The 72,089-nt window shown below is 38.4% G+C and overlaps 3 protein-coding genes, 2 long non-coding RNA genes and 1 pseudogene across 5 annotated transcripts; 3 read left to right on the top strand and 3 right to left on the bottom strand.

Moving 5' to 3' along the window:
• The first annotated feature begins 9,828 nt into the window (after window positions 1-9,828).
• Window positions 9,829-11,997, top strand: LOC149098147 (uncharacterized). Its single transcript, XM_089276646.1, has one exon. The coding sequence runs from the start codon at window positions 9,829-9,831 to the stop codon at window positions 11,995-11,997; it is 2,169 nt and encodes a 722-aa protein (XP_089132772.1).
• An 18,869-nt stretch (window positions 11,998-30,866) lies between these two features.
• Window positions 30,867-34,816, bottom strand: LOC149098146 (uncharacterized). The gene is made up of 2 exons (XR_016203733.1): window positions 33,615-34,816; window positions 30,867-31,236 (listed from the first exon to the last, which is right to left on the bottom strand). It is a non-coding gene; the product is annotated as an uncharacterized LOC149098146 (long non-coding RNA).
• A 4,734-nt stretch (window positions 34,817-39,550) lies between these two features.
• LOC149098145 (uncharacterized) lies at window positions 39,551-41,404 on the bottom strand. The gene is made up of 2 exons (XM_089278268.1): window positions 40,500-41,404; window positions 39,551-40,260 (listed from the first exon to the last, which is right to left on the bottom strand). The coding sequence occupies exons 1-2, from the start codon at window positions 41,011-41,013 to the stop codon at window positions 40,004-40,006; spliced, it is 771 nt and encodes a 256-aa protein (XP_089134394.1). The 5' UTR covers window positions 41,014-41,404; the 3' UTR covers window positions 39,551-40,003.
• Window positions 41,405-43,623: 2,219 nt separating this feature from the next.
• LOC149098144 (uncharacterized) lies at window positions 43,624-53,946 on the bottom strand (annotated as a pseudogene).
• A 7,368-nt stretch (window positions 53,947-61,314) lies between these two features.
• Window positions 61,315-68,736, top strand: LOC149098143 (uncharacterized). Its single transcript, XR_016204000.1, has 3 exons — window positions 61,315-62,097; window positions 62,418-62,487; window positions 68,610-68,736. It is a non-coding gene; the product is annotated as an uncharacterized LOC149098143 (long non-coding RNA).
• A 1,309-nt stretch (window positions 68,737-70,045) lies between these two features.
• On the top strand, window positions 70,046-71,577 carry LOC149098142 (uncharacterized). The gene is made up of 2 exons (XM_089276645.1): window positions 70,046-71,194; window positions 71,434-71,577. Exons 1-2 carry the CDS (start codon window positions 70,046-70,048, stop codon window positions 71,575-71,577), a joined length of 1,293 nt encoding a protein of 430 aa, XP_089132771.1.
• Window positions 71,578-72,089: the final 512 nt, after the last annotated feature.

The following is a 72,089-nucleotide window of genomic DNA, read 5'->3' as shown; positions in this document are numbered from 1 at the left end:
GCGGGTCTGAACTGCAGGTCACATTCCACAGGTCAGAGTACAGAGTCACTGCACTACAGATAAATAAACAGCACCAAGATTCAGTCTCCTAGCCCTAATTAGCCCTAGCACTCTGCGAAAATGTTGTTTTAGATCGAGGGGAAACTTTTGGCATAGTTATTCATCAGTAGAGTAAGGATTTCTACTCTTGAACTGTGGAATGTGACCTGTGTTTTAGACCCGGCTTGTTATCCATTGCTCCGATGCTCTGAGTTGCTAAGGGTATGAAGATCTGACTGACTTAATATCAACAGTTTTAAAGTTACGTCAATAATATTCCCTGAGAATTTAAATTCTTTTCTCATGCAGGAACAGTTTGTTTCCATACAATCGCTGTACTTACTGCTCGTGAATGTTTTAATTGGAGTTTAATTTAGTCGCTTTTACTTTGAGAGCGACTTTGTTGAGATGTTATACAGCCATCCTTGTCCTTCGCCTCACGATTGATTTCTGATACATTTTCGGGTAAGTAATATCAAAATATTTGGTTAGAATTTCAGAAATGAAGGCAGATTTGAGTTATAATTGCATTGTGGCTTTTGTTCATTTATCCTCATGTTTTCATAATTGTTCACATTTTCGTGACATCAGAAATTACTTGACGAATGGAACCAATTTCGAGCAAACTTGCGTTGAATTCTGGCGAGAAAATAATCCTAAGAGAACATTAAGAAATTTGTTAATGCAGGCGATATTGTCCGATGTTATATGGCCGGTTTCTAACTACCAAACTGATTGACCGACTGATAAGACCTCAAACTCAAAGGTGATATATTTTTGACAGTTTCCTCTCTCCTTCTGGCATTAGACGAACAGAGGGGAACCCAAAGGAAATGTAACCATTATGAGCTAGACTACGAGTAGTCCCTCTTTCGCTTAGTCCGTTGTGTGTGACGCGAAAGAAAACCGCGAGAAAAAAAATGGCCGCGCGAAATCCTGGAGGCGAGGAGCCCCGAGGATTTCGCGCGGCCATTTTTTTCTCGCGAATTTCTTTCGCTTCACGCACGACGGACTAAGCGAAAGAGGGACTACTCGTAGTCTATTATGACCAGCCGTGTTCAGCTTTGAAGCTCCGTTCTCTCCTTATCAGTCTCTCCATGTTGCGATCAACTCCAATTTCCGGTAAATTCTAGGTTTTACTTTATCTTTATTTTACAAGTATGATCTGACCTTGTTGCAAAGTCTGATTTAAAAATTCTGACTAAGATAGCTATCATGATAAATTGATTGCTATGGTTCAGTTTGACCCTTGCTACAATTTTATGATTTTTTTGTTCTAGTGTATGGTAATTTAAATTAAAATGCAACAGAAACCTTTTTGGATTGCAGGTTGTAGTTCTTGGGCTCTAGCGCAACCTGGTAGTTGACTACAGGAAATGACTGATTTCAGATAAGTACATCGTAGTTTTGTCATTTGTTCGTCATTTTCCTGGTAAACGATTTAATTCAGAGCAAGATTGATCGAAATGCAATATACCACCAGAATCCCAGACCTGGCACGTTTGTACTCAGTAAATTTTCTAAGCGAAAAAAAGCCAGTCACCACTATAAAATGCATTTCTCTAGTCTCTTGATTTCAGGCTAGCGAATACAATGTAATATGCCTGAAAATAGCAACATTGTACAACTACAAGACTGTTCTATTGAATAAAAGGAGATTTACTTCATTTATTGACATTTGCTCCCTTTTTTCCAAGGTTGAACACAGAGTGCACGTCCATTGAAAGAAAATGCGGCCATCTTGGATTGTAGTGTTTTACCCTTCGCTTCGATGTAAGCAGACGACATCTGAAAGATTTTATAGTCAGATAAGCTCGTTGTCATTTTCTTAACTCTTCTGTCTTATACCATTTGCAGTGTCAGTCCAAGAAAGAAAATAATTGATTTTCTTTTATCATGTTGAGTACATCCTGAAGGAAATAACCAAATGAACTGTCTCCAGGCATGTAGCAAAAAAAAAAAAAAATTTATACTGCTTTGTGCGTTCAAACGCTGCCTGAATAGTATTTATGCTTTAAATGTCTCTGTGAACCGCTAGCACTGCATTGTTTTGACCAAATTCCTAAGCCTAACGCAATTTTTAAAGTCAGTGTATCAAAGCTTCCTCTTTTCTTTTTCATGCAGGTTTTAAAAAAGATATGCCGAGAGAAAACAAGTCCATTTTGTACGACAGTGCGTGGCTCTAATGTTCTTTGGTACAAAGTAAGTATTGCAAACATCTTGGTTCAGATAGACCAGATATTATCTTTGCAGTTTTCTATTCATTAACTGAGAAATGTTGTCTAAATGTACCACCAAAGCTCAGCAGTAACGTTCATAAAATATTTATTGCCGGTGTTAGAAATTTATCTGCAACTTGCCTCACTTGGTTTCTGGAAAATTTATGACACGAAGGACTGAAAATTTACCAATACAAGAAAAGCAACTTCGTTAGCTCTTGGACTCAGCGGTTTCAATTAGTAGTTCACTGCTTGCTAATGGCTGGAAACGCTTGTTCTCTACAATAAGTCCAGCACCTCAAATTTTCCGTTTTTTTCGGTTTCAGTCCGAAGTTAATAAAATCTCCTTCCATGTCAATACATTTCAAAGTATCTTGCAGAGAAAATCTTTAACTATTTTAATGTCCTCGGCAGAACCAGGAAGTTTGTTTCAGATTTGCCAGCCAACAAAAATTTAGTGTTTTCTTAAATAATTTTACCATACAGTATTGATACCTGCTTTAAGAAGTCACTGCAGAATTGTCTGTTATTACATTTATAAACACGTCTCGAATTTGCTGATGAAAAAAATAGTTTGTTTTATGTTTAATCTCCCTTTTTGCCAGGTGAACTCAGATATTGAAGAGAAAGTGTGGCCATTTTGGATTGCAGTGTGTAATTCTTGAACGCTGGTGACTATGACATATTGGAAAAATCTTAATTCAGATAAGTTCACCCTTTCCTTATTTTACTTGAATTTGTCGTCGACCACTTTAATAACTGTGTCATTCCAAGTATCCTGTAGAGAAATCTAATCGGAAGTAGTGAAAGATTAAATTTTGATCCTGTGGTGAGCGTGGGACAAAGAATTGAACATCTCAGTTCGTGACGGGATTCGAACCCATAAACTCTTAGATACCGGTTGGGCAACGAGGAATTGTTCTGATGTCCGAACGAATTCTTAAAAGTAACACGATTGCGAGAGATTTGTTCATCAATTTCAACAAAGTAATGCTTTAGAAAAGCACTGTAAATGTGTATTTAGGGGCAAATATTCGAAATTAACACAACTGGAGATCCGATAATCGTTGAAAAGTAATTTAACTTGTTGTCTTTTGCTCTTCTTATCACCGGGTTGAATGCAAACATCGTTTCAATGGAAAGTGTAGCCATGCTGGATCAAAGTGAGTAAGCTTTCGAAGCCTGGTTCAAGTTGACAGCCATTGAAAACACCTTTTTCAGGTAAGTCGTTTTCTTCTCTGTTTACCATTGAACGGTTTCAGTCCAAAGGGTGACCATATAAATGCCTTCCTGACCCTTGTTATAAGTATCTCAGTGGGAGAGTAAATATTGCAATCAGGATATATTGTAACTAGTAAAAAGAATTTTACTTGAAGATTGGAGACTTGTCCAGTGACATAATGGAATCAAAGTTAACAGAATAAAACAACATGCTGGTGTTAATAATTAGAACTTTCGTAAGAACATTGTGAAAACAGTAAGTGTTAAGTGATACAATCAATATTAACCAGCTATTTTGCTGATGTTTCCTTTCTTTCTAGGTTAAATGCCCTTTCAAAGAAATATGTAGTCATTTTGGATTGCAGTGTACTGGCTCCTGGACCCTGGCCTGTAAATATCTTACTTCAGATAAGTCGTTTTCTTGTTTCTCTAGTCGTTTATCATTAACGGATTCAGTCCAAGAGTGATCAAAATATAACCTCATCGTACCTCGTTGCGTTGTCAAGTATGTTACAAAGGCAATGTTACCAAATTCATAAACTAAGAACAAAAGAAATGTATGACAATCAATTGGGAAAATTAATATTTTGAGTACGAGACTGAAGTGAAAGGTTGAACATCGCAATTTATTATTTTAAAGGACAACTTGAAACGGACCAATATTCTCCGCAATGCAAAATTGAAGTGCTTTTTCCTGACATTTTGAATTCAAATTTAACAGAATAAAAACGTGGTGGTGGTACTAGTAATTGTTACAAATTTATTTTGATATAAACATTGTGAAAAACAAAGATTCTAAAGTGGCATTTCAGCTTACTCTCGGCTTGGCTTTGCGAACGAAGACTGTTTAAGGAAGTGATCCTCTTATGTTGCAGACAGAGAACCATGTACGACAATTTACGAGAACAATTCCAGTTTAATAGTACAATGATAATTTGCAGTGCGAACAATGCTTTCCTTATACGAGGCCGCAAATGAACTTTAAAGGTGATTCATTTAGAGAGCGAATTGCTCAAAATCAAATTTGTTTTAAAATAGTATTGCCAGGCATTCAAGAACGAACAGCAACTTAATTTATAACGACTAATAGAGCTCATGACTTTATCGGCATGACAAGTCTAATTGCGCTTTGGCAAACACGATCATTTTTTGGTGATCAATGTTCGAAGCTTGACCAAAATCTATATAAACATGCCCTACTTTTTCGTCTGTGTAACTGATATAAGTACAGTGTTAAACATGGAGGTGAATGAAAAAATATCATCGCCTAGGGCAAATTAGTGTCTTGCTACACCATTTAATATGGAAAATTAACGTTTAGAACAGAGAAAACAGAATTAATTTTTCAGGTGGCTGAAAATATTTACGAGCGTTGTTTGGTTTCGATACGTACTTGCATGTGTCCGGGCACAAGTGGGCTCAAGCCTTTGAGAGAAATGTCATGTTTTCGATGTAACGATGTTTCACTGACATAGATTTCAAAGTGTAGTTTGAGTATTTTCTTTTTCTCAAGAAAACAACAGTTTGTTGCATGTGAATAAAGTTTTTGTGTCAGTATTCAAGCAAACAATAAACAAATAACATTCCAGCTAGAATAAATATGTGACGCTAGTCTCGCAGGGTAGCTGAAATGATAAATTGAAGTAATGGTCGATACATTTTGAAACAAACAGCAAAAAGAAAAAAATGGACCCAGAGAAAAATAGATTAATAAAACAAGTACACAGGTCAAAAGGTGTCAAAACTACTGTTTACACATATGAAATGTAATAATGAAATGGAAAATAGACAAAATAGAATCGAAAACTGTAGAAAGCTTTGAATTTACATAGTCTGTTAATTGCTACACGCGCAGTCTCCCGCTTCCTTGGAATGTCGTTTTCCGTAATAAATAAACAATCTTTAATCTAAGCAGGAGCCATAATCGGGGACGGAGACCGTAAGTCTCGGGATCTGCGCGCACCTAATCATATGGGGCATGTTTGCTATTTTTAGAACAAATTGCGCCACCCTGACGACATACATCCGCGCGGATCCACGCACATGTCGTGGGTTCTCGCGTGGATGTTGTCTAAAGAATAAAGTTTATGTAAGAAATCTCTCTACTCTGGTTTCGAGGTAATTTGTGAATTTCTCAAACAGTGCTTAATCATAACCAAAACCTGTTTTTGATAGTTTATTATTTCTGCTCGTTTGGCAAGTTTGCAAAAATTTTTGGAAGGAAAGTCTGACACGTACAAGTAGCTCCAGGGCGTGCACTTTAAAGTCCGAGTCGGTGTTGTAGCTAATGGGCAACAAATCTTGACAAAGATTTCTTTCGTTATCTTTTGTGCTGAGATTCTGCAACAATTTTCACCAACGCCAAAAGGCTACTATCGTGTGTGTTTCTTCAACGTAGTGAAATTTTACACAGCTGCGAAAATAAAATAGACAAGGAGTTTTGATAACTCAGCCAACAAAATCGAAATCGTTATTCGAGTTGATTAAAGAAAGCGTCATCGTAATTTTGCTGATTATTCCTGCTGTATTCATATATTTTCAGCTAAGCAGTTTAATATGTTCTCAAACATTTATCAACCTTGAACATATTTAAAAACTAGAGATATTATTGCGGAAGTCCAATTTGTCATGTTTACTGACTGTACAAAACACGCATCGGCGGGCGCTCTTATTCATCGACAACAGATAATTTGTTGAATTTTTACAGAAACAAAGCCTCGCCGTATCTACAGACGTAAACTTATTGGGCCTTGATGAAATATCAAGTGTTGCTTACAATTTAGACGAAATGCAAACTTTGCAATTTTTTACTACTTTTCGGTTGTGGTAGACTCTGGCGAAATCCCCGCAAGCGTGTGGCAAGAGGAGGGAAACTTTGAAGTCCTAAAACGCTGCAATATCCAAATTTTTCCAACTAGTTTTGTTGCTGTGTTACGGAAAAGCTGTTAATCTTCAGCGTATCTGAAATTTAGAGTGGAGTAAAGTGGAACTCTTGTAAAAGAAGCAGCGGTACGCAACTTGGTCTGACTGATATAAAACGGGACATACCTAAATTCGACACTGTCCTACTTCAGTCGAATTGGAGCAGCTTACGACGAAAATAATTAAGCAAAATTCCAACAGACATAAACGTATTGAGTTGTGGGCCAAAAGCATAAAACATATCGGGAATTTCGGATGCCATTTTCCCCGCGCTACAACCGCAAAAATCCTCGCAGCATGTACGCGCGCTTTCCTTACACGATGGCGCAATTTGTTCTAAAAATAGAAAAATTGTCCCATATCATAGGGACAGCCCCAATACTAGAAATGGCGCGTGCTTACGGTCTCCGTCGTCCCCGATTATGACTCCTGATCTAAACTCATTTTAGCAACTCAGTGTATAATTTTCACATCGATTCGACATAGGGAAGATTAGTTCAAAGTTATTGCATTGAAAAACGTTATTATCATAAGTTAGAAACTAGTCTCAGTGCAGGAACCGTGATTTCACAAGAAGTATTTACAATCAGTATTGCTGAGGAAAGGTTTCAAGACATAATTATCATTAAGGTTTAATTTTTGCGCTGGAGCACATGCGCATTAGATACCATTTGATTTCATAGTTAATTTGCATATCACAGAGACACGATCCACACTGTTTTTAACCAAATATGATACACTTTTTCAAAGTGACAAAACTAGTGTCCAGGTCAGCGCGGTCCCAAAGACGACTGTGTCCCTTTAAGGATACCAAAAACATAAAAAACCATCTTTGACAAGAGGTGCTGTTTTCTGTAAGCGATAATCCAACCAAGTATTAACACAGCGGAGAAGGGCTTAAGTTTTGTATCACTCGACTTCAGTTTGCAGAGAAATATTGGGCCACGGCTCATCCAAGGATGCGAATAAGACAAGTGAAAATGAATATGTCAGTTTCTTTCTTAAGATTTGTTAAGTGCAGTTCAGAAAACCTGAAAAAAGACATTAACTGCAAGTCATTTCTTCCCTTCTGGTTCAGATCGAGGCAGAGCGTGTTGTTGATCATAAGTAAGGAAACAAGGTCGTGTCAACATGCCAGCAGAAGTAAATAGTTGCTGCAAAGTTAAAGTTTTAACTTTGAAAATGAAATTTACAATTTTAACTTTAAAATTTCTAGGTCCAGAAATGTTTTCTAACAAAAGAATTCACAAAGTCAATCATTCTTCATAATGATTTCATGAAAACGTTTTATTGTGATCACTCTTGATCATTATGTAAGAATTAATAACCAACAGTTATTGTGCTTGACAACGGTACAGTAATCTGTTTATCATTAGTACAAGTCTACCAGATTATACTAATGCAATACTGCATTCTGATTGGCTAAGGTATATCTTGTACGATCATCCATTACTATTCAGTGGTTGAAGATTGTCTGCAAAACAGGGACATTTTTTCTCGTCTCACCGAAGTTTCGGAAGAGGATTTAGAAATATTGAATGGATAATCAAATTCTCCAGAAGACCCAGTGAAACAAGGCCATTTGCTGTCACAGCACTCGAAATTTTAGAAAAAAAAAACTGATAATCGTTCGGACAAAGCTGAAAGATGGACTCAAAAGACAGTTCATTCTGCGCTCGATAACACTATGGTGACGTTTTAAAGTGTAGGGATTTAATTGGCAGTCATTTAGTAAGAGTTCTATACTTAAACGACTAGTTCATTTTGCTTAGTACTTGTTTATTTTTTTCTGAAGCCAAAAGCTAGCGTTACCTTGTGAACATTTCATTATGTATGTAAGCACCGTAAGTTTTATTTGGAAAGAAAATATAGAACAAGTAGGAGAGTATCGCAGCAGCACCCTCACTCCGACAGTTCATCGCATAATAATACATGTTGATTCTGCGTGACACATTCTGATGAACTGTTAATATTTGATTCGATCAACAGGTAGCCTGAGGAATAGTAAAGAAAGTGAACAATGATACACCACAGCGAACAACTGGCTAAAAGACAAATGCAGAAACACTTTCAAATAAATTCTCTTTGAGCTTGGAAATAAACTTTAAGAAAAGCACCTGTACTCCGTTTATCGTAAATCTGTTGATCCTCAGAGTAAGTTACGATGGAATAGTTGAATAACAAATGAAGCTGACGTGAATATATATAATATTAAGTCTGTATGAGGGAAGAATAAAAAGATAGAGATTTTCGCAAATAACGAAAGTAAACTTAGCTGATGTAAGGAAGGTGCAAAAAGCAAATTAAAGACTAGAATCCAATAAGCTCTTACACCTTCCTGTGATAAAATATTATTTAGAAAATAACTGTAGAAAAAAATATGCCGCAGAACCAGAAAGGTGAGTGCGGTTAAACATGTGTCGTTGTCCTTTACTTTGCGTTTAAATTCAGTTTAATCCAATGAACATTACTCATTCTCAAAGCAGAGGGCAATGCCAGAAAAAAATCGTCAGTTTAAAAAAAAAAATCGTGAGATACCCCTACACAAGCCATTGTGCACAGTAGTTTATCTTCGGCCAAAAATCCCCCACCGTCTTCCAGGGGAAGATTGTTTAAAGAGTCCTAATTCCTGTCCCCCAAAACCCCCACTCCCCTGATTGAAACAATCGCGAAGGAGGATTAAACTTCGTCCATAATCCTTTACTTTCCTAGAGAGAATATTTGGAGAGGAAGTTTAACTCTCATCCATAATCTTCCACTCGTCCTTTAAAGTTCAAAAAGGGGTTGTAGTATGAGGTAGACTTCCTCCCAAAGTACTTTTCTCTGAGAGGGTTAGGGGTTAAGAAGTAGCGGTAAGACTAAACTACACTGTGTCGACACTATGGGCATAAATAAGCAGTCTAGTCTTTCAGCCATTTCCTAAACCTTGACCATCTTAAAGAAAATTACTTTGGGAGGAAGGTTTACTGAAAATGTAACCACTTTTGACTTTTAAAGAAAAGATTAAGAGGTTATGGTTAAGACATACACTTCCCTCCAAATCTCCTTCCTAGGAAAGTAGAGGATTATAGAAAAAATTTATTCCTCACGCGCGATTGTTTCATTCAGTGGAGTGGAGGTTTGAGGAACAGAAATTATGCTCTTCAAACAGTATTCCCCGGTAAGATAGCGGGGAATTTTGGCCAAAAGATAAACCAATGTGCCCAAAATATCGTGTAGGGGTATCTCTCACTGACGATTTTCTAAAGGCATTGCGCTCCGCTTTGGGAAGAGAAAGTGTATCTCGGATTCAACTAAATTTAAATGCAAAGTAATTCTCCTTCCAAGCAAGGTAAAGGATAACCACTGTTATTAATAAAAACATTTCCACCTTGTTTTTACGATTTCAAGAGTCATCACCTAAATTGAATATATGAATAAATTAACGATGGGAAGAGTCATCTTGCTCCCTGCTACCTCCTCTGGGGAGGAGCAAGGAGGGAAAAAGAGTCATCTTGCTCCCTGCTACCTCCTCTGGGGAGGAGCAAGGAGGGAAAAAGAGTCATCTTGCTCCCTGCTACCTCCTCTGGGGAGGAGCAAGGAGGGAAAAAGAGTCATCTTGCTCCCTGCTACCTCCTCTGGGGAGGAGCAAGGAGGGAAAAAGAGTCATCTTGCTCCCTGCTACCTCCTCTGGGGAGGAGCAAGGAGGGAAAAAGGGTCATCTTGCTCCCTGCTACCTCCTCTGGGGAGGAGCAAGGAGGGAAAAAGGGTCATCTTGCTCCCTGCTACCTCCTCTGGGGAGGAGCAAGGAGGGAAAAAGGGTCATCTTGCTCCCTGCTACCTCCTCTGGGGAGGAGCAAGGAGGGAAAAAGGGTCATCTTGCTCCCTGCTACCTCCTCTGGGGAGGAGCAAGGAGGGAAAAAGGGTCATCTTGCTCCCTGCTACCTCCTCTGGGGAGGAGCAAGGAGGGAAAAAGGGTCATCTTGCTCCCTGCTACCTCCTCTGGGGAGGAGCAAGGAGGGAAAAAGGGTCATCTTGCTCCCTGCTACCTCCTCTGGGGAGGAGCAAGGAGGGAAAAAGGGTCATCTTGCTCCCTGCTACCTCCTCTGGGGAGGAGCAAGGAGGGAAAAAGGGTCATCTTGCTCCCTGCTACCTCCTCTGGGGAGGAGCAAGGAGGGAAAAAGGGTCATCTTGCTCCCTGCTACCTCCTCTGGGGAGGAGCAAGGGGGGAAAAAGGGTCATCTTGCTCCCTGCTACCTCCTCTGGGGAGGAGCAAGGGGGGAAAAAGGGTCATCTTGCTCCCTGCTACCTCCTCTGGGGAGGAGCAAGGGGGGAAAAAGGGTCATCTTGCTCCCTGCTACCTCCTCTGGGGAGGAGCAAGGGGGGAAAAAGGGTCATCTTGCTCCCTGCTACCTCCTCTGGGGAGGAGCAAGGGGGGAAAAAGGGTCATCTTGCTCCCTGCTACCTCCTCTGGGGAGGAGCAAGGGGGGAAAAAGGGTCATCTTGCTCCCTGCTACCTCCTCTGGGGAGGAGCAAGGGGGGAAAAAGGGTCATCTTGCTCCCTGCTACCTCCTCTGGGGAGGAGCAAGGGGGGAAAAAGGGTCATCTTGCTCCCTGCTACCTCCTCTGGGGAGGAGCAAGGGGGGAAAAAGGGTCATCTTGCTCCCTGCTACCTCCTCTGGGGAGGAGCAAGGGGGGAAAAAGGGTCATCTTGCTCCCTGCTACCTCCTCTGGGGAGGAGCAAGGGGGGAAAAAGGGTCATCTTGCTCCCTGCTACCTCCTCTGGGGAGGAGCAAGGGGGGAAAAAGGGTCATCTTGCTCCCTGCTACCTCCTCTGGGGAGGAGCAAGGGGGGAAAAAGGGTCATCTTGCTCCCTGCTACCTCCTCTGGGGAGGAGCAAGGGGGGAAAAAGGGTCATCTTGCTCCCTGCTACCTCCTCTGGGGAGGAGCAAGGGGGGAAAAAGGGTCATCTTGCTCCCTGCTACCTCCTCTGGGGAGGAGCAAGGGGGAAAAAAGGGTCATCTTGCTCCCTGCTACCTCCTCTGGGGAGGAGCAAGGGGGAAAAAAGGGTCATCTTGCTCCCTGCTACCTCCTCTGGGGAGGAGCAAGGGGGAAAAAAGGGTCATCTTGCTCCCTGCTACCTCCTCTGGGGAGGAGCAAGGGGGGAAAAAGGGTCATCTTGCTCCCTGCTACCTCCTCTGGGGAGGAGCAAGGGGGGAAAAAGGGTCATCTTGCTCCCTGCTACCTCCTCTGGGGAGGAGCAAGGGGGGAAAAAGGGTCATCTTGCTCCCTGCTACCTCCTCTGGGGAGGAGCAAGGGGGGAAAAAGGGTCATCTTGCTCCCTGCTACCTCCTCTGGGGAGGAGCAAGGGGGGAAAAAGGGTCATCTTGCTCCCTGCTACCTCCTCTGGGGAGGAGCAAGGAGGGAAAAAGGGTCATCTTGCTCCCTGCTACCTCCTCTGAACATGTTGTGTGCGTTTGGCCACCCTGTTGCGACGTGTTTGGTGTTTTTGTCAAGTATGAGCGATCAGTTCGTAATATATCTGAAGAGGTCTCAAGAGGGTGGCCAAGCGCGCGCAACATGTTGCGGAGAACAATGTTGTGATTTGTTGGATTGACCTGGTGAGATCATTTGGGGGGGTGGGTGTGGGGGGATAAGATCTTTATTTATTAACACACTTTGTTGAAGTTTTTAAGTAATGGACAAGGACACAAGATTTGGCCGCAAACTTAGTTTGCGGCTTGTTTATATATCCTTTTTTCGTTATTTAATGATCTAATGTTGTAGAAGGTTTCAAGAGCTCTTTTTTGTGTCCTTTAATTGGCCCTTACACCTTCTTAACATAAGGAAAGGCTTTGCGAAATTTCACTTAAGTACTGTACTTTGATTCACATTGTTTTAAAGAAGAAAATGCTGATGAAAGCTACCTTGCAAGTCTTGTTTATTGCTTAAATAGTTTTCAAAAATTTAGTAATGTTTTTCCAAAAAGTCACATAACTCTTTTCGAAGACTTGCTCACCTCCTTTTTTAACATTTTATTTTAAGGTGGTTGAATTTAATATTGATCAGTGCTGCAGCCCATTTTCTTAACGGTTCCGTCTAATCTCTGTGATCCTGTTGACAAGAATTATCATTATTGATCAGTTAGAAGGCAAGTGTAAGTGCTATCTAGACAATTGAAAATACGTGCACTGAGACGTTATATGCTAATTTACCAACTGTACTGGGTTAACAAGAATGAGCGCAAAAATTTCAAATCTCTATGTCAAGTTTTTTCTTTCTTTAATTTCTTTTCATATACACAAGCTATTCGTATCGTTTAGGTTTGATAGGTTGCCATCAATATTTGGGTGCTACTTTATCACAAAATCCGTTAACCAGGATTCTATTATCATTCTATAGAAAGTCAAGTTAACAACGTGTTATGCTAAAATGAATAAGAACTGTAGATCTACTTCAGCTACCTTCAAAACAGCAAGGAACACACATGGTATCCATGGATACACTGACTAAACTTATACTAGAAAATTCGGCAATGTTGTCAGATTTGATATCAAGACAACATCCCATACAGTTTCTTTATTTCTTTATTCTCATCACTTGACTTTTTGAGAATGTTTTAAGACAGCTAGGAGAAATTGTTTGTTGATTTCTAGTTCTTGAGAATTGAAAAGTTCATTCAGTTCTACCTTGCCGCTATTTTCTACGTGACGAGCACATTGCATCTTTCGAGCTAAATCAAGCCATTCTTTAAGTGAACCTCAAATTACTGTTTATTTGTGTAACTGAAGTGTGAAGAAACATATTTTAAACTCAAAATTGGTAGACAAAAAGCTCTATTTCGTTTTGGAGACTGATGGCAAAATCAGATTTGCAAAGTATCTCGCTTGTCAGTTTCCCACTGTCAGACATATTAAACAGAGTGCGTTTATTTTATCACTGAACTTGTCGTGTATAGTAAGTCCTTTTATATAGAGAACGGGTTTGTTGGGGAATTTGATGCCTCGCCGACACCTCTCTTAAGACCGTAGCTAGAAACGCTCCAAACATGTATGGAGTTACCACTTTTTATCGGTACTAACTGGAAAATTTAATATCCATTCACGACAAACAGAAATATTTTATTATTCTAGGCTATATTCTTTCCAGGAATCTTAAAGGTACTGAATAATTTTAATACCTTGAGCTATTCCGCAGCATTTTTAACAGAGTGTTGCCAAATTATTTCTGGTTACAATAAAGTAATGGAAAATCGAAAACTAATCCTCATTATGGAATAATATAACTTTACTTCTTGTTTACTTTTGCAACAAAGTGGGCAGCACTATTGAACGCTGGAAATGGATAATTATAACTTAACTCACGTGTCTGCGTATTGAACATCTTATTTTTTAATGTCATTGTACAGAAAGAAATAAGGAAAAAATCAGAAATCGAGAGTGAAATTTGCCTTCCACCGCAAGAGTGGTTTTGCACGAGAACTCGTTTTCAAACAGAAGGACAAGGTAAACTCGAAAATGGCCTATTCACTGTTCCATCAAGACAATGATCCAAAGTTGATGACTTCCTTTTTTCTCATCATCTTGTTGAAATTAATATTATTGTAATTAACTGAAATTATTAATTGAAATTCTCATCATCTGCAGAAAGGAGAAATGAGCTGTCGATCACTATTTCTTGGAAATAATAGAGTTCATTTCTATAATCGACATAACACGTTTCAGTGATGAACGACTTTTTTACTTGAATTTGTTATTGCTTTCTAGGAACAATACCTGAAAACTGGAGCGGAGCGAATGCTGGAAAATCACATCTTCGTTTGCTCCGAAATCGTAAAGATATCTTTCTCTTGAATTTATAAACAATCCACCTCTAAATTACAGTTCAACAAGTTTCTCACTTTTTCTTCTATAAATCACCAGTTAAGAACATCACAACCTTTTTTGTACAGGACGCTTAAAACAAAAGTACTGTTTTTCCTTATCATTTTTCATGTGACTGTACCATGCAAGGAATTAAATTCGCACTCCTGTTATTACTCTGGAATTTTTTTCCTATTTTTGTCGTTGAACTTCTTAGTCGTCAGTTAGTTTTTTTTTTTAATAAAAAATGCTAAGTCGAGCTGCCACAAATTGCAGCCGCTTCATTTAATGCTCTAAAAAAGGGACTGTATCGAGATGAAATCTACACAATATGCCACAAGAACAGTTCTTACAATTTGTCTGTGGGTAATTTATAAAGCCAGAATTCCTAAATCAAACGTAACGGTTATTTTGGGGGCATCGATTTCCCTTCTTGAACATGTACTGCAATTTTGGTGTCAAGATTGAACTTAAGCAAAGTTTTCAAACACGTGAATCCAATTCTTTTCTTTGACCTTTTCCAATAAGAACGCCGCAAAGAGCTTGCAAATTGTACATTTCTTCTACCCACCCTCCTCTTTAACAATGCATAGAGTCAGCTTTAGTCACGACTGAAAACAATCTGTTGCTGGTGTTTTGTGGCGCTATTTCAGCCCACAATCCGAGTGATTTGACAAAATAAATCTTACATTTAATATTTTTTCCACTTAAAAGTATGAAACATTCAATACTTAGTTGCTACATTCTTTCTCGTATATTTTTATATGCGAAAGATGAAAATTTGGCAATAAATATTGTAAATTTTGACATCAAGACAATATCTCATAGTGGATGTATTATTTATTCTGATCACCTGACTCTTTGGCAATGTCTTAATTCAGTCAAGAGATTTAATTGCTGATCCACTGTCAATTTTATAACTTTATTATCCGTTGGCTCGTTTGCAATTTTTAAAGCGGTGCTCTTGAAATGAGCTTTCGAGCTGAGTCAAGTCACTTTTTTGTGCAAGTGATGTACGAAGAGTCAGTTTTTAATTCGAAATTGGCAAGAAAGCCGTCTATTTATTTCCCTTTGGGCTGGTATATACGTAGCCGAACAGTTTTGTAAACTCTCTCGCCTGTCACAATTTCCCTTTGTCAAACATAACCATAATACATTTATTTTTTAGTCATGTGATGCAGTGAACAACCGGGTTTGGTTTAGAATTGATGTCTCGCTGACATCTGTCTTCAGACCCTGTTAACGCCCAAACATTGAATTCACCACTCATGGAACACTTACTTTTCGTATCAGTTCTAGCTGGAAATTATACACTCGCGAAAATCAGAAACACTTATTGTCTGATGTCACCAAAGGAAAAAAAAACACAGGAAAATTGCGTTAACTACTCTCGGAATTACGCTAAAAGAGGCGGAGAAACAAATCATCCCACAAAGTTATCCCACAAAGGTGATATGATTATAAATTTGACTTTACGGAAATGTCTTACGAAACACCGCCCTACGCTCCCAGTTACCCGTGTGTTCTAACTTTCCGGACATTAGGGAGCTCAAGCAAACCACGACGGCAACGGCAACGAAAACTTTTGGACGGAAGGGCAGTCTCAGTCACGTAGAAATTTATTAATCTAAATATTGTGTTGATAATCATTGCTTATTTTTTTTCCAATCTTCTTACATTGCGTAGCACAGTAAAGGCAAGCGCTAATGTGACTGACTATTGGTTTCCTATAAAACAAAAATTGGAAAAGCCAAGTAAATGGGTCAAACTAAAGAAAGAATTTAGCCTTGATGACAAGCAAGTTTCAAAGGCATTTCTTCTGCCAGTGAGGACTGCTAATGAACCGTATCTACGCTCCTTTCGGTACAAAGTGTTGAATTCTGTTCTCTTTACTAATGATCGCCTGTGTAAAATAGGATACGTTTCTAGTCCCAACTGCATCTCTAATCAGCAAACGGAAACAATATCCCATATTTTGTTTGGTTGTTCTTTCTCATATTCTTTTTGGCATGAGGTTAATGAAAAAGGTTTTGAACATAATCAAGAGTTGCAGAAGCCTCTCGCTTACATATTGCGATGTTATTGTTGGGTCTTTTGAGGAGGAATATGGATCTATTTAATTATATAGTAATTTTAGGAAAATCTTTCTTGTGGACTTGTCGATGTAGAGAAACATTACCTTCCTTGAGCCACTTCATAAGAATTTAGAAAATTAAATATGAAACTGAAAAACACATATTTCAAATCGAATAAAACGAATTTGTTTAAAGAATAATAGAAGATCTTTGAGGATGCAATTTTAAGGTTACTTCAAACCTTCGCGGAGCTACATTGATCGATATTTTTTAGGTCAAGAAATTTAAAGTCCGCAAAGCTCAAGTTTGCATACTGTGAACGCTAGGGGCTCTGTTATTTCATTGGCTCGCGGCTTTTCAAGATGACACATCCCTCTGTGAAGGCGAGATATGTTTTTAAATCTTAAAAAGTAGAAAACTCGCACTCGTTTTTCGAGAGAACCCCTTCTCTTTAAATGAATTAATAGGGTATGCAGATTTGACAGTTTTCCATGAAATTCGGTCAGAGCATTCACTGATAGATATGGAACAAAAGTGTGTCGGCGAATTCCCTTATTTTAAATACTTTCCTCGTGGCGGCCTTTAACGCAACAGGTTACGCGAATTTTTCGATAGTCGAACTTGACAGATCTATAAAAAGATAACCAATAGAAATAAAAGAAAACGCTGACACGTTATTGGAGATTGAGGCTTTGTGATAAACACTGCACAGTTATTTTGCATGAACGATCGCATTTGATACCCGATTAATTCGCTGGGGCGTCAGTCGGTCATTTTGGAGTTGACGGCCTCTGCCGCCTTCGGAAAGCAAAATCCAAAACAAATCATAATTTTACCCAATTTTACATTTTATAACCTTTCTGTTGATATATAGTTTGTGGGGGTTTCCTTGAAAACAGCGCGCATACGAATTTTTTTCTGGAATACACCTGCGAAGGTTTGAAGTAACCTTAAGTAATAATTATAGTAGACAACGCTATTATTAAGGAAAATCGTTAAGTTCAATAAGTATGAAGATAAGAATTGACAAAATCTTTTTTCTTAATTAATTCAATGGGGTGTCATTGTTAACTTCTGTACGTAAACCAACCTTTATTCGTTCTTCTGTAAATTAATTGTTAAAAAAGGGATTGTAATTGATGTAATTGTGGAAATAAAAAATCCCAAATGAAGAAAAAAAAACATAAAACAGCAACGAAAACGTCACCAAACGAAAGGTTTATTGAGTAGAACAATGGCTGTGCGCGTGCATTTTAAATCTTTGTGCATTTTGTAGCAGTAACGTGACATGAACAGGTTCTGTGAATTTTGAAGAACGTAGGTCGGGATGGCAAATTTTTTGTATTTCTTTTTGGAATGGATCGCTGGCATTACATATTTAGTTTGAGCAAGTTTTAAGTACTGATTGGCGGACGGAGCAGATATGCAGATTGTTACGAGATTAGAAATACCATTTTTCTTTCTAGGAGTCGTCCCTGGCGTAGGTATCGTCGTTGCTGAAGCTAGCTATTTCATTTCTTATCCACAACTCAAAATTCATTCTTTCATGTATCAAAAACAGAGGTTTTCGCAGGCAGTTTCCAATGAAATTGAAAACAAAGTAGGGAGTTTAAAACCAGTCAAGAAGTATGATCTTTTAGGTCGATTTAGATGAACGACAGAAATTCCATTTATTAATTACATAATCTGCGTTTTTTTCAAGGATTTCCAGTTCGACGTCTAGCTGACCCTTTATCATTTCTTTAATATCGTTGTGTTAACACAGTTTTAATTTTCGTTTTATGATCAGTTATAATAATTCATGAGACTTCTTTAAAATTTATATTTTCTGAATATTTTAGCACAAAGTTTCGTCCAATAGATAATACGGCCAGTCAACAATGCTCCTTTCCCCATCGGAATGTCATTCAAAACGTTTTTTCACATGAAACACACTAATAAGTACAATTTTGCTTTGTTAACTTTTTAAATGAACTTCAATTTTCTGTTAACATTGTATCACGAACATTTGATGAGGGAAAATTTGATGAAAGAGAACTCATCGCAAATTGCGAAAAAACGTTTTCTCCGCGAAATTTAACCCGTAGACCTAAATTAAGTCATAGCAATTTTTTTTAAAATTTTCTCTCTTTCTGATCTATCTACTAGTCCATGTAAGATTTAACCCCCCGAAGAAGACATTGTACAGTTTTTGAATGGTCAATGTGTAAATATATTCTGAAATCACCTAAATATATTCTGAAAGTCCCTATATATTTTAGCCGTTTTTCATTCTTTTGGAGGGGTGGGTCGGTTAAAATATTCAAAAAAGTATCCTTACGTGCCTTCATAAGCATGCCGTGATGAAAAAAAAAAAAACTACTCAGGGCTCCATAAATGTAAACATTATGCAAGTAAAAAAACAAGTTGAGAATTAATTGCAAAGGCACTTCAATAAGCTTGTATACTCTGGTATTGTTAGAAGTCATATTGCCAAATCCTGTGTTAAAAAATTCCAGTAACGGTACGGCTCACCAAGTTCATTCAATAATCTTCCTCCGAGTAATTAAGAAGGAATCTACAAAACGTTTGAGTAACAAGTGGAAAAAACTTTGTACCGAGATTATTCACATCGTATTGTAAACGGCTGTGCGACTGTTTTAAATATCTTCTCGAAGGAAATTATTTCTAACAACATCAAATGTCGACTGAAACAGATTTTGAAGTTCATATGAAATACTTGAAATTACTGGTGAAATGAAACTGATGATGAAAGTCTACCTTTGTTTGCACAATTTCTCTAAACTTTGAAACTTATTTTCCCACATTTCCATGGGAAATGGTTTTCGGTGTTATTTCAAGCCACTATTTATATCTTAACCTTTTAGAAAATGCAGAAAGGACTGCAAGATACTTAGAATTATTCTGGATGGAGGTTTTTGTCCAATAAAAACTGAAATTGCTCGATTTTCTCTCGGATTTTGTCTTAGTTATTATTGTAGAACTAATTAATGATTAGATCTGAATAAGGCGACTTTAATTATTCTATGCTCAATTCAGTGGAACGTTTTCACGTGACGTCATCAAGCTTTTAAATCCAAACGTAAAGAGCCACCAGAGTTTCTATCCTCATCAGGCATAAGAGGTGCGAAAATTATACATCTTGACAGCATTTCAGCACAATGGTGTCCTTCGTTTGGAAACAAGTGCATTTTGAATTTTAGAGTTATGGCAGTGCGGGACATCGCGTTTGTCAAAAAATATATACTTATCTCATGATTTTTACACCTTCGTGAAATAAAAGTAGCAGTTAAGTGTTAATATGTTGGTTTGTACAGAATAAGCAATCAATGGCCTAGATAACCAAGAAGATCCAGATTGCCACACTATTTTCCGGCTGCCATATTGGCGAATCATTGCTGAGGTCATTTTTTACATTTTTCCTCATTGACATACTACTTTGCATGGAGAAGGTGTCACGGTAGACACGAATTGACTACAACAATTTAAAGAGCTTGTGAAACTTAGTAATTGGTGAAACTTTTGGCTCTTTGGCTGAAATATTCGAGGAGAAATTGGCCTTCAAAAACTGCCAAATTTCTGGATGGCAAACGCCCTTATGAGCTTTTACATTCTTTGTTGAATTTTGAATTTTTAAACCCGCGTCGCTCAAAAATTATTCAATACATCGAGCCACGGAGGTACACCAATATGGCGGCACCATACTGAGCTCAGTAAATTTGTGCAAAACATTTAGGCAAATAACTGAAGTTTGGGATAGCGCATAGACCTAAAACTTGGAGAGAAGTCTTCTTTATTTATCTTCAATAACATCGAATTTTATTGTTTTTTTTTTTTCTATTGCACGACAGTGAAAACGACCTATTGTAGTCCAACTATCTGACTAGCTGTGCCTTTCCAGGTTTTTTTCAAGATTTAAAATCCTTCTTTACTCGACAAAAACAAAAACAACAGCAACAACAAGAACAACAACAACAACAACAAAAACCGAAGAAGTCCTTTTTAGAGCAATCTTACTTTTAATTTGGCTCATTGTGATATTGTCAAGAGTTATACGGCTGTACAAACAGCACTCTTACATGAAGTTCACAATGTATGAGAAGTGGCGAACTGGAAGATTAAAAACTTTCAATTGAGATACTTCACTTTATATTCTCGAGAATACTACTCAAATGCAAGGATGTATACATGCAAAACGACAGTTCGATGTATCATTCATCTCGACTTAATGGAAAACTAGTGAGCATTCACGAGATGATTTTATTGATAAGCCGCGGCCATGTATTAATTACTTACTACCCCTTCCTCTTCATTTAAATTTTTCTCGAAAAGAAACCACCATTGTTCTCACTTTAGCAAAATACTTTTTTCTGTTATCTAAATTTCCGCAACTTTTGGTTATGGTCTTCATCAATGCCTTGAAAAAAACAAGAATTACGAGAAATAATATTCGATAGTTTCAGGTTGACCTTCAGCATAACGAACAGAGTGGTAACTTTTAACACATCCCATGCTCAAAATGTATATTCTCATTACTGGTTTTCTCATTGTTTTAAATGCTAACTCTGAGAATTTAGTTTTTCAAAGTGGTAACTCTTAAGTACATCCCATGCTCAAAATGTGTGTTCTTGTTACTGATTTTCTCATATTGTTGTTAATATTAATTCTAAGAATTTGGTTCTTCATCAAGACAATATCTTCTAGTTAATCAGTTTCTGAGATTTTCATAATTCTTACACTGAAACTGTTAAAAGTTAACGAGAGTAGAAATAATGTACTTATCTGAGATTTGATGTTTCCAATAGTCAACTTGTGCCAGAGTCCAACAGTACATTGCGATCCAAGATCGCTACCCTTTCTGTCAACAGTGATGTATCAGCCGCCTGGAGCGAGAGAGACAGAGAAAAAAGAATATTTAATCAACACTACCTTGTCAACTAATAAATTTACAGCAGTGTTAGATACAGTTGAGAACTATGTAAATTTTCAGAAAACAGTAGTGTTTTGATGTGTTTTTGAATTTTAGCATTTTCTTCAAAAATGAAGTAGAATTCCCATGGAATCCAAGATGGGTTGTATTGTTCGCGCTTCCAAGAATCAAGGATAATACTTTCTAACTTGGTTATAATATAAGCTAGCTATTAAAATTGGATTTAATGATTATTAAAGAATCTTTGTTATGACTATTTACGTCGTGGTATTCTCCTCTTCACCTAAACGTTTTCAGACGCTTAATTCCAAGAACGTGAAATAAAAAGTGCAAGAAGTTCCTTCACATAATAACTCCACCCCCCACGCGAAAATGATCTGAGCCAACAAAAGCTCGACCCAAAGTCCTTCCAAACAAACGGTAGTCTCATTATAATAATTATTATCGAACATAATACAGTGCACGTGTATTGTACTGATATAAATTATGGCATTTTCTGGACAACAAGACAACCGTACGCTTATACGCAGCAATGGTACGAAACTTGAAAATCTATCAATTTTACAATCAGAATCACGATTTTTAACACTCTTGGAGTGTAAAGATAGGAAAACCATTATCTACTTATCTGAGCTAAGATGTTTTTCCAATAGTCATCGATCGTACGCCAGAAGTGAAGCTCTGCACACTGCCATCCAACATTCAGTTAACGTTGATGAAATTCAATTAATTAAGGTTGATGAATAAATCCAGAAACTCGTGAACTGTCCTTTAACACATCTTTGGTCATCCTGGAGATAGCAGAGCAAACGGCAGCAACTTTAGTTATTTAATCACCTAGGTTTACTTATGATTATCTTATGGACAGATAACTTGCTCACCCCAAAAACTTGTTCGCATGTTGTGGTCAGAAAGTTGAACCATAATAAATGGCCGTCACAAATTAAAACAATCGATTTGGAACAACTCTTCAACTTTCATGTATTTCTATTCAACTTGGTAGCGTAAGAATGAGTTGATAATGAAGGACAGCCGCCATTTACGATGAAAGACTTGCTGTAAGGTTGATAACGAGATTTACTTACTTTTTTAATTAATCCTCTTCGTTCTCTGTGGGACACAAGGCAGCCACAATCCATCTACATCTCTATTTTATACGATATGTTGTTCCTCATTGAGCTCATGGCAGGCGCCAGGTGGTTTTTGGCCAACCAGGTTTGCTGTTGCCAGTTGGTGTCCATCTCTAGGCAACCTTGGGAAGTGTGTGGTCAATCCATCGGATTCATCTGCGTTTGATTTCCATGACAACATTCTGGCAATACGTTTTTCTGTCAACGGATCAGAGATAAAGAGCAATATTCACTGCTTGCAGACATTGACGTCAATTGCTTTGAATTCAGTTTTTATACAACCAAACAGCTCTTTGTTTCAAAAGCCAATTGCTCTCATGTTGGCGAACAAATAACAATATAACTAGCCTAACGAACTTGCAAATCCTTTCTTGCGCTGAGAATTTTGGTATTTTTTGCTCGTTTTCCTCATTGAACTACGCCTATAGGCTCGTCAGTTAGCTTTGGCAGTGTAGTCAATAAGTTAGAAGTTCTTAGATTCTTGCTATGGATTTCAAAAGTATTTTTTTAAACAGAAAAACACGATCGCAGGACGATAAACTGAAGCATTCTACGAATGGATTATGTAAAAAAACAAAAAAACAGTAAAACTTTAGTGCCACCAAATCGTAAGATCTTAGACTCGGTACTCGATTTCCTGTATTTGCAACATAAATGAAAAATGTTTTCATTTAATAGTACGAAATAAATAATACGTGTCACTTTTGTCTGTGGGTTAATTTTAAGCAAAAATACGTCCAAATTCATTATATTACATGAAAGCTAGCGACAACTGTGATTCACTTATCTGAACTTCAACGGAGTTGTCGTCAACATGAAACTTGCCAGGAGTCCATAGCTGGTCGTGCTACACTTCATTTGAATTGGTGAATGAGGCCTGTCACTCCAATTCAATTCCTTTAGATACAACTTTGCTGCCTCTGGTCAATTCTTGTGAAAAAACAGGAAACTCATGGTTAAGTTTTTCGCGTGTTAACTCAAGCAAAACTGACTTGATTGAGTATTAGTATCAGTTAACGGACGTCTATCGGCCTTGCACTCAACAGAACTCCCTCAAAATGTGGAATAACACTTTTAAACGACTACCAACAAAGTGGTGCACTGCAGTGGGAACGAACTGAAGATTATTTATAGGTTTTGATATAACTACATAACTGTTCTTTGCGTATCAGAGCAAAGGCAATGGCGATTGGAATTTTCTGTTTTTATAACAGTTAAAAAGAGTGTATATGGTAGCGCTTCGAGGTGACGAAACAAATTGCGAATGACAAAGTCAAACGGCAAACCAAGCAGATTATCAAGCTGTAAACAAACATTTTATTAAAAATAATCATTCCGTTACTCACAAGAGAAATGTTTGCTATTCGATTTTCAACTTCGCTTAAATACAGTCTTCGGTGTCAAGGAAAACACATGCACCTCGAAGCTTTCACAGCATTGAGGAAAGTTTTATTATACCATTAACTGATCAAATTGAAAGACGAGGGAAACAGCTAGGACACGTTACTAGCTAGAGAAAATGTGGACTTACCTGAAGGAAGCACATCGACTAAGATGTCTTCGCCCTTGCCTTCAATTCAACGGCGATAAATAAAGAAAATATGGACTTGCCTGAAGGGAGCAAAGCGACTAAGACGTCTTCGCCCTTGCCTTCAATGCAACGGCGACCGACGCTAAAATGGGTGTGTCATTCTACACTTCTTTATATATACCCACATTAAAATTCATTACAGTCACGAGAAATATGCTTTGAACAAAAGAAATACATCCCACGTTAAGATTGTGTGCTTTGAATTGTGGAAAATGAGCAACTTGGGGGAAAAACACGCACCTGAAAGGAATTGTGATCCGAATATGCTATGTTTGTAGTTAATAGGCCAATTTTGATATATTAAAATTCTAACTTGGCTCCGCGAGGCTTAACGGAATAATAAAAAAAGAAGTTAATTATTCATCCCTTAGACCCGAGGCGGTCTCTTTTGTTTTATTCCCCTAAGCCTCGGAGCTAAGTAAGACATTTAATAAATCGAAATTGGCTCCTAACTGTCGAAGATCTCACAGACAAGAACACCGCGGTGAAGCGTCGTAAAACGTACTTTTGGTCCAGCTAAGTAATTACGGTTGCGTCATAATTCAACTTTAATAATGATGAAATTTATGCGCACGCAAATTATGACGCATACTCAGTTTTCTTACCTCTTTTTCACGTCTTTGGAAAATATCTTTGGAAGAAAAACTTTTCTCTGACAATGAATAAGCTGACGCAATCGCACGAAGATCTAACCATCGACACAACCAACATTTTTAATTTGACCGTAAAAATTCCTGTGGACGAAGTTCGCTGGAAAGAACGTGCTGCACTACGGTATTTTAATTTAGCGCTTCTATATCTAGAATTCAGTTTCTTTGTAGAATTTAAATCTAGCCATTTGTTCGGTTTCTTTTTAACATTTTCTTTAGTTCTCATAATTTTTCGTATTTTTTTTTTACGGAAATAGCCAAATTTAAGCTTATTTAAAGGAGCTCAGTCACGGTTTGCGCATATTGAAAAGTTTAGCCTCAATTTTTCAAATTCGTCGTTTGCAATCCGTGTTAATCTTCTCCATCCTTCGCCATCCTTGTTCCTTTATGGTTTATCATTGTGTCTTTGGTGTTTGTCTTTCTTATTAAACTGTTATTTTTCAGGTTTCCTGTACCTTCCGTATCTGAAGGTTTATCCTGTCCATTTGACGCGGTGAACCAGCTTTTTCACTGCAAAAGTACACAAAGGAAAGGTTAACAAAGATTGCCAGAGATAAAGTTCGATAGACTGTAAACAACAATTCTATTGTCTTTCAGTCAATCATAATCCAAAATCACGATGTGTAATTTGCACTGGTGTCACACTTTTGCACTGATGTTACACTTTTCGCACTAGTGTTACACTTGAACTGCACTGCTCTCAGCTAATCAGAATCATTTAATTTTTTCATGTATATTATTAACTTTGTAAGTACACTCAATCCTGGACATAAGTGCGTTTGTTCGCGATACAGCTGGCCTTCTTACAGGGGTGGGTGACTTAGCTCAATATGTAGTTCTCATAAAACATTCCCAATGCATGTAATTCTCTTGGGCTACAGTGTAAACGTTACAGAAGTTTGCAAATGTATTACAACATTCTTTGCATTAATGTACTTGAGAGTGAATGAGGGTGAATGAAGGTGAATGAGGGTGAATGATGGTGTATGAAGGTGAATGACGGTGAATGAGAGTGAATGATGGTGCATGAGGGTAAGTGATAGTAAATGATAGTGAATGAAGGTGTATGAAGGTGTATGAAGGCGAATGGGGGTGAATGAAGATGAATGAGGGTGTATGAAGGTGCATGAGGGTGAATGATGGTGAATAAAGGTGTATGAAGGTGAATGATGGTAAATGAAAGTGAATGAGGGTGAACAATGGTGTATGAAGGTGCATGACGGTGAATGAGGTTGAATGATGGTGACCGAAGGTGTATGAAGGTGAATGAGGGTGAATAGTGGTGTAGGAAGGTGCATGAGGGTGAACGATTGTGAATGATGGTAAATGAAGGTGAATGAGGGTGAATGATGGTGAATGAAGGTGTATGAAGGTGAATGAGGGTGAACGAGGGTGAATGAAGGTGAATGAGGGTAAATGAGGGTGATGGCGTATGAAGGTGAATGATGGTGAATTAAGGTGATTGAGGATGAATGAGGGTGAATGATGGTGTATGAAGGTAAATGAAGGTGAATGATGGTGTATAAAGGTGTATGAAGGTGGATGAAGGTAAATGGAGGTGAATGATGGTGAATGAAGGTGAATGAGGATGAATGATAGTGAATGAAGGTGTATCAAGGTGAATGAAGGTGAATAGTGGTGTATGAAGGTGAATGAGGGTGAATAAAGGTGAATGAGGATGAATGATGGTGAATGAAGGTGTATGAGAGTGAATGAGGGTGAATGATGGTGAAAGAGGGTGAATGAAGGTGAATGAGGGTGAATGATGGTGTATGAAGGTGAATGATGGTGTATGAAAGTGTATGAAGATGAATAGAGGTGTAGATAGGTGAATGGAGGTGTATGAAGGTGAATGAAGGTGTATGAAGGTGAACGAGAGTGAATGAGGCTCAATGAGGGTCAATGAGGGTGAATGGGGGTAAATGATGTTGTATGAAGATGAATGAGGATGAATGATGGTGTATGAAGGTTAATGAAGGTGAATGCGGGTTTATGAAGGTGAATGAAGGTGAATGAGGGTGAATAAAGGTGAATGAGGGTAAATGATGGTGTATGAGGGTGAATGAGGGTGAATGAGGGTGAATGAGAATGAATGATGGTAAATGATGGTGAATGAGGGTGAATGAGTGTGAATGATGGTGAATGAAGGTTTATGAGGGCGAATGAGGGTGAATAAAAATGAATGAGGGTGTATGAAGGCAAATGAGGGTGAATGAAGATGAATGAGGGTGAATGAAGGTAAATAAGGGTAAATCAAAGTGAATGAGGGTGAATGAACGTGTATGAACGTGTATGAAGGCGAATGAGGATGAATGAAGATAAATGAGGGTATATGAAGGTGCATGAGGGTGAATGAGAGTGAATGATGGTGAATGAAGGGGAATGAGGGTAAATGAAAGTGAATGAGGGTGACTGAACGTGAATGAGGGTGTATGAAGGTGCATGAAGGTAAATAAATGTGAATAGGGGGGAATGCAAGTGACTGAACGTGAATGAGGGTGTATGAAGGTGTATGCGGGTGAATGAACGTGAATAAGGGTGAATGCAAGTGACGGAACGTGAATGAGGGTATATGAATGATCGTGGATGAGGCTAAATGAAGGTGAATAAGGGGAATGAATGGAAACAATGGGTGAACTAGGTATTAACAGCGGTATTGGGTATGGTCAGCGGTTTATTATCAATACTGGGAAGAAGTTCTCGGGCATGATGATAAAGAAGATTAGCGTCAAGGGAAAAGCATTAAGAGAGGAGGTTGTACTTGAAAGAGTTTGTGGTGAGTTGGCAGAAACATTCAAGGTTTAACTGGACTCTTGTGCCAGCGAGTTCGGATCGGTAAAACATTGTAGCAGTCTGTCCGTAGTATAAATAAACAACAACAAAAACCTTTATTAACGTGTCTGGGGTATTTAGAATTTGAGAGGGTTTTTGATTTATTTAGTGAACAGGCGAAGTTCTTTCGCTACAAATACGCGGTACTTAGGTTAGGTGGTATGAATATGTAAGGGACGTATGAAAAAGTGAGGAAGTTAGGAAGATTTTTCAGGACAGTTGCAAAGATGGTGATATTGTACAGTCGATCGTTTTGTGTTATCTGGAATGTAACAAGCGCTACAGTTTGAAGTATGTCATGGAATTTCAGAGCAATGGCAAAGCAAAATGTCGGAGGTTAAGTATCATCCATATACGCCAGAGGATAAGGTTTTCTTTGTTAAAGTTTGGGTCTGCTGCGGCTCTTAGTCTTCGGAAACGGCTTGGTAAAGTTCTAGATCTCCATATGTAGTCGAACGTCCAACCACCTGTTGGATTGCGAAGCAGATCGCAGCGATCGATGTTACGGAGGACAAGAAAAAAAAAAAGGATGCCTGGTTATAAGTAGTAAAAATAAATGTGTTTGAAGGAAGAGAACTTGTTCGTGTTAAAATAAGATTTAATTCCCTTTCTCGCCGAGTTATTCTCGAAGGTTTTTTCAGAGCTAGGTGGTAAACCAAGTTGGCTACAACTTGTTTGGTAACAAGCCATCATGTCGTCAAGGTCAGTTTAAAACCTTTCATTTATCACATTTACGTCATTTTCTGGCTTTATAGTCGTACGGTTTACTTGATGTACTTACTTGTTCAGAGTTGTTCCTTTATGTTTCAAGTTGGCAAATTATTGTATCCAGGGTAACAGCAGATCCTGCTTTTGGCAAAATGTCACAATTTTTTTTTTCACCTTAAAGGTTATGGCTATTCCGTTAAGTGTCTACTAGGGTGGCAAAGAGACGATCACGATTGTGTTAAGGAAAGATATAAGCCAATCAAACTGAATGAAAAGCTTTTTCGGTGTGTGTGCGCAATTTACATTGTGTGACTTGTGTAAATTAAATGCAAAACGTAGCAATTCAAGGTGCTGAGAATAATTGCCAATCTGAATAGCAACTTGAACTTTGTGTTGTGACTCCAAAAATAACACAAGTCTTGGAAATGACTGAGATTTTAATTCATTTGTAAGTATTTTTACAATTTATGCACCTTCCTGTGGGGCTGGAAATTACATCCTTCTTTTGCTCAAACAGTGGGAGTGGAGAACAAAAACATCAAAAAGGGGAACGCAGAGAAGTGGTAACCAGAAAGATTATGGCATTGGTTGCTAAATATAGCTCAACTTACACAAATAACTTCCTTTTGATAAAACAGAGGAAATGTCAGCTTTTGTCTCTTTTAACTTGAATACAGGTCTAGTTGAACCTCCTAGCGTGACTTACTCTCCTCGTCAAACAGTTCTCCAGATTACAAAAAGTTTCAAATTCAAAGCACTATATTTGGAACCTCTTGTAAGCAACCACCTCTTAAGTGGCCGCGACCACTTCACAAATAATAGAGCCTAAATTTCATAATCTGATGTTGTATCATTATTGCATTCCTGTGTAGTACAAGAGACTGAAATTTGTCATTGGAAAGTACCAGATTCTTTCTCAAAATTGACTTTTGACACGAATAAAACATTTAAAATATGGGGTAAGTCTCTGCAGTTACCATATGCTAATGAGGCAAAATTCTGACCCAATATGGTCTAAGCTCTCATAAGCAGCCACCTCCCGTAAGCAACCACTTAGGCTTGACATTTTGGGTGGTTGCTTACGGGAGGTTCGACTGTATTTAATTTTGTTCCGTCGTACAGGTATTTCATGATAGCATCTATCTAGTGCAACATTTATGCCAGAATACCTAAATAGCATTCCTCGGGTTCTGAACAGGGTTTGTACAGGTCCTGGAAAACCTGGAAAGTCCTGGAATTTTATTGTGGCATAATTTTTCCAGGGCTGGAAAGTCCTGGAAAAAGGCTACTGGTCCTGGAAAGTTCTGGAAATCTGTTAAACTCAAGTAAAAAATATGAAATGTATGGCAGACAGTAAGAAGAATTAACATTGAGATCTCGGGAGTGAAAGGGATAATGTGAATTTTAGAGTCCTGGAAAAATCAATCTGAGTCCTGGAAAAGTCCTGGAAATTTTTTTCTGGAAAGGATATGAACCCTGTCTGAAGCTTTAAAATCCTCCCAAACCCTCCCCCCCCCCCCCCCCTGCTATGAAAGGTACCCTACAGTAGGAATTAAACTCCTTGTAAGAATTTGGTTGCTAAATATAGCTGAACCTCCTTGAGTAACTTAAAAAGAGGCAATGTCAGCTTTTTTCAGGCTTTGTTTATTTCTAATTGAATGTGGGTGTTGTGACGACAGCATCTATAAGTGCAAAAGGCCTGTTAGAATGCCTGAAATAAAATTCCTGAAGTCCTGAACATTCAATTTTTTATGTGGGAGTATGCCCTCAGATCCCCTTCTTTGAACCCTGTAAATACGCTCAAACCTTCACTAATGACCATACAACTCCTTTTCGTGAAACAGTCAAGGCAATTCAGCTATGATTTAGGGGCTCTGATCCTTGTATATTTTTATGACTTAACTGGTGCAGTGTCAAAACTGCTTATACTGGCTTAAAATCATCTATGTTTTTCAGACTGCAATGATTTTACTTTTTAATTTTCATGGGGGGCCATCACAGACATTTAGGGGTACACGGGGGGTAGGAAAAAAATTTCTGATGAAGAGGTACTTTTTATCAAATCCCACCAGCTGTCCCCCTCCCCACCCCATAAAAAATGAACAGTCCCTAATGAGCGATGTTTCTTTCAAAATAACAAACATAAATTGCAGTGACTGGAATAAATCAATAAATCAATAAATAATGGCAAATTGATAATAATATTGTGGAAGTAGGGTATGGTTTGCTTCAACAATCACTAAGTTAAGGGCAACCAATGTAAGTGGCAAAAAATAACATTACAAATCCAAGATTAATGTGCTGCGTGTATTTATTTTGTAGACAAGTGTGATAAAGATGATTTTGGTCTTGCTAAACTTGCTTGAATGTGTTTAAAGTAAAAGGCCTACTAATGAGTTTGCCTCAGTCATTGTCATTGACAATATCAATGTTAAAACTGATGAGAGTTAGAGATTTCTCTTCACCTAGTGTTTAGTTGTTGTATGTAACTTTTATTTGCTCGGTGTGTCCATTCCTGGGTTCTCAGTACATGTGAGGGGCCCTCATGTGAGGCCATGTAAAGGGAAATTGGGCTCAATGGAAAGGCCTGGTTGAATTACATGAAAAGAATGTTTTGGACAAATAATAGACCTCATACTATTTACAGTGGTTGTAACTTAAATTGCAGATTGGGGATGAAAAAAAAAAACAAAACACTGACTTGCATCTACTTGAAAATAATAATTTAATTACAAAGTATGTTTTTTAAACTCAACACCAGGTGGGTTGACAGTCATGTGTAAATTCACATAAAACACTTATTATTTATTGATTTAAGCTTATGTGTAGTCTCCCACTACCGCCAACATTCAAAGGAAAACAAGTGCACAGAAGTGGGAGATCAAAAATGATTGAACAATAACATCCAAGAGTAGTAAATTTTTAATTGAGATAACAATTCAAGACAGGCAGTAACATGGTAATGAATATGTAAATGCAGGGTAAATGAGATGATGTCTCAGTTTAGTAGAGCAGTTAGTATCCAAAGCAGGATCCAAAACCCTTGAACATCGGCCAAACAAACGGATGGCATACGTACTACAACAAGAAAACAAGAAAACATTCTTTAAAAAACGTTTAAAACAGATCTAAAAAAGTAAAATTGTCTCTAAATTTTCGACCGCCTTCTGCGGTCTTCTTCAGAGAATGATGATTTCGCGCGATTCACAGAATTTTTAATAAGCTGCATGGGACGTTATTGCTCGTTGCCCCCTAGGGAGGCAACCAGTGACGCGTAAACCCTTGGGAAGGGTGCTCTTTCATTTACGGAGTTTTTGTCTAAGAAAGAGTGCAAGGATTTTCAGAAACAGTCTTTTGTTCTTGCCGCTCACACCTGTTTCAAGAATGTTGGCGTAACTAGGATGTATATCGTGGCCGGATTCCGCATGTTGTTTAATTGCGGAATTGACATTTCCATTTTGAGCCGCGAAAACATCAGGACAGCTTTCAAACCAATACAAACATTGGGAAATGTTTTTCAAAAAGCCCAAGGACCGGCCGACAAAAGAGCAATTAAAAGGCATTGTGTACAAAGTGACCTGTCGGACATGTTCTTTCACGTATGTCGGGGAAAGCAAAAGAAATTGGAAATCTCGGGGGACCGAACACAAGCCCGGAACCAATGGAAATGTCAATTCCGCAATCAAACAACATGCTGAATCCGCCCACGATATACATCATAGTTACGCCAACATTCTTGAAACAGGTGTGAGCGGTAAGAACAAAAGACTGTTTTTGGAATCCTTGCACTCTTTCTTAGACAAAAACTCCGTAAATGAAAGAGTACCCTTCCCAAGGGTTTATGCGCCACTGGTTGCCTCCCTAGGGGGCAACGAGCAATAACGTCCCAGCTTATTAAAAATTCTGTGAATCGCGCGAAATCATCATTCTCTGAAGAAGACCGCAGAAGGCAGTCGAAAATTTAGCGACAGTTTTACTTTTTTAGATCTGTTTTAAACGTTTTTTAAAGAACTATGAGCACAGATCGCTCCAACAGTTTTATTTATAAGAAAGCATTCGTTAAGATATAAAGGGAACAAGCCGAGCCACAAAATTTTTCACTTATCGTGATATAACAAGGGTATAAATCACACAATCGTGGCGCGAACATCTGACAAATCAAGAGAAAAGCCACAATTTCAAGTCCGATTTTCTTAAAGTTCAGCTATCACGCAAAAATAATCCACAATACTGTTCATTGTTATCCAGCAAACGAAAGCGCGCGTGCTAAACAAACGTTTTCAGCATAGCATGATTTCCATTGACTAGTTTTGATGCAAAAAAAGCTTACATGCAATTGAGACCTGGCAAATAACTGGCCTATGTATGACACTGGCAGCTCCTAGAAAAGGTTCGTTTGATTCTCATGATGAGAGCAGAAATCGGCCCAGAAACACCAACCTTCTCTCAACTCGCAACGACTGAATGTGTCCTTCATTGCTGTCCGCGTGTAGTCCGCGCGTTTATGACATATCCACGCGAGAGCCCTTTCTTCATATTAGGAAGTTAAATTTGATTGGTTCGGAATAATCGGCAGCATTGAACCAGAGTTAAACGCTTCTAGGTGATATGCTTCTGATGTAAACCAAAAAAAAAAAAATTTGCATAGCGCGAAAAGGCCTAGGTACGAGTTTATCGCTACAGTGTGACGCAGGACTTGTAAGTACGTGTAGCGATTTTTTCCGTAAGGTCGCGTAAGAAATAACAACAGGAGACAAAGGTAAACTATTCGTTCTTTTCATTCCTTTATTTACTCTCTTTCTATTCAACAAGATTGTGTGCTCCCTGTGAGTCAACCAAAATTAAGTACCTTTCAGTTCGACCAAGTCAAACTTCGGTGAACAGTTCACAGTAGTCGCAAGTACTACTGAAAAAAACCTGTAATTATTTCTGCTTCGACCTGTTTTTCGATTAGGTTTGACCAGAGAAGATCGAGGTATAAAGTACCTTGATCGTCTCTTGGTTCGACTCATTGTCTACGGCGTTTGCAAAAAACGCGAGAGGACTGGGATGAGTTTCGTATATTGATTACATTGAAAATCTAAACATTTCAAATGAAATGTTACTAAATGAAAAGCTACCCAGTCAAGTTTGAGAGTTTTCAGCGGAAAATTGTCCAAATGGGAGCCTTGCAATAGTGGCAAAATTCCATACAAACCCTTACAATGTTGTGGCCTGTCTACCCAGTCCATACAAACTCTCTATTTTAGGTGATATTTGAAGAGCTATCATTTTGCCATTTTCCTCCTCTAAATACCTCTATTCTTCCTTAAGACTCTCAAATTTAGTTTATCTTTCATTTGAATATCATAGTTTTTCAAACAAACGGAAAACAACCATACTCTTTCCCAGTCCTCTCACGTTTTTTGCAATGGGCTATTGAGTGTCGAAAAACCTGAACCAAAACAATTACTTACCTACTAGGCTACTCAGCAAATCTCAAACCGTAGTTAAACCAACTGCAGGACCAAAGTACAGTGGAAGCTCTCTTAAGGTTACAGTATACCTTCGGGTCGGCAATTTTCTTCAAATTTGGATTTTTGGGTCAAAATAGTGGTCGAAGAATAATCTCTAATTTCTGGAAAAAAAAAATTGGAAAAGGCTAAATATTGGCGGAGAAATGGCGGTTTTACGTTTTCACCGGAAGTAAAAGTTTACCTCTTGATTGACAGCCCTATAGCGCGTATGCAATCAACCGAGACGATTTTCGCGGGAATTACCTATATGGATGTCACGAATTGACTACTCAGTTGATCAGCATTGTTGTTCTGACTACCCAGCATCTTTGGTATTAGGCGTGTCTCTATTAAGTTATAAGTAAACATAGACCACGTTTAAACCATGGACTAGTTCGAAAAAGCGAAAACAGCGAAGAACGAATGAAAATACATCAATGAGTGAAGAAGCGAAAGTTCGCCACGCGGATGAAGCTATAGTTATCGTATAAGGCGGGCAAATATTCGTGGTAAGAGAAAAGAAAGGTTCTGTAAAAATTTCGGAACTTGACAGCAATAACAGGGATGCTGACAGAGACTCTTCTGATGAGTCCGATATCGACGAATCGTCGGACTCATTGAGACCATTTGAAATATTATCCATGCACAGCTGCCCACACACAGTTGCTCTCCGCGCTTTCTTTTGTTTGTTTCCTTCGCTCAGCCACTCTAGCGTTCGTATCCTGTTTAGTCTTCTCCATTTTGCCAGACCAGCTTCAAGAAAAACCGAGCTACAGAAAAATTATCTCTCTACCTTCGGTTCCTTGAGCGCATTGCGAAACACAAGAGTTTTTTAGAGATTCGCGCGTAAATTTCACCAGGAGGTTAACGGTAGTAAACTTTCCCTGCACTGATTGGCTTAGTTATCTGAGAACCCAGTTGAAGGCGTTTGTGGGCGGAGTTTGTTTACGAAGCAGAAAATGTTTCTTAGCGCTGTTTTCTCGAATAAATTTTTTCACTTGAAGCAGACACTTGAAAGAGTTATAACTCAAAGGGAATTTGTTCAATTGCTCTTAAATTTGGACAGTGGCTAGTTTAACATATAAACTACAAAAGCGTGTCTGGGAATTGTTAATTTCGAAATACTTTTTCTTCGAGAGCGATTTTTGTACGATCACTCCACATTTTTTTAAATCCTATTTCGAAAATGTGCTGTAACTTTTTACTGCAATTGAATATGCCAAAACGCAGACACGTTTTTTAAGCGCTTTGGGCCCTGAAACCGAGGAAAAAATTAAATTGGCGAAAAACGAAATTCGCTTTGACTTGTAGCTTTCGAAAGGTGATTCGGGCGCTCGCATTTAGTGGTCGTGAAAAATTCGACAATTCATTTTCTTTCAAAATTCTTGGTATAGTTTGATAGCCAGCCCCATAAGCTTTAATTTGATATAGGGGTTTAGGTATCTACAGCTTAAACTGCACGCGCTACATCGCTTGCGCGCGAGACACCCCTGAAGGTATACTGTAACCTTAACGGACACTTCACAAAACCCCGTTTGAACTCCCGAAAAAACTCTGTATTTACTCATTCACGTGAGCGGCCGCGGAGACTTTGAGGGCTTTGAGACTTTGAGAGGCGGTGCCCTACTGTGCCGCAAGGATACACCGCCCGTGCTTGATGGATTTGGTGTGGGAAGGGCAAGCGACACGATGTTGTTGTCGTAATTCCCCCTTTCCATGCCCGATTCATCAGGCTCCTCCTGGTGGCCCGGTTGGCCCTACTTCCCGACATGCAGGCCTCTATTGTGAACGAGGGTAAGTAGTATTTTTTGTTTCAAAATCCATACGTTAAGATAAACACAGTCCAACGACATTTTCATTTTCTTTTCTTTTTTTTTCGTTTTGTTTTTCTTTTTGCTTGTTTTTTTTTGTTCGAATGAGCGTCTAGAGGCCATGGCCTGGGGTTACCGTGTTGAAATTCGTCACCTACAGGATTAGATGCCTTAGCCCTGCTTGTTGTTGGTGCTCCTTGAGGAGCGATTTCTTTCACGGTGCCTGGAATGGGTGTATCCGTTGAACTTATCGAACAGGATAACTGTTAAACATTAAAAGTGGGATTTAATTTTTTAAAAAAAGTTCCACAACTAGGAATCTTGGCATGTCCCAAACAAGAAACCCATATATGATATTTGTTTAATTATTCAATGCAAGTCTTGTTAGGTTTATACCACTCTTATTCCCAGTAATGCTTGTTTTAAATACTTTTTCGCTGACCATATGACGAACAGAAACAAAGGCGCTGAAGATGAGATATACATTTCTCCATCATGTTTTATTGTTGCACCTTTGGCGCTTTTTTTTTTTTTTACCTTATACCCCATTCACACCAACTAAACCAGGTTTAATTAAACGAAGTTTCATAAAACTCGGTTTTACAAAACATGTTTAATTGAAGAACTGTTCACACCAAAGACGCGTTTACGTTCTGCGTAGCCTCATTTTGATGGTAAATGTTGCCAATTAAAATTTGTAAACAAAATGGCGGTCAATGGGTTTGATCGCAGTGTTCTCTCTTCGTTATGGCAGTCACGGCTAAAGGAAACCCGCAAAATTACTCAAAACCAAGAACGGATTGCACAGAGACGACTTCGTCGTTATCTTCGTCGCAGACGTCTCGTTTCCTCCTTGTTTTTTCTGTTTCTCACTCGATATGTTTTCACGCATTTACCTGTTCGTCGTGTCTGGACCAAACCAAGGTCGAAGTTGTTTTGGGAAGAGACGTGCCAGGGTTGGAATGAACGAGACTGGGTGGAGAACTTCCGAATGTCCAAAGAAGCATTCAATCGTCTGTGTGTGGAACTTTCCCCACATATTTTGAAAAGGGACACAAACTTTAGAAAAGCCATTGCAGTGCGTCATCGAGTGGCGATAACATTATATTGGCTTGCGGACACTGCACAGTATAGAACGATCGCAAACCTATTTGGTGTTGGGAAATCCACTGTTTGTGGTATTGTAAAGCAGGTATGTGAGGTGATTGTGAGAATTCTTCTCCCCAGATATATTTACGTTCCCCGAAGTCGACAGGAGGTACAAGAAAAGATCGATGGCTTTGAAAGTCGCGCGGGGTTTCCGCAGGTAGTTGGCGCAGTCGATGGTTGCCATGTCCCCATAATTGGTCCTGAGCAAAGTCCGGATGACTACATTAATCGGAAAGGATTCCATTCGTTAATCCTTCAAGGCCTAGTGGATTTTGATTATCGTTTTCTAGATATCTGTGTTGGATGGCCGGGTAAAGTGCACGATGCACGCGTTTTTAAAAACTCTCCACTGTTTGCTCTGTGTTGCGCTCGAACTTTCCTCCCGCCCGACATGTCTGTGATGATATCTGGTGTACGAGTTCCTCCTCTGGTATTAGGTGACTCAGCTTACGCCCTCAGCGAATGGCTGATGAAACCATACACAGATCGTGGAAATTTGACCCCGGATGAAAGCACTTTCAATATCAGACATAGCACGACGAGAGTGGTGGTTGAAAATGCCTTTGGTCGATTGAAGGGGAGGTTCAGGAGTATCAGTAAGAGACTAGACTTAAATGTTGAAAACTCCTGCAATGTTATTGCCGCTTGCTGTGTTTTACACAATTACTGTGAGAACCTGCATGAGTTCTTCGATGACCAGTGGCTCAATGGTGTCAATATTCATGTTGGAGTTTTCCCAGGTGATCCAGACCAAAGGCAGAACATTAATGCCATAGCAATAAGAGATGCTATTAAGAGCTTTTTTTAATACAAGCTGAAAAACTTTATGAAAAATTTCACGCCTATTTTGTGCCAGGTATAATGCACCCCTCAAAAGCAAATAATCTATCGCAAAGCTTGCATCTCAAACACACACACAAGTGATGTACATGCTTACTTTTCCCCTTATGTATATAGTGTAAATAGTTATGTAAATATTGTAAGTAAAGATTTTTGTCTGGGCAATCCTCCACCAGGGTCATGTACTGTCCCATTTGTAATTAGGTTTGTTTCATAAAAATCAGGTGTCTGTTCCCAAAATTTGGTACCTTAAAAATATCAACATACATTATACACCTTCAAGGATGTCACAATGCACATATAATAATAACAAGATTTAGCCTTTTTTGGACTGCATCAGCCAGATGGGCTGCTAAGTTCAAACAGGAACTGTAGCTTTTTTAAGTCTGACGTTATAAATAATCTCAGAAATACCTTTGAAGCCAATGTATAATTATTTGCTTAAGAAGCAGCAGAAAATGAAATTACACCCTTTATTGTCACTGATTGTAAAGCTGAAAGCCATTTGATAAATATTAAAATACCTTGTACTTTTCAAGGTGAAATTTGTTTCACCTCTTGTAATCTATTACTGTAAGTTATACCATGGGTGACAAATTACTCCTTAATTTTGATGCAAAATATCAGCATAAATTTATAATTTTACATCTAATATTACACTCTTGATCATATAAACAAGTGAAAAACACTATGATTGTAATTTGTCATCCCTGACATTAGAAGGTAATCAAAAGGTTATTACACATGAAATTAGGCAATAATTTCAACTGAACTAATAAAATGCCTGTAGATTTAGTTAATTTTACTTGTTATTATTTGATTACACATGTCAATTTGGCCATACCTACCACATGTTCTCATAGGATAAATTTAAGCGTTAGTTGTTTTCCTAGTTATTTTGTTAGTAAATTTAAGTGCTAGTTATTTTCCTATCTGAGCATTAGCTGTAAAATGATACAAGCTTACTGAAGGAAAGAGAAAAAAAATATCAGAACTTTTTAACTTAGGGGTTCAGTTTGGATTACCAAGAGGATCTACACGTAATCACTTAACAACATCATTGGCTTCCACTGGCATTAATGTCATTAATTTCATTCAACTTGTTCACCTGATCAGTGACAAGTGAAAAGAAAGTTCATACGCCAAAGAAGTTTGTTTAGACCTTTTAAAATAAACCCCAAAGTTCTCTATTATACATGTAGTTGTATCACTGAGGCTACAAAATTATTCACACATTGTTCGTACCTGTTTTCAGAAACCAATTTGCAGGACTTTTCCAGGACTCAGATTGATTTTTCCAGAACTCCAAAATTCACATTAATTCAAGATCTCAACACTGCAGACAACTATTTTCTGTTTTGCATTTTTACTAGTTGAGTTTAATAAATTGTCAGACTTTTCCAGGACCAGTAGTCTTTTTCCAAGACTTTCCAGTCCTGAAAAATGCCACAGAATTCCAGGACTTTCCTGGTTTTCCAGAACCTGTACAAACCCCTCTCCATACTTCTTGCTTTGGACAACTGGATGAACCACAGAAACAAATTTGATTTATTTTGAGTTAAATATTGAATTATTTTTTCCATGAGATCCTTGTTCCTTGAATTTTACACTAGCAAAGTGAGAGTGGTTTTGAAGTTTGCAAGGCAAAAGTCTATCCAGTAGCAAGTATTAATTTCTATATAACAATTATTAATTATGAAAGAAAAAAACAACAAGGAGTCTTGGTTAATTTAGAAAGAGACAACACCAATAACCACTGTTGAGTTTTGGGTACTGTGGGTGCACAAGAAATTTATACTTACTGCTACAGCATACATGTATTGTTAAATATGATTTTCACCCCAGCTTGAAGCAAAACAGAAATGTAAGTTCATTCCATAATCATTTTGCATATATTTATTTCAATCTGTGTTTCCTCAATTTTCCCTTGCATGTTTGATTTCATTATGCCTCATATTCTCAAGCCCAGACACAAGGTAAAACATGTCAGATTGTGACCATTTCAGCTATTAATTGAACTTCACGTGACCTCAGAACAATTCTAGCTTTATATAATATTTCTCAAGCAATTTAAAAATAAAAAGAGAAAATCATTGCTTGATTAACAAACTTTTATTTATTCAGCTGTCAATTCTTTAATACACACTGGAATAAATTATTTTAAAAAAAGGGCCTCAAATTATGTGTCATCAAATCAATTTACTTCGAATTTCCTGATAGCAAAAATATGCTAATATCTCTGAAGAAAATAAATTCATAAAGTTAAAAACTACGAAATACTCATTATAGATAAATTCATCAAAATTGGTCAACAAATGATATAGGAAATAGACAAGAATAAACAAGTAAAAATGTACAGCATAAAAGCTTACATAAGAAATTTAACCGGCTAACCATCAGAATTAGTACATGTTGCCTGATGATGATCTGATGTTGATATGAAGTTCAACTCCTTAGGCTTTAACACAAATGACGCCGAAAAAATAACTGATAACGGATAGCAGATCTAGCTGAAAGTGACGCAGGCACGAGTACAAAAACGTATTGAATCTACTTTTGAAGTACCTGCGCCAGTTTTAACAGAAACTCCTGATCTTCTTTCCTTCTCTTCTCCTCCCTTTCTTCATCTCTTCTTTCACGTGCCTTCTCTGCCTCCATAAATCTCCTATCAGCTGCTTGCTGATAGGACACAAACGCCTCTAAAGCTTTGTCGACTTTGGCAAATGCGTCAGTTGTTGACAACTTGCGTTTTTTTGTGCCACTTTTACATACAGGTACTGGCTTCTCATCCTCCGTTGTTGTTGTTTCTGAAAAGGAACACAACAAATCTTACGCCTAAATGTGGGGATCCAAGTCGGAAATTAATAATGTTAGTAGCTGCTTTATGTTTTACTTATCTCTTGCAATACATGATTCCATCTGTCTTGAAGTATATTTGCAAAAATAAACCCATCAACTTAATCGACAGTGCAAGGCGCCCATGTTCTGTTACGTACGACAATTGTCTGGCCCTCCAATAGGCGATAGTGTTTTTTTGAAAGCTCACCTGTACATGTCACACAAGCATCTTTTTTTGGTTCCGGGCATTTGCTGGCTTTGTTGTTGTTGTCGCTGCTGCTGCTGGAAGTTAAATTTGGCGCAACGTTTTCGACATTTCCTTTGCTTTCTTCTTCACAGACCTGTGTACCATCCCCAATGACAATTTGGGAAGAAGTAACAACACTCTTTGGCTTCGTGCAGGGCTTTGCTGATAAGAATTCATCGACTTCATCGAAGAACGCCGGCTTCTTCTTCGGAGTTCCGTTTCCTGTCTTCCTGCATTCATCTTTGTAGGAACGATACGCGCTTACCAAAGTGTGTATTCTTGTTTTACAGGCGTCTTCGTCCCTGTCCTCGTAGCCCGCCGCCCGTAGAAATGCGCTGATTTCTTGCCATATAGGCTTCTTTCTGGTACAGGACAATAGTTTTGTTTGTATGTTTTCGTCCCCCCACTTCTGAAGTAACAACATGGTCTCTCTGTTCTCCCAAACTCTTCCGCGAGGTTTTTTAACGGCCGCCATTTTGGATGTGTTTAATAAAACACAAAAGTTAAACTACCTCGTCAAGGTAGTTTTATAAAACACGGTTCTAGACATGTTTTGTTAAACGCGCCCGCGATGTGAACGGGCAGTTTAGTAAAACAAGTTTATTAAAACACGATTTAAACATGTTTAAGCTTTGGTGTGAACGGGGTATTAGTTTGTGAACTTTGTTCATCAAAAAAGATCACTAAAGTATACTGTGGCACAGGGACTTTCGGGTGGAAGGCTTGTAGAGCTGTAGCCCTACCACTTTTTTTGTTATATTTATTGGGGTTGTAACCATAATGGTGTGATAAATAGTGTAACAGTGACCTGTAACGCTTGGTTGTCTTGGCCAGATTTGATACCCCTACCACAGGGCTTCAAAAGTGATGCCTTCGGTCCCTGTCAGGCAAGCTACTTCGACATAGTGAGCTATTACAATATATATTTTGATATTCTTTCTAGTTTATACTTTTATATACATGCATGTATATAATGAAGGTTTACTGAGATCACACTGTAAAGAACTGGTTGTAATACTAGTCACTTCAAATTTAAACCTGCCATGTAAACCACTTGTTTACTTTTCCGAGCATATTCCTGTGTTTGAAAGGTCTTTTTATTGCTGAACGGTGTAGTGATTCAGAAACTGAGATTTGTTAGATAAAAGATTACCACCAAAAACCAGAAAAACAGAGGTTATCATTATACTATTTTGGAAAACAGCCCTAAGAAAATAGTCGCGCTGATTTGTTAAAAATCTTGTTTCTATTTAACTCGATAGAAACACGGTACATCTTTTCTATTTCTTAAATATTGCCAATTTAATGTGAGCGCTGTGTATACAGTCAGAAGCATGTTAGGGCTATATGCTTCTGATACAATGGAATCCCGATTTATCAAACCCACGATTTTTTAAACCTCCCAATAACTCGGACCAAAGGTCGTTTAAGTTGGTTTTGTTTTCCTGTAATTTTATCCCCAATATCTTGAATATCGAACGCATGTCTAATTTACCAATATTCCCCTAGAGAGGGTCTTTCATACTCTGGCTGTTTGGCGGTTTAAGCCAATTTTGAGTGCCGGTTTGCGGGCACATTCACATTTATCTTGCGGTTTACGGTTAAGAAATTATGACGCAGTAGCAAGAAATCATAAACAGTACTCGTGGTTTTCGTTGCTTGTTTTTGTGGCGATCATTGAAACATAGCGCCCGAACATAGCGTTTACATTTACGCTCCGTTATAAACATCTCGAGCTATCATTGTGTTTGTGAATAGTCCATTAGAGGTCAAAACTTTTTGTTCGCTGGTTCCCGAATGGAGTTAGAAACGATATTAATTCATTCTGTCATTACGATCTTGTGGTCTTTGAGTTGAATTGCGAGTAGAAATACGATTATTCAGCTAACATCTCGTAAAAAATTTGTTAACTGTTAAAAGATCGATCGTGCTGACACTAGCATTTCGCTTTTGCTTCTCAATGACTGGATTTGTACTTTTACAGATTGGGATTGTAACAGGTTTAACTGTTATATCATGACTTTTACTTGTGTACATTTTAACAATCAAATGTCACTGTTAATTATATCTGATAGTAGTTTTAATTTAATATCTAATAGGGCGCATTTGCATTTAAACGAGCTTTTGGTCATAATATCCGATATGTGGAGAAATAAAGTTTTGTTAACCTACAGTGTTCTACTAGTAATCTATCTTTTAGTTAACTTTTAGGAAAGAGTCCATTAGGTGATGTTGTTTACCATTGTAATGTTAAACGATAAGTATTGTGCGTGATCCTTATATAAGATTGAAGCTTCGTTAAGCTCATCTTTACTTCCGTAGGGCAGATTTTGCAATGTTGGCATTGTACGGTTAGTTGTATAATCAGGTAAGTTATTTTAACGTTTATTTTTGAACTACGTCTGTGAAATTAAGTAAGGGTCGAGAGAATCCTTCTTCATTTATACTAATCATTTATTTGTAAAATTGTTGAGGCAGTTGTATACTCGGTCAATTCTTGATATTAGGTATGAAAATCCTTGAGAATCAATTATCCCTGATGCTTTTTTAAGGTGGCTGACAACAGTTTCCACTCTTTATATCAGTTATATCTTGATGGATCAATTCTACCACTCTTTGTCAGATGCTGCTGCAACAATGGTATCACACATATGCCCTATCATTGGTAAACAAGTTGTAGTCTTTTTTTAAATAAAGCATGTTAACACAGCAACAGTGTGAAATAAAAAAAATTCTTTATTTTCGCTTTAAGGATGTAATTAAAAAACGAGCTCCGTGTATTGTAGAAATGTTATTAGCATGACAAGATACAACGTTTTGCAAAATTCATAAAGCATTTCGCCCTCCACACGATTTTTTTAAACTTTGTAAAAAGATGTATCTTAAGGCATTTTTATCACATTGCAATAATAAATAGTTGATGTCGCTAGTCTAGAGTTTTAAGTTATAAGCACTTAAGGTAAAATTAAACGTGCTATAGGTTTGTACTGTTGATTTAGTACCCTCTTGTGACCCAAAGATGACCAAAAATTGTTCACAAGCGATTGGGCATTTGCTTCAAACAATATTGTAAAATCACTCGGGAAAAAGTGGTAGTACTGATCTGTCAAACGATAACTGCTTTTAAAAGGGACGAAAACTCTTGCCAGCCATCTTATGAAAGTCAAGTTGGGTTCGTTGCTGACTCTCTCGAAGGGTAACAACTTTTCGGGTTATGTTACTTCGAATCCGTCTATCATTTTTGTGTCGGGATCGCCATCTGAAATGGTTTCAATTAACATGTTAAATCCGGGTTATTCAAGACATATCCGTGGGGCCGAGACCTATTTAACGCTTCTACGACAAATTGGCAGATCTGGGCATTTCGTACCAGCTTATTGCTGAATTGGATACCAGCCTTAAACTGGAAGCGGGTAGCGTTGACCAACATCTGCGCATCTAATTCCGACGGTTTCACATCCCCCGCTGGGATGATTAAGTATGGTTGTCGCCATGACCTGTCATATACACGGCTAGGTCGGTTTTGCTCTTTGAAGTAAATCCAAAGTAAATTCTTGCCATTGCCGTACGTGTAATATAAATCAATTATCGCATCTTCTTTGTTGAATGGCAAGTCCAGTTTGAGCTGCCGGTCTGAACCGTGCGAGACGATGATAGGGTACTCCCTCGACGAGGGAAAGAGTTTCTCGTCTAGGTATGGCCCACAATTCATAATGATCTGAGTTTGTTGTGACTTCTTGAAGATCAGCTTTTTACAGTAAAAAGCGGACCATCCTTCCATCAACTTGCGTTGTTGGGAATCTTTTAGACAAGTTCTGCCGCCATCACACAAGAAGAAGCGTACTTCGTTCCGTAGAGCACCAGTGATGATGACATCATGTGGCCCCAGGCGAATGTCGGCCACTCCGCCTGATCCAACTCCAAGAACCACTGCATTGAGACTCTTCCAGTCACCTCCACCTATAATGGTGACTTTTCCTGTGCCTTGGGTGAACTTGTTAGCTACGATAATGCTTCCAGAAGATTTTCCGCCAAGTTTGTGAGTTTTTCCTATTGTTTTCGCAAGGACAATATTCTGACCATTTCCAACATCAATTTCGGCGCCCACGTCAGAAGGGAGAGATGTCGAATCAAGGATTGTGTCGAACTCTTGTCCAAGAGCAGTCTCAAGGTATTTCAAATGCTCGTACAGGATTCTTATTGTATCTTTTGTTGTCGTGCGGCTAAATTCTTGATCGTTTTTTCGAAAGAGCATTAATGGGAAACGTTGGGCAAAGTCTAAAATGAGGTCAAATAAATTTGATGATATTCCACTCTTAAGCTTGTTGCCCCATTCGTGGTCAATAAGTACAGTTCGTGGAGGGCTTGATTTATCCTTGAATACCAGTTTATCCTCTTCAATGCTTGCTGTCAAATCATCAATACTAGTTATGGACTCAAAACGTAACTGATTTCCATTGTCGTCTTCCTTAATTGTAGCCATGCTCCCTGTTGTTGTATATTTAATTCTAAGTACTTTAGCTTGATTTCTCTTCATGGAATTAAAATTGGAACCAGGTCTATAGATTAACTTTCTGTCAGCAGTATCCTTTGAAATGGTCCCCAAATTTTTTTCTTTGTCGCCTTCTGCTGGAACAATCTCAACAGTATTCAAAAGAACGTCTGCATGATCATCTTGTAGAACGTCGATGTGAAGTTCTTTTTCGGCCTCTTTCCAGTCTCCATAAATGGTTGTTTTGCATCGGATGGTTCTTCCGTCATCTCCCATAATGACGGAAATCGTCAAATAATCCACCACAACAGGACCATGGAGTACATAGGTGTCTGCACCCGGACCACCAATCAACCGGTGTCTTCCACGAGTACTGACGAGGGTGTCATCTCCACCTTTGGCTTCAATAGTTGTTTGTCCACCGACAGCCATAAGAAGGTTCTCTTTGTCACTTCCAACGATTTTTTTGCACGACGAGAAGCTGATCACATTCATCGCATTTACCAACCTCAAACTTCCTTTAGGTGGTTGGAAAGTTATAAACCGTTCATCGTGTTTATACTTTTGGTATATATTAATAGTGTCAATCTTGTATCCCTCGTCTTCATAATACTTAAAGGAAATGGTACTTTTAGACTGATAGAATAGTCGCGATGTCTGTTAACGAGTCTTCTCGGCAATACCGTTACACCTTTCTCAGTTGAAATCGGGCCACTGAAAAAATCCGAATGGCTGAGAATGTACCTACTTGCGCCATCATAGTATTTAGCATCTATGTTAATATCTTGATCGTAATTCCGACCGGGTTCAGGAGGTCGCACCTCAACAGTTTGAATGTTTCTCAAGTAAACAACATGAGTAGAAAAGCGGGAGAACGACCCAGTATTGACTATGTTATCAATATTTCTTAAATCCCATTGGCCGTAATAATTATTTTCAGTGTGTAATTCTGTAGGGAAAGTCATATATTGGATAACAAGAGTGTTGTCACCTTCACCACCAACGATGTTTTTCGCCCAGTTGTAAAGGCCACCATGTCTAATTCCGGGTGGTGCGTTCTCTTCCGTCTTCTTTGTGTAATGATACCAGTTTATTGTCGATCCGATGGAAACAACATTGTTTCCTTCGCCAGTGTACACCACATCACCAAGGCCGTACGAAACATCGATAACATTGTGGTCATCACTACCAATGACAGTTGTTGGAACGTAGTTAGACAAGAGTGCTAAATTGCCTGGTCGTGCAGCAGAGATTTTCTCAAATTCATCGAATAAGAAACTTCTACGAAAAGCACATACTAATAGTGCTTCCACTTTCCTCCTTCCGGAGTAACGTAGACGTCCATTAGTGTAGGACACCAAACTTCTAGGAATACTACTAACGGCATTTCTGGCAACTCGCACCGATGATGTAGAGACTGCATAAAAAGATATCCCATCGCAAAAATACTTCACACCAGTTTTCTCTGCTAAAAACCATAACATTTTACTTTTTAATTCGTTAGCGTTGCCCAGCGATACAGGGTTTTTCCAGTTGAAAAGGTCTACAAATTCCTGTTTAAGATTGCCGTTCGAAGAAAGGAAAGCTGGCTTGTGAATGAGTTCATTGAAGCCGTCCGGCCACCCAGGAAAACAGAATCCCAGATTAATTCCTGATCGTCCTTTTTGGGAGCCTGAGGTATATCCAATATCCAAATATATTCCTTTTACTGGTGATATCCTTGAAGGATTGCGGCAGTTATAAGCTTCCCATTCTGGCCCCAATGTGACATAATTTCCATTCCAAAGGTCTCCGTTATAGATCAAAGGTCTACCAGATAGTTCTTAAGTATCTTCTCCCTCTTGACCTTCGCAAAGTGAGTCGACAGCAGGCTCACAGTCACTGATAATATCGTCACCTTTCCCGCCCAAAAGAGTGTCCCTTCCTGTTCCGCCATTAAGATAATCATTACCCGGTCCACCAAATATGGTGTCGCTTCCCCCTCGTCCAAACAATATGTCATCTCCCTCTTCACCATAAATTTGATCTGGACCAAAACCAGCTACAATCTCATCATCATTTGCTCGACCCCGCAAAGTTTTACCCAAAGATGTTGCATCAACTAAAGCTACTCGATTGTTCTTGTTGTTAAAATCTGCTCTCGCTCTGGCACTTAAACACCTTGTAACGGTTTTCATCTCAGCTTGGAGTGTTTCCTTGTCAGCTTCTATGCCTGCAACATCTGCATCTACATAGTAAGTGAAGATGTCAAATCCCCTCTGCTGATATTCGTCTGCCATGTTATTCAGATATGTTTGAAATGCATCCGATTTTACGTAGGTATCAAATTCATCGTGTACTCGTTGTGCAGTTGTTCTGAAGTCGACCAAATCAGCAAAGAAACCAAGAATTGTATTAACAACTTGCAGAATCGTACTAATCAAATCTACGACTGGCCCCAAGGGTGGGAATACAATATCTAAAGCTACACCTATTCCGTCCAGAATAGCCGTAATTCCATCAAAAGCAGCCATGACTCCATAGATTACCGCTTTACCCACCAGGCCTTGTTTAGCAGCATGACTTGCAGCAATAGCATTCTTTGCCATTGCCACAACACTCGTACCAACTGATATGGCACCTCCAATAAAAGACCCAAAGCGCTTAGTCTGTTCCAGTAACTTTACACTGGCTTGGGTTACTTTTTCCAAAATCTTGTTTTCAACCCTCTTCCCAACAAATGTCACAACATTTTTCATTCCACTGGCAAGACCAAAGCTCCCTTGAGCAACTCGAAGTCGACCGTTTCTCGTCATTTCATTATATTCACCCTCTGTAATTGAACCCTGTGCTCTTAAATCGCGAGCTCTCTTTATCATATCACTTCCAGCTGCAGTATCAATCCCTCCCTGAGCCAGACTAAAAGCAGTGGTAGACGTCTCAACACCGATGCCAACCTTACGTAAAATTCTACCAGCTACTTTTTTTGATGAAATCCTTTCATTTTGCTGAGCTAATTTCTTTTGGGTGTTGAAGTTCTGTTGAGTCAATCTCTGCTCGTCACCAACACCTGGAAGTTCTTTGATCTTGTCAAATGATTCTGACACAACCATTTCTTGGAGGTTACTTACTCCACCTCTCTTTGCACGAAGTTCTAATTCAGGCTCTATGTTATTTTTGACAATTTTTCATCTCTGAGTTCATCGACTGTAATTCCTTTCTGTAACTTGTATTCTAGAGCATCGTGTTTGTAATTTAAGCTTTTCATCGTTCCTAGAAGCAAAATATAAACGAGGAATTTATGATACTTTTAGTGCTAGAGTAAAGACAGCCAAAAGCTCTTCTTCAAACCAAACTATATGAAGTTTTTATGTTTCTAACTTGTCATAAATAATTATTCTTAGCTTATTCTATTCTCTTAGGGCCTCACACAATACCATTTTTTAGTGAAGTGCGCCCCCTGTATAAATACTGTTATTAATGTATTCCTATTTTGAATGGCATTCTTGATTGACCTGTATGATTCTAAACAAAGTGGCAGCCTAAAGTGAAAGAGGAAGGAGATGATGACGATGATGATGATGATGATGATTTTGGCGTACGTTTGGTTTCAGTCGTATTAAGTTAAGTGAATTTAAAAACTACTTACTTAAACATTTGCTCCTTGCCGATGTTATGCTATGACTAAATGCATTGATACGGTGATTACCTTTCGTTAAAGTGCCTATGAAGTAAAAAATAATTGCTACTGATTTGAAAGGCTTTTCAAAGTGAAGAAGAATGGCGTTTTCGTTTTTGGAATATCTTGTTTCGTTTTAAAGATATTCACGTTTTTGTATTATAAGTGATGACGTCATAGGTGGTTCCACTAAAACAGTTCAACACTCAATCAAGAAAATCTCTAGAAATATTAAAACAGTGTTCTTTAAACTTGGCACCAGAAATGTACATCACAAAAGAAACAAAATAACACCCGTTGTGCCGTCGCCATGACAACAGTTATGCTGCTGGTCCTGTTTTAATTAAAACCAACATTACCAGATTTTATCTTAAACAAGGATCATCCACTCCCAACAATCTAATGGGGAGAGTTAAGACAACGTGGGAATCATGTGTGTTCCGAGCAAGACCCTCTGTCCCTTTTCGAAGGGTTGCAAATTGGCATATTTTGTTTTTCACAGAAAGAGACTGAAGCCAAAAGTGTTGCCATGGCAACAACACAGAAGGTGTCATTCTGTTTCTTTTGTGATGCACATGTGTGGTGCCAAGTTTGAAGAACACTGCTCCAATATTTCTAGAGATATTCTTGATTCAGTGTTTTACTGTTCAAATGGAACCACCTCTGACGTCATCACTTTCCTCATTTGCATAATACAAAAACGTAAATATCTCTAGAACGAAAAAAGATATTGCAAAAAGGAAAACACCATTCTTCTTTACTTTGAAAAGCCTTTCAAATAAGCATCACTTATTTTTTACTTCATAGGCACTTTAACTCTTTGACATCTTGAGGGAGACCAGCCATAAAACCACCAAAGGTGGATCCTGCTCCTGACATGTAGTTACTGTATCTTATCAAGTCGTTCTCTGTTTCACTCTCTTCTCCAGTTAGCACCAGACCTTTGAGGCCCACGTCCTTTATTGGATCTGATTGTTCTTCTTGAAGTTCTGGCAGATCAGTACCTTAAACAAAATGAGTATCTCCACAAATCGTGACAAAATCACATGGGCCAATGGGCGCACACACCGAAATAAGCTTGAAACAAAGAACAGAAACGTAAGCAAGTAACAAACCAATCAGCTTACCTATGGTCATCATATTTCTCTTTCCATTTAGTGCATCATCAAACTGCGTCAATATTGTGTTGAAGTCAGGGTCAGTCTGCAACTCTTCCAAACTTTGAAAAAAGGAATCGTCTACTTGCTTTCCCTGAGTAGCACTTTCTTCTCTCAATAAAGCAGTCAGGGTTTGAACAACGACTTTTGGGTCAAAAGAACCCCTTCTGTTTTTCCAAGAAGTTGAGACTTCGTTGCACAGGGTGTTAGACAAGTTGTTGAACCATTTAACTTGCAATGATTTGGTGAACAAATCGTCATTTCCTTGTTCATCATGTTTAGCGGAACTATGTTTGGCAGCCTCAATAAACTGGAAGATGTTAAACAGAAATTGTCAAGTGCATCAGTCTCTTATCAGTCTTAATCCCCAAGACCTTTTAACGCATCAACCCTCTTACAGATAAAATAATAAATTACAAACAGAATGCACCGGGGAATTGCAAACAGCATATGTGTCATTCAGTAACTAAGCATGGGTCTGGTTATTTTGTTATAAATATGGGTTATTAGCCAAGCTTGTTCAGTGAGGTTGGCTGGATACTGCCGAATCCTTTTTGCATGTGTTTATGTAAGACGCAGTCGAAGCTCACAAACACGAGAGAAAAACGAGCCTTTTTCACCGAATAAGCTTGGTCTTATATGGTATGCCCTATGTACCACTGGGCATTCCGGGATTGAATGTGAGTGAGTATTATATGGTATTAACGACACACTTTTCCTGCTGGAAACAGCTTGTAATCCCGAGTGGGAAAGATGGCACGATCTTACCCGCTAGGGTAGACATTTACAACACAGTATTTGGTTCATCTTGCCCGCTCCTGGAACTACCCATGCACTAACAACTGTTACTACAGTTGAGGCTTCAGTCTTATAATTTTATTTTAGTTTTAATGGGCATACAAGGAGAGAAAATATCAAAGTTTATCAACACAAAGCAAAATTGACCTTTTCGCTTCGTTTCTATGTCAAACTAATAATAACTGCTGTAACAGCTATTCCTAGAATGAAGGGAATTCATGCCTGTGCTTTCTTACAGAAAAATCATTTCTTAGGAAGAGCAAGTAGTTTCAGCAATGGGTATTAGTAACAGTTCGAGTCAAGTCACTCCGACCAAAATCAAAGGGTTGATATATGTACTTTTTGTTCTTGTTTTTTAGAGGGAGCATATTGAAATTAGTTCTTAATGATTGTTCCAAGACACAGCGACAGAATTTGAATAATGTGCTTCACATTTTCAATTTGAGTTCAAAGCCTTGTAATCGAACGATCTATTGTAACAGCTCAATTACTGCATGCTTCAGTTTATTGGCATAATAGGTTTTAATTCAACAAGGCTAGACCACTAAATTTTAGGTTTCCATCGATGCAAATTTTGGATTTGATTTGTGGGATAATAAATTGCAGGGCTTTATTGACGAAAAAGCTCAGAACTAAATGACTTGAACACTAAAGGCGTGAACACATCTGAGGAATTCTATCAGGTTTAAATTAGACACGGTTGTCCTTACGAATTTGGTTCGCATTTTCTTTATAGCGTAGTGATATCTATTTTTTGTATGGCTTGAGTTCAATTGCTTTACACAGCAAACAAGAAAGGTAAAGAAAAAGTCCTTTGAATTGGGTCTTACATTTAAATGCAACAGTCACTGAATAGAGGCAGGGAAACAAGGACCTCCCGACAGGATGGATATGTTACATGAGCTTGGCAAGAACATAACATGAGTGTCAAAAGAGTATGAAACTGGCCTTATAACAGCACAGTAATTTAGAAGTGAAACGCTGTAAAAGGAAAACAAAACAAGTAAACTAAACTGCAAAAATGTAAGAAACTTCATGTTTCAATAACACTGTGAGGAAATTAAGATGACAGCGTTAGAAAGAATGACATGAATTTATCGTGATAACCGCGAAAATAATAATGCAATTCACTGGGAGTATTATACAGAGAACAACGAACAAAATGTTTTCGAGCATTTGCAAAATGCGACATCTCCCTTACTTTGTTCCTTTGGAACGAAATTATGAATCTAAAATGAATCTACAAGAAGCAACCGACGTTTTGGTTCACCACAAAAGTATGCAAGACAGGTGTTAAACTGTCTCCTTATCGAGGTTTTAGCTTGGTACCTGGTTTCAAGTATCCTCCTCTAACAAATCAAACTCTCAATGCGGAGGTTCTTCAAAAACACGGCAGCTCTGTATCGATGCATAATTTTTTTCGCTTTCAAAATACTTTGATTCAAAGGCAGTCTTCACACTATGCCAGACTGAGAAATTTGAAAACGCAGCTTTATTTCTACGATTAGGCCTACCATCCACGCTAATCCGTCACGAAAACGGAGCTTTTCGAAAACGTTCTTCAAACCAGGGGAATTTGAAAACGCGAGCTTTTCGTTTTCGTTTTCGTGTGGACAGAAAAAATTTTGAAAAAGGAACTTTTCGAAAACGATGGCGTCACGATTATCATGTGATTTCTTTGACCGAGTTTTTCTCAACCACAACTCCAAAATGACCGGCGATATATTGTTGCGTTTTAAAATTCCTCCGGCGCAGTGTGGGCGGAAAACATGTGATTCGTTTTTAGAGTGAAACCTCCGTTTTCACATTCCTAGGCATAGTTTGGACGAGTCCTTAAGATACGGAAAACGTTTGCATCAAGGTTAAATACACGTGGAAACACGAAGAATGAACTTTCAGGAGAACAAAATAACCGACTGATTGAATCTAGTCATCCTGCGGCGAAAGATTGAACTCTTACACTTTTTTCTTTTCCAAACTGCTATTTTCTTTCCTTCGACTGCTTACTGAAAAATATCTTACAGCACCTTCATTATTTTGTCTTTCTTGGATTTCTAACTCCCAGGAGTTGCTTGAAAAGGGAAAAACTGAAATTCAAGAAGCGTTAACAGCTTCGTTATTATGATACTGGATATCCAAGGCAGCGTTAACTCCATAGATTATCAATTTTCAGAAAAATTTCATTAGATGTGTTCAGACGAGGCGATGAGGACATGCCTTTAACGTGCTTATGATGAAATTTTAGGATGCACCATGCAGTTCTTGAAATATATCATACCACCAAAGAGCTATCTTGAGTTTCTTTATCTCCAAATTCTGGCTTTTAAACGCGTGCTGGAAAATATACTTTCTTGTCCAGTCTTGTTTGATTCATAATCACTGACGGTTGAGAATCACTTTGATTTTTCAGTTTAAAACACGACACGCTACTTGAAAGATGATGACATTGTTTTGTGATAAGCTACTTATGACATTTTGAATAAACTGTTCCTGTACAAGGTAAAACCGAAGAAAACACTTTTCAATGTTACAGATTTTTTTGATCCTTTCCGGTAATGACGCTAACGCTCAAAGTGTCTTTAACAATTTTAACGCTATTTTCAAGGCTTGTCATGTATCACACTGTGGTCACAAAACAAAGAAGACATGCATTTTTAGAACAAGGACTATATTTGTAAATACCAAAACTCTAATACCACATGTCTAACGAATATAGAACACATATAACCAAAACAAACAGTGTAGTAATATAAATAAAGACTCGCTAACTTATCAATTACAAGGTAACAAAAAGCCGGTGACATTGTGTGAAAATACGCATCAAATTAGTTTTACCCTAAATGAAAACAATAGTAACAAGAGATCACTGAACTTACCGTAAGTATAATAAAGAGGGCAATTAACCACCGAAATATTTTCAAAAGTGTCGCAAATTGCGACATCTTCCCCACTCTATTTTGTTCACTGGGAACAAATTTAAGGATGTATATACGTACCGTAAGATTCACCCTTAGATAATTCTTAGAATTACACGTAACTACGGCTCATCGCATTCGATGATGGTATTCCTGCAGGTGTCATATTGTTCGACGTTTGGTACCGGCTGTTTATAAGTGGTAGTCTCCCACTGTTAAATCTTTTAATGCAGCCTAACGCAAATAATATTTCTCTATAGCTAGCGTAACACGGTAAAATTTTCCAGGTGTAACTGAGTTCCTCTCCGCTCTAGGAATCACAGTTCACTATTCAAACGTTAGAAATCCCTCGCTTCAGGATCATTTGGCATACTCCAAGAAGTATAGAAATTCAATATGCGAGAAAAATGAAAAACAGGGGGGGGGGGGGGGAACCACTTTCAGTTTTCTTTGAAATGCCGGTAATTCAGGATTTTAGCAATTACCAGGAATTCCAAAAAAAGCCTGAAAATGCCTCAAGGGCCGCCTTCTAAATAGATAGTGTGTATAAACACGTTGATTTATTTGAACAGTGGTGTGAGTTCTTAATAAAGAAAAAAGCCTCTAAACGTTTAAATTAAGACTAGTTCAGAACATGTTAAAGACTTGAAACTGCAAGCATGCTGCCATTTCATGATTCTTAAGTCATAATGAAAAGATTGTGGTCTTGTTTTGAAAATTTTAAACCGTGTGTTGAAAAATACCCTGCATAACTATCGTAGTATTTCATTTCGATTATGATTACATCCTATTAGTTGCAATATCTTAATTGTCCAAGATTATCCTTTGTTCGGGTCCTGATTACCATCAATTGTTAACCAGCTTGGGGATAGTCTCTGACGGTTGTAAATAACACTGTGGTTTATCAGGTTAATGGAGCTCAGTCACGGTTTGCGCATATTGAAAAGTTTAGCCTCGATTTTCCAAATTCGTCGTTTGTAATCCGCGTTAATCTTCTCCATCCTTAGCCATCCTTGTTCCTTTATGGCTTATCATTATCTCTTTGGTGTTTTTCTATCTTATTAAACTGTTATTTTCAGGTTTCCTACCATTTAAAGATAATTTTGTATATGGCCAAAATAACTCAAAATACCGTGACTGAGCTACTTTGATGCACAGCCCATACTTCATGAATCAGATTCACATTGTTTGATAAAAAAGCTTCGTTTGGTATGACGGTGTTTCTCTACACAGAAAACAGAGGAAACAAATGCTCTAACTTTACAGATTTGGTTGATTCAGTCCGAACCTTGCATGAACACTGAAAGATGTCATTTTCAAAGCATATCGTTTCTCACAGTGAGAGAAAAGGCAGAGCTGAAAGTATGAGATAATTATAGATAAGATCTATCTAGAAACAAGCCAAAAAAATTATCTAATGCAAAAACGGTAATGTAATGTATTAATTAGTTAACATAGTAAAATCAACAATGCGATTTAGAGCAAGAAACAGTGGAATTCTGAAATAATCGCACTGGCTTTCGTTCAGTTTGATTGGTAACTTTAAACAAGCCTTGAAATCTGATTGGCTGTTTTGTTTTAGTGTTTCATTCTTATTGGCTTAAAAAAAGATACCATCTATAGAAAAAATACTACGATTCGCGAATAAATTGCACTGCTGATAACCAATCAGATTGCGAAATCACAAGTGATTTCAAAATGAATGTAGTAAAAGAAGAAATAATGCACTGCATATTGGTGTAATAAAATAAATGACAGACAAACTTTGAAAGTGGCATCAAATAACATGAACATGACAAGAAATAACTTCCCGTTTGCAAGGAAAGGAAACGATGTAACCATCGATATAGTTTCCACTAGATAGTTAAAATGCGAGATCCCAGAGCCGTATCCAGAAAAAAAAATATGACTGCATGAGGCAATGTCCATGAAGAAATTATGAGTGAGGCAATATCCATGGTTAAATTCTCTTTCCAGGTATTTGGAATGTTTATGATGACTATAAACAACAAAAACGAAAGAAACTGACTGAGGCCTAGATCTACCCAACTAGTTAAGGAACAGATACAAATTAAAGGATTTAATGCATGGAATCACATTAGTCATATCAGAAAGAGCAAAAGAGCTATTGGTCAGTATTTACCTTCTTTGACAACCCAGGTGTTTTACTGTTTTATATGTGGTACCTGGCTATGGTAATTTATGTTTGTCGCTTTAAGGTTATAACGTAAAAAAGGGTTTTGTTTTTCTTTCCTAAGATATGGTTGCTCAAGAGCGGACAAGCCGCACTTGAAGTAAACTTTCGCCGGAACATTTCGCCCGCCCGAAAATATCGCATCGTCCCGGCTAGCAGCCCCTGGGTCTTCGAGGATGGTTTCTATCGAATTTAAGTACGAACGGCTTTTAGAGCGCCCCTTCTAATAGGGTGTTTAATAAACATAAACTCAATCTACCCCTAACCCTAACGAAACAGCTTGAATAAATCTTAGCCCTGTATGAAATTGGCTTCCAAAACCGTGATGAGGTCTATTCAGATGTAGCGGACAGAACTGGTTAAAGGCATTCATGTCTGGTATTTACTTTCGGCAAGTGCTCCATGATAATGCTCTAAAGTTCCGAAAATAGCCACATTCGGAAAGTAGTAGATCCAACAAGCTGAAACAAATCTGATATTTGTGTTAGATGGCCCTTATTAGGTCTTATCACAAAGTTTATATTACTGAAGAGGGACAAATGATTTTCGACAAAATTTGTCCCTTCTTCTCTCTATCTATTTGAAAGCAAGTTATTTAAAAATGAATCGTCCGACAAGTGGTAGCTGTTAAGCTGCCCAAAAATGGCGACAAACGGAAGTTTAATTTCCAACCTCCGAAAGTACGCGATAAGAAGTAGTTGCTAAAATCGGAAAGTAGGTAAAAGGGTGAAGTCTGCATACGAGCCAAGTGGCCCATCTGGCCGGGACTTATCCCGTTTTTTGTAGCATGAAGCGACTAGGAGTATTTCTACTCCCCCTGGATGGGATGCTAGTCCATCGCAGAGTTACCCCTAGTATTAAGCTCGCCGGTACCCATTTATGCACCTGGGTGAAGAACGACACTGTCAGAGTAAAATGTTTTGCCCAAGAACACGAGGCAATATCCCCGGCCAGAGCTCGAACCCTGACTGCTCGATCCGGAGACAAAGCACACTAACCATGAGGCCACCGCACCTCCGACAAAATCGGAAAATAACGAGGGTTATTACTCAATTTTTGTCTGTGCTTAGTTTCATGCAAAATATGGACCATTTGGTTTTAAACGTTAAAAGGCGTCGCAAGAGGAAGAATGGGAGGTTGATTGTATTTTCAGAGGACTTACCATTGTATCCTGGATGTCTCTCTTGTCTTCCTCCTCGGATCACACCAGAAGCCATATGTTACCACAAGCACTAAGGAGGCTGTAACGGAACTAAACATAAGACTAAACCAGGACAACTTATCGTTGAACTCTTAACTTGATCTACCAAGTAACGTTGTGCAGACTTGGTAGAATTCAGCAAAACGCCTCGCGCACGGTTCGCGTGATCAAAGACTGAGGCAGCCTTGTAAACCGGATCAGAACCAATCAAGGTGGTCGATTGCTGGCCAATGTGGGGACAACAATATGTTAACGTTGAAAGTGAAACAATTTTACCATTCCAGTCTGGGAGCTGGTTGGCTGTTCACTTCTAAATCCTCATCGTCAAGAATCATGCCATCGGCGCAAATCTGAAATAAAAGCTCTCTCCGCAAGATTCGGTTAGTTGTTAACATAAATTGAATACATCGGCTGGCTAACATGAAGTTCTTGATCACATTTTCTGACAGTGCTCCAAATGGGTTTGCCATTCTTATTTTGTGACAACCCATGAAGTTATCACTAGAAAAATTGCACACCTTGGATTTTCATAGGAAAATCTGGGTTGTACATTTGAAATTATACAACTAAGATTTTTGTAGTAAAAAATCAGAGTTGTACAGTCATTTTGAAAACAAACAAGAATCCAAGTTGTTACTTTGAAATTATACAACTTGGATTTTTGCAATATAGAAATCTGAGGGCAGGCTAGAAACCGTTACTATGTCTGTTGTTTATTTGGTTAGAGAAATTTTATTTTTATCAAGGGAAAGTCAGAGAAAAGCATTGCTCTGGACAGAATTGATGATAAATACATTTATCAGAATTATTTTTAATATGTTTATGTTTTTTGCTTTTACACAATTTTACAGTCCCAGTGTTGTCACCGAATAGTCCGAGCACGCCTTCCGTGCCTATCATGGTAAACACCTGACACGTTTAGTTTTCAGGGCTTGGCTCTATAAAATGCCAACACAACTGAGAATAAGACACGTGCATTTAAAACGCGGCGATGAATTTCAAGCTCCCGAAGACACATGTTCAGTCTTTCCTTGAGGTTTTAAGTGATATCACAAAGGACTTCAAGAGTCAACTTCTTGAAAACTATTCAACGAATTTCATTTGAAATACCTATACTTTTTTAGAAGAAAATAACTGGCGACTGAGTGCGTGCTTTATTCGATATTTTTTTATTGATATCATTGTATGCTCTATTGTTTGACGTACAGAAATCTCAATAAAATATTCTGATGCAGCAAACACTTTTCTAGTGGGTGGAATGAATTTTAATCGTGTATGTAAGGAGGTCTCAAAGGACATCCCGTTCATTTTAGTGTCAGAAAGCGTCGTGTGTTGTGAAGGTGAACCAGTATCTTCGTCGATGTGCTCCCCTTCGCAGATAAGTATACGCTTTCGTTTTTTCATTTCATGATCTTGTTCGCTTTTCGCCTCGTTTCGCTACGCTTGCCTTTTTCCGCAGTTTAGTGGTTTAGTATAACCAGCTCGTTGAGCAATTTTTTACGTCCACACAGTGAAGAAATTGTTGAAAACTGGGAGGGTGTGAAACTTTCGGAATAAAGAATTACCAAGTTCGTTTAGACAAGCACATCGGAATAGCAGGTTTGAAAGTTTCTTACTGAATACCACATTTCAGAAATACTAGCTCTCTTGTTCGTCGTATTTGTAACTGTTTAATGTTGTCCTTGGCGGGTCTGAACTGCAGGTCACATTCCACAGGTCAGAGTACAGAGTCACTGCACTACAGATAAATAAACAGCACCAAGATTCAGTCTCCTAGCCCTAATTAGCCCTAGCACTCTGCGAAAATGTTGTTTTAGATCGAGGGGAAACTTTTGGCATAGTTATTCATCAGTAGAGTAAGGATTTCTACTCTTGAACTGTGGAATGTGACCTGTGTTTTAGACCCGGCTTGTTATCCATTGCTCCGATGCTCTGAGTTGCTAAGGGTATGAAGATCTGACTGACTTAATATCAACAGTTTTAAAGTTACGTCAATAATATTCCCTGAGAATTTAAATTCTTTTCTCATGCAGGAACAGTTTGTTTCCATACAATCGCTGTACTTACTGCTCGTGAATGTTTTAATTGGAGTTTAATTTAGTCGCTTTTACTTTGAAAGCGACTTTGTTGAGATGTTATACAGCCATCCTTGTCCTTCGCCTCACGATTGATTTCTGATACATTTTCGGGTAAGTAATATCAAAATATTTGGTTAGAATTTCAGAAATGAAGGCAGATTTGAGTTATAATTGCATTGTGGCTTTTGTTCATTCATCCTCATGTTTTCATAACTGTTCACATTGTCGTGAAATCAGAAATTACTTGACGAATGGAACCAATTTCGAGCAAACTTGCGTTGAATTCTGGCGAGAAAATAATCCTAAGAGAACATTAAGAAATTTGTTAATGCAGGCGATATTGTCCGATGTTATATGGCCGGTTTCTAACTACCAAACTGATTGACCGACTGATAAGACCTCAAACTCAAAGGTGATATATTTTTGACAGTTTCCTCTCTGCTTCTGGAATTAGACGAACAGAGGGGAACCCAAAGGAAATGTAACCATTATGAGCTAGACTACGAGTAGTCCCTCTTTCGGTTAGTCCGTCGTGTGTGACGCGAAAGAAAACCGTGAGAAAAAAAATAGCCGCGCGAAATCTTGGAGGCGAGGAGCCCCGAGGATTTCGCGCGGCCATTTTTTTCTCGCGAATTTCTTTCGCTTCACGCACGACGGACTAAGCGAAAGAGGGACTACTCGTAGTCTATTATGACCAGCCGTGTTCAGCTTTGAAGCTCCGTTCTCTCCTTATCAGTCTCTTCTTGTTACGATCAACTCCAATTTCCGGTAAATTCTAGATTTTACTTTATCTTTATTTTACAAGTATGATCTGACCTTGTTGCAAAGTCTGATTTAAAAATTCTGACTAAGATAGCTATCATGATAAATTGATTGCTATGGTTCAGTTTGACCCTTGCTACAATTTTATGACTTTTTTGTTCTAGTGTATGGTAATTTAACCTTTTTGGATTGCAGGTTGTAGTTCTTGGTCTCTAGCGCAACCTGGTAGTTGACTACAGGAAATGACTGATTTCAGATAAGTACATCGTAGTTTTGTCATTTGTTCGTCGTTTTCCTGGTAAACGATTTAATTCAGAGCAAGATTGATCGAAATACAACATACCACCAGAATCCCAGACCTGGCACGTTTGTACTCAGTAAATTTTCTAAGCGAAAAAAAGCCAGTCACCACTATAAAATGCATTTCTCTAGTCTCTTGATTTCAGGCTAGCGAATACAATGTAATATGCCTGAAAATAGCAACATTGTACAACTACAAGACTGTTCTATTGAATAAAAGGAGATTTACTTCATTTATTGACATTTGCTCCCTTTTTTCCAAGGTTGAACACAGAGTGCACGTCCATTGAAAGAAAATGCAGCCATCTTGGATTGCAGTGTTTACCCTTCGCTTCGATGCAAGCAGACGACATCTGAAAGATTTTATAGTCAGATAAGCTCGTTGTCATTTTCTTAACTCTTCTGTCTTATACCATTTGCAGTATCAGTCCAAGAAAGAAAATAATTGATTTTCTTTTATCATGTTGAGTACATCCTGAAGGAAATAACCAAATGAACTGTCTTCAGGCATGTAACAAAAAAAAAAATGTATACTGCTTTGTGCGTTCAAACGCAGCCTGAATAGTATTTATGCTTTAAATGTCTCTGTGAAACGCTAGCTCTGCATTGTTTTGACCAAATTCCTAAGCCTAACGCAATTTTTAAAAGTCAGTGTATCAAAGCTTCCTCTTTTCTTTTTCATGGAGGTTTTAAAAAAGATATGCTGAGAGAAAACAAGTCCATTTTGTACGACAGTGCGTGGCTCTAATGTTCTTTGGCACAAAGTAAGTATTGCAAACATCTTGGTTCAGATAGACCAGATATTATCTTTGCAGTTTTCTATTCATTAACTGAGAAATGTTGTTTAAATGTACGACCAAAGCTCAGCAGTAACGTTCATAAAATATTTATTGCCGGTGTTAGAAATTTATCTGCAACTTGCCTCACTTGGTTTCTGGAAAATTTATGACACGAAGGACTGAAAATTTGCCAATGTAAGAAAAGCAACTTCGTTAGCTCTTGGACTCAGTGGTTTCAATTAGTAGTTCACTGCTTGCTAATGGCTGGAAACGCTTGTTCTCTACAATAAGTCCAGCACCTCAAATTTTCCGTTTTTTTCGGTTTCAGTCCAAAGTTAATAAAATCTCCTTCCATGTCAATACATTTCAAAGTATCTTGCAGAGAAAATCTTTGACTATTTTAATGTCCTCGGCAGAACCAGGAAGTTTGTTTCAGATTTGCCAGCCAACAAAAATTTAGTGTTTTCTTAAATAATTTTACCATACAGTATTGATACCTGCTTTAAGAAGTCACTGCAGAATTGTCTGTTATTAAATTTATAAACACGTCTCGAATTTGCTGATGAAAAAAATAGTTTGTTTTATGTTTTATCTCCCTTTTTGCCAGGTGAACTCGGATATTGAAGAGAAAGTGTGGCCATTTTGGATTGCAGTGTGTAATTCTCGAACGCTGGTGCACTATGACATATTGGAAAAATCTTAATTCAGATAAGTTCACCCTTTCCTTATTTTACTTGAATTTGTCGTCGACCACTTTAATAACTGTGTCATTCCAAGTATCCTGTAGAGAAATCTAATCGGAAGTAGTGAAAGATGAAATTTTGATCCTGTGGTGAGCGTGGGACAAAGAATTGAACATCTCAGTTCGTGACGGGATTCGAACCCATAAACTCTTAGATACCGGTTGGGCAACGAGGAATTGTTCTGATGTCCGAACGAATTCTTAAAAGTAACACGATTGCGAGAGATTTGTTCATCAATTTCAACAAAGTAATGCTTTAGAAAAGCACTGTAAATGTGTATTTAGGGGCAAATATTCGAAATTAACACAACTGGAGATCCGATAATCGTTGAAAAGTAATTTAACTTGTTGTCTTTTGCTCGTCTTATCACCAGGTTGAATGCAAACATCGTTTCAATGGAAAGTGTAGCCATGCTGGATCAAAGTGTGTAAGCTTTCGAAGCCTGGTTCAAGCTGACAGCCATTGAAAACACCTTTTTTCAGGTAAGTCGTTTTCTTCTCTGTTTACCATTGAACGGTTTCAGTCCAAAGGGTGACCATATAAATGCCTTCCTGACCCTTGTTATAAGTATCTCAGTTGGAGAGAAAATATTGCAATCAGGATATATTGTAACTAGTGAGAAGAATTTTACTTGAAGATTGGAGACTTGTCCAGTGACATAATGGAATCAAAGTTAACAGAATAAAACAACATGCTGGTGTTAATAATTAGAACTTTCGTAAGAACATTGTGAAAACAGTAAGTGTTAAGTGATACAATCAATATTAACCAGCTATTTTGCTGATGTTTCCTTTCTTTCTAGGTTAAATGCAATTTCAAAGAAATATGTAGTCATTTTGGATTGCAGTGTACTGGCTCTTGGACCCTGGCCTGTAAATATCTTACTTCAGATAAGTCGTTTTCTTGTTTCTCTAGTCGTTTATCATTAACGGATTCAGTCCAAGAGTGATCAAAATATAACCTCATCGTACCTCGTTGCGTTGTCAAGTATGTTACAAAGGCAATGTTACCAAATTCATAAACTAAGAACAAAAGAAATGTATGACAATCAATTGGGAAAATTAATATTTTGAGTACGAGACTGAAGTGAAAGGTTGAACATCGCAATTTATTATTTTAAAGGACAACTTGAAACGGACCAATATTCTCCGCAATGTAAAATTGAAGTGCTTTTTCCTGACATTTTGAATTCAAATTTAACAGAATAAAAACGTGGTGGTGGTACTAGTAATTGTTGCAAATTTATTTTGATATAAACATTGTGAAAAACAAAGATTCTAAAGTGGCATTTCAGCTTACTCTCGGCTTGGCTTTGCGAACGAAGACTGTTTAAGGAAGTGATCCTCTTATGTTGCAGACAGAGAACCATGTACGACAATTTACGAGAACAATTCCAGTTTAATAGTACAAGGATAATTTGCAGTGCGAACAATGCTTTCCTTATACGAGGCCGCAAATGAACTTTAAAGGTGATTCATTTAGAGAGCGAATTGCTCAAAATCAAATTTGTTTTAAAATAGTATTGCCAGGCATTCAAGAACAAACAGCAACTTAATTTATAACGACTAATAGAGCTCATGACTTTATCGGCATGACAATTCTAATTGCGCTTTGGCAAACACGATCATTTTTTGGTCATCAATGTTCGAAGCTTGACCAAAATCTATATAAACATGCCCTACTTTTTCGTCTGTGTAACTGATATAAGTACAGTGTTAAACATGGAGGTGAATGAAAAAATATCATCGCCTAGGGCAAATTAGTGTCTTGCTACACCATTTAATATGGAAAATTAACGTTTAGAACAGATAAAACAGAATTAATTTTTCAGGTGGCTAAAAATATTTACGAGCGTTGTTTGGTTTCGATACGTACTTGCATGTGTCCGGGCACAAGTGGGCTCAAGCCTTGAGAGAAATGTCATGTTTTCGATGTAGCGATGTTTCACCGACATAGATTTCAAAGTGTAGTTTGAGTATTTTCTTTTTCTCAAGAAAACAACAGTTTGTTGCATGTGAATAAAGTTTTTGTGTCAGTATTCAAGCAATGTGACGCTAGTCTCGCAGGGTAGCTGAAATGATAAATTGAAGTAATGGTCGATACATTTTGAAACAAACAGCAAAAAGAAAAAAATGGACCCAGAGAAAAATAGATAAATAAAACAAGTACACAGGTCAAAAGGTGTCAAAACTACTGTTTACACATATGAAATGTAGTAATGAAATGGAAATAGATAAAATAGAATCGAAAACTGTAGAAAGCTTTGAATTTACATAGTATGTTAATTGCTACACGCGCAGTCTCCCGCTTCCTTGGAATGTCGTTTTCCGTAATAAATAAACAATCTTTAATCTAAGCAGGAGCCATAACCGGGGACAGAGACCGTAAGTCTCGGGATCTGCGCGCACCTAATGATATGGAGCACGTTTGCTATTTTTAGAACAAATTGCGCCACATTGACGACATACATCCGCGCGGATCCACGCACATGTCGTGGGTTCTCGCGTGGATGTTGTCTAAAGAATAAAGTTTATGTAAGAAATCTCTCTACTCTGGTATCGAGGTAATTTGTGAATTTCTCAAACAGTGCTTAATCATAACCAAAACCTGTTTTTGATAGTTTCTTATTATTTCTGGTCGTTTGGCAAGTTTGCAAAAATTTTTGGAAGGAAAGTCCGACACGTACAAGTAGCTCCAGGGCGTGCACTTTAAAGTCCGAGTCGGTGTTGTAGCTAATGGGCAACAAATCTTGACAAAGATTTCTTTCGTTATCTTTTGTGCTGAGATTCTGCAACAATTTTCACCAACGCCAAAAGGCTACTATCGTGTGTGTTTCTTCAAGGTAGTGAAATTTTACACAGCTGCGAAAATAAAATAGACAAGGAGTTTTGATAACTCAGCCAACAGAATCGAAATCGTTATTCGAGTTGATTAAAGAAAGCGTCATCGTAATTTTGCTGATTATTCCTGCTGTGTTCATATATTTTCAGCTAAGCAGTTTAATATGTTCTCAAACATTTATCAACCTTGAACATATTTAAAAACTAGAGATATTATTGCGGAAGTCCAATTTGTCATGTTTACTGACTGTACAAAACACGCATCGGCGGGCGCTCTTATTCATCGACAACAGACAATTTGTTGAATTTTTACACAAAGCCTCGCCGTATCTACAGACGTAAACTTATTGGGCCTTGATGAAATATCAAGTGTTGCTTACAATTCAGGCGAAATGCAAACTTGCAATTTTTTACTACTTTTCGGTTGTGATAGACTCTGGCGAAATCCCCGCAAGCGTGTGGCAAGAGGAGGGAAACTTTGAAGTCCTAAAACGCTGCAATATCCAAATTTTTCCAACTAGTTTTTTTGCTGTGTTACGGAAAAGCTGTTAATCTTCAGCGTATCTGAAATTTAGAGTGGAGTAAAGTGGAACTCTTGTAAAAGAAGCAGCGGTACGCAACTTGGTCTGAGTGATATAAAACGGGACATACCTAAATTCGACATTGTCTTACTTCAGTCGAATTGGAGCAGCTTACGACGAAAATAATTAAACAAAATTCCAACAGACATAAACGTATTGAGTTGTGGGCCAAAAGCATAAAACATATCGGTAATTTCGGATGCCGTTTTCCCCGCGCTACAACCGCAAAAATCCTCGCAGCATGTATACGCGCTTTCCTTACACGATGGCGCAATTTGTTCTAAAAATAGAAAAATTGTCCCATATCATAGGGACAGCCCCAATACTAGAAATGGCGCGTGCTTACGGTCTCCGTCGTCCCCGATTATGACTCCTGATCTAAACTCATTTTAGCAACTCAGTGTATAATTTTCACATCGATTCGACATAGGGAAGATTAGTTCAAAGTTATTGCATTGAAAAACGTTATTATCATAAGTTAGAAACTAGTCTCAGTGCAGGAACCGTGATTTCACAAGAAGTATTTACAATCAGTATTGCTGAGGAAAGTTTTCAAGACATAATTATCATTAAGGTTTAATTTTTGCTTTGGAACTTTTGAACAAACCTTTTGAATATTAATCATATTCGTCTATCCTTTTCATCTTTTATATGGAGTTCTTAAAATGAAACAAATTTTAGAACATGCAAAGGGTGAAGGTTAACTGAGTGTCTCTTTCCATGTTCATCAAATTATAAATGCTGTATAGTAATAAAAGATATATGCAGTATGTGGTGATTAATCATCTAGGAATGTTAATTTTCGTGCAATAACTTGTCAGGTAAAAATGATATCGTGCTTTTGAAAAAGACCTCCATCTTGGATTTCAAAATTTTGCAAATATGTCAAAAAGTTTGAAAATACTAAAAAATATGGTGATTCAATTTTTTTTTTTAAATAAGACTTTGTAAAAACCAAAACAATCTCTAAAACATAAACTTGAGCTTAGAAAGGTACACCAAAATTCATAAAACACCTTTGAGTGTGCTTGTTTGCCACAGGAACGTCAAGAAAAGCAGTGAACTAATTGACACAACAAAACGTTCCCTGATTGTTTAAACAAGGAGTTACCAAGTTTAGTTATTTATATTGACCTGCGTCAGTTTCCATTGTTTTCACTTTATCAAGATACTGGAAAGAGCATTGACCTAAATACTGTTTCGAGACGCATTGGCAATAATTAAAGTGAGATAAGAAAGTACTTAAACACAATACATTTGAACATGGTTAATAAAGGGAAATGGTTATGAATCATGGCAAATTTCTTTGTTGTATGTTTTTGTTGGCTGTTTGGGGCGGGGGAGGGGGGGGGGGGGGAGGTTGACCGTGCACAAAATCTGGAAGAATCCAAAAAGTGGTTATGTTTGCTCATACAACTAACCAATAGAAACATTGCGATTACGTAATTCATGCACAGTCTAGGAGCATAAAACAAAAAGATGTACAGGGTCAAAGACCTTCCAACATAACTCTTAGCCTGTTTGTTTGCTTTTTTGATGTTTGGTGGGATCCTTAACTATTCCCTCTATTAACGATGATTTGAACAAATGCATCTGTCTTAAGGATATGCTTGAAATTGTATCGATGACCTATAAGAAACTGGAACCGAGAATCAAACACGTAACCGTGAGGAAATTTAGTCGTGGACATGTTAACAGGTCGTTAATAATTTGCAGCAGGAAATCATTTCACATCATTGCTGATAAAGGCTGTATTTTCACCCCGCATTTGTAAGTCTATTTCTTAGCTGGTCGGTAATAGCAGATCGAGTTTTGATGTTGTTTCCGAAGCAATATTTGTTTTTCAACTCCTTGGCAGGCGAGTGTACTATGGTTTCTGATAGTTGAATAAGCGACGCTTTGGTAAGCAGTGAAAACACAAGGTCAATTTGCAAGGACCGACGTAACCTAATAAAAAAAGAAGTACCGGATCCTGTCCCTGTAAAGGATGTAATTGGACTTGGTGATGTCGGACTACTGACAAAGACGCTAGGCTGATAAAAAGGTTTCAGAACGACATAATCAATTCATATATTTCGAAAAGCTTAACAAAAACGTCCAGTGCGTTGAAAAGATTGCAGAGGCTTTGTTTTTGATTTTTCGGTTTTACGTTCTTTGATCAATAATATCAATACTTTGGAAGCATGAATCAGTGGTACTCAATTAAAAGTTAAAGGGACACAGTCAGCTGGAGCACATGCGCATTAGATACCATTTGATTTGATAGTTAATTTGCATATCACAGAGACACGATCCATACTGTTTTTTAACCAAATATGATACACTTTTTCAAAGTGACAAAACTAGTGTCCAGGTCAGCGCGGTCCCAAAGCCGACTGTGTCCCTTTAAGGATACCAAAAACATAAAAAACCATCTTTGACAAGAGGTGCTGTTTTCTGTAAGCGATAATCCAACCAAGTATTAACACAGCGGAGAAGGGCTTAAGTTTTGTATCACTCGACTTCAGTTTGCAGAGAAATATTGGGCCACGGCTCATCCAAGGATGCGAATAAGACAAGTGAAAATGAATATGTCAGTTTCTTTCTTAAGATTTGTTAAGTGCAGTTCAGAAAACCTGAAAAAAGACATTAAATGCAAGTCATTTCTTCCCTTCTGGTTCAGATCGAGGCAGAGCGTGTTGTTGATCATAAGTAAGGAAACAAGGTCGTGTCAACATGCCAGCAGAAGTAAATAGTTGCTGCAAAGTTAAAGTTTTAACTTTGAAAATGAAATTTACAATTTTAACTTTAACATTTCTAGGTCCAGAAATGTTTTCTAACAAAAGAATTCACAAAGTCAATCATTCTTCATAATGATTTCATGAAAACGTTTTATTGTGATCACTCTTGATCATTATGTAAGAATTAATAACCAACAGTTATTGTGCTTGACAACGGTACAGTAATCTGTTTATCATTAGTACAAGTCTACCGGATTATACTAATGCAATACTGCATTCTGATTGGCGAGGGTATATCTTGTACGATCATCCATTACTATTCAGTGGTTGAAGATTGTCTGCAAAACAGGGACATTTTTTCTCGTCTCACCGAAGTTTCGGAAGAGGATTTAGAAATATTGAACGGATAATCAAATTCTCCAGAAGGCTCAGTGAAACAAGGCCATTTGCCGTCACAGCACTCGCAATTTTAGAAAAAAAAAACTGATAATCGTTCGGACAAAGCTGAAAGATGGACTCAAAAGACAGTTCCTTCTGCGCTCGATAACACTATGGTGACGTTTTAAAGTGTAGAGATTTAATTGGCAATCATTTAGTAAGAGTTCTATACTTAAACGACTAGTTCATTTTGCTTAGTACTTGTTTATTTTTTTCTGAAGCCAAAAGCTAGCGTTACCTTGTGAACATTTCATTATGTATGTAAGTACCGTAAGTTTTATTTGGAAAGAAAATATAGAACAAGTAGGAGAGTATCGCAGCAGCACCCTCACTCCGACAGTTCATCGCATAATAATACATGTTGATTCTGCGTGACACATTCTGATGAACTGTTAATATTTGATTCGATCAACAGGTAGCCTGAGGAATAGTAAAGAAAGTGAACAATGATACACCACAGCGAACAACTGGCTAAAAGACAAATGCAGAAACACTTTCAAATAAATTCTCTTTGAGCTTGGAAATAAACTTTAAGAAAAGCACCTGTACTCCGTTTATCGTAAATCTGTTGATCCTCAGAGTAAGTTACGATGGAATAGTTGAATAACAAATGAAGCTGACGTGAATATATATAATATTAAGTCTGTATGAGGGAAGAATAAAAAGATAGAGATTTTCGCAAATAACGAAAGTAAACTTAGCTGATGTAAGGAAGGTGCAAAAAGCAAATTAAAGACTAGACTCCAATAAGCTCTTACACCTTCCTGTGATAAAATATTATTTAGAAAATAACTGTAGAAAAAAATATGCCGCAGAACCAGAAAGGTGAGTGCGGTTAAACATGTGTCGTTGTCCTTTACTTTGCGTTTAAATTCAGTTTTATCCAATGAACATTACTCATTCCCAAAGCAGAGGGCAATGCCAGAAAAAAATCGTCAGATAAAAACAAATCGTGAGATACCCCTACACAAGCCATTGTGCACAGTAGTTTATTTTCGGCCAAAAATCCCCCACCATCTTACAGGGAAAGATTGTTCGAAGAGTCCTAATTCCTGTCCCCCAAAACCCCCGCTCCCCTGATTGAAACAATCGCGAAGGAGGATTAAACCTCGTCCATAATCCTTTACTTTCCTAGAGAGAATATTCGGAGAGGAAGTTTAACTCTCATCCATAATCCTCCACTCGTCCTTTAAAGTTCAAAAAGGGGTGGTAGTATGAGGTAGACTTCCTCCCAAAGTACTTTTCTCTGAGAGGGTTAGAGGTTAAGAAGTAGCGGTAAGACTAAACTACACTGTGTCGACACTATGGGCATAAATAAGCAGTCTAGTCTTTCAGCCATTTCCGAAACCTTGACCATCTTAAAGAAAATTACTTTGGGAGGAAGTTTTACTGAAAATGTAACCACTTTTGACTTTTAAAGAAAAGATTAAGAGATTATGGTTAAGACATAACCTTCCCTCCAAATCTCCTTCCTAGGAAAGTAGAGGATTATAGAAAAAATTTCTTCCTCACGCACGATTGTTTCATTCAGTGGAGTGGAGGTTTGAGGAACAGAAATTATGCTCTTCAAACAGTATTCCCCGGTAAGATAGTGGGGAATTTTGGCCAAAAGATAAACCAATGTGCCCAAAATATCGTGTAGGGGTATCTCTCACTGACGATTTTCTAAAGGCATTGCGCTCCGCTTTGGGAAGAGAAAGTGTATCTCGGATTCAACTAAATTTAAATGCAAAGTAATTCTCCTTCCAAGCAAGGTAAAGGATAATCACTGTTATTAATAAAAGCATTTCCACCTTGTTTTTTACGATTTCTAGAGTCATCACCTAAATTGAATATATGAATAAATTAACGATGAGAAGAGTCATCTTGCTCCCTGCTACCTCCTCTGGGGAGGAGCAAGGAGGGAAAAAGAGTCATCTTGCTCCCTGCTACCTCCTCTGGGGAGGAGCAAGGAGGGAAAAAGAGTCATCTTGCTCCCTGCTACCTCCTCTGGGGAGGAGCAAGGAGGGAAAAAGAGTCATCTTGCTCCCTGCTACCTCCTCTGGGGAGGAGCAAGGAGGGAAAAAGAGTCATCTTGCTCCCTGCTACCTCCTCTGGGGAGGAGCAAGGAGGGAAAAAGAGTCATCTTGCTCCCTGCTACCTCCTCTGGGGAGGAGCAAGGAGGGAAAAAGAGTCATCTTGCTCCCTGCTACCTCCTCTGGGGAGGAGCAAGGAGGGAAAAAGAGTCATCTTGCTCCCTGCTACCTCCTCTGGGGAGGAGCAAGGAGGGAAAAAGAGTCATCTTGCTCCCTGCTACCTCCTCTGGGGAGGAGCAAGGAGGGAAAAAGAGTCATCTTGCTCCCTGCTACCTCCTCTGGGGAGGAGCAAGGAGGGAAAAAGAGTCATCTTGCTCCCTGCTACCTCCTCTGGGGAGGAGCAAGGAGGGAAAAAGAGTCATCTTGCTCCCTGCTACCTCCTCTGGGGAGGAGCAAGGAGGGAAAAAGAGTCATCTTGCTCCCTGCTACCTCCTCTGGGGAGGAGCAAGGAGGGAAAAAGAGTCATCTTGCTCCCTGCTACCTCCTCTGGGGAGGAGCAAGGAGGGAAAAAGAGTCATCTTGCTCCCTGCTACCTCCTCTGGGGAGGAGCAAGGAGGGAAAAAGAGTCATCTTGCTCCCTGCTACCTCCTCTGGGGAGGAGCAAGGAGGGAAAAAGAGTCATCTTGCTCCCTGCTACCTCCTCTGGGGAGGAGCAAGGAGGGAAAAAGAGTCATCTTGCTCCCTGCTACCTCCTCTGGGGAGGAGCAAGGAGGGAAAAAGAGTCATCTTGCTCCCTGCTACCTCCTCTGGGGAGGAGCAAGGAGGGAAAAAGAGTCATCTTGCTCCCTGCTACCTCCTCTGGGGAGGAGCAAGGAGGGAAAAAGAGTCATCTTGCTCCCTGCTACCTCCTCTGGGGAGGAGCAAGGAGGGAAAAAGAGTCATCTTGCTCCCTGCTACCTCCTCTGGGGAGGAGCAAGGAGGGAAAAAGAGTCATCTTGCTCCCTGCTACCTCCTCTGGGGAGGAGCAAGGAGGGAAAAAGAGTCATCTTGCTCCCTGCTACCTCCTCTGGGGAGGAGCAAGGAGGGAAAAAGAGTCATCTTGCTCCCTGCTACCTCCTCTGGGGAGGAGCAAGGAGGGAAAAAGAGTCATCTTGCTCCCTGCTACCTCCTCTGGGGAGGAGCAAGGAGGGAAAAAGAGTCATCTTGCTCCCTGCTACCTCCTCCGAACATGTTGTGTGCGTTTGGCCAACCTGTTGCGACGTGTTTGGTGTTTTTGTCAAGTATGAGCCATCAGTTCGTAATATATCTGAAGAGGTCTCAAGAGGGTGGCCAAGCGCGCGCAACATGTTGCGCAGAACAATGTTGTGATTTGTTGGATTGACCTGCTGAGATCATTTGGGGGGGTGGGGGTGGGGGGTTAAGATCTTTATTTATTAACACACTTTGTTGAAGTTTTTAAGTAATGGACAAGGACACAAGATTTGGCCGCAAACTTAGTTTGCGGCTTGTTTATATATCCTTTTTTCGTTATTTAATGATCTAATGTTGTAGAAGGTTTTAAGAGCTCTTTTTTGTGTCCTTTAATTGGCCCTTACACCTTCTTAACATAAGGAAAGGCTTTGCGAAATTTCACTTAAGTACTGTACTTTGATTCACATTGTTTTAAAGAAGAAAATGCTGATGAAAGCTACCTTGCAAGTCTTGTTTATTGCTTAAATAGTTTTCAAAAATTTAGTAACGTTTTTCCAAAAAGTCACATAACTCTTTTCGAAGACTTGCTCACCTCCTTTTTTAACATTTTATTTTAAGGTGGTTGAATTTAATATTGATCAGTGCTGCAGCCCATTTTCTTAACGGTTCCGTCTAATCTCTGTGATCCT

This window comes from Orbicella faveolata, unplaced genomic scaffold (assembly GCF_042242905.1).
Source record: "Orbicella faveolata isolate gen_17 unplaced genomic scaffold, um_ofav_v1 contig_46, whole genome shotgun sequence".
Taxonomy (NCBI): domain Eukaryota; kingdom Metazoa; phylum Cnidaria; class Anthozoa; order Scleractinia; family Merulinidae; genus Orbicella; species Orbicella faveolata.
Note: the sequence above shows the minus strand (reverse complement) of the source record. Positions and strands in the feature narration are given on the sequence as shown.

Excerpts from the sequence above, each read along its gene's own strand:
- LOC149098147 (XM_089276646.1), top strand. The coding sequence starts at position 9,829 with ATGGGAAGAGTCATCTTGCTCCCTGCTACCTCCTCTGGGGAGGAGCAA.
- LOC149098145 (XM_089278268.1), bottom strand. The coding sequence starts at position 41,013 with ATGGCGGCCGTTAAAAAACCTCGCGGAAGAGTTTGGGAGAACAGAGAG. Across the intron at positions 40,261-40,499 it reads TGCTTGTGTGACATGTACAG|AAACAACAACAACGGAGGAT; the intron begins GTGAGCTTTCAA and ends GTTCCTTTTCAG.
- LOC149098142 (XM_089276645.1), top strand. The coding sequence starts at position 70,046 with ATGAGAAGAGTCATCTTGCTCCCTGCTACCTCCTCTGGGGAGGAGCAA. Across the intron at positions 71,195-71,433 it reads GGGAGGAGCAAGGAGGGAAA|GAACATGTTGTGTGCGTTTG; the intron begins AAGAGTCATCTT and ends GCTACCTCCTCC.